Genomic DNA, 72,089 nt, shown 5'->3' on the forward strand with positions numbered 1-72,089 from the left:
CTTTTTCCCCAAAGACTAGAGGACATAAATTTAAGGTGAGAGGGGGAAAGTTTAACAGAGATTTTCAAAGGCGTTTTTTTACACAGAGTGTGGTAGTGCCTGGAACACGCTGCCAGGGGTAGTGGTAGAAACAGACAGCATGGCAATGTTTAAGAGGTATTTAGATAGGCACATAGACAGACCACGTGCAGGCAAATGGGATTAGTTAGATTGGCATCGTGGTCAGCACAGACATGGTGGACCGAAGGGCCTGTTCCTGTTCTATGTCAAGCATCCACTGCCCATTATATTAATTCTACATTAATTCTATTTTTTATTCTCTCCACATCACTTGCCTTTTAATCTCTCCTGCCTTTTGTTCTTGCCTTCAGACCTACTTGTCCAATGTTGTTCTACTGTGTTCTACCTCTCTGAGGTACAGATCCTATAGCTACTTGCACCTATCCTGACCCAATTATCATCACCCAAGAGTCAATCATGACAGGGAATACCAGTGAGCTATTCCACTCTGTTGGGAAATCACAACCTAGCTCATCTAATGGCTAGATAAGAGAAGGTGGGTGGTGTTGTTCTGAGATTGAAATTCTGCTGCATTTTGTTCAAGTGATGCAGAGAAAATTTTGCACTTATAGGGAGGTCCAGAAGTTGGGGACATCTTATGAAATGGTCACTAATAAATCCAATAAGGAACTTAAGAGAAATGTCCCCAGAATGTGGAGCTCCTTCCCACGCAGAGAGGTCAAATAGCAGGGATGCGTTTCAGGGGATGTGAGATTACTTGGATCCAGAGTGTAGACTGACACTCCCAGTGGGGTACTGAGGGACTGCTGCATTGTTGGCAGTGCTGTCTATTAGATGTCACATTAAACCAAGATCCTAAAGCCACTGTCCTGAAGAAGGGCAAGAGAGGTATCCCCGATGTAAGAACAAAAAAAAGCTAGAAACACTCAGCAGGTCAGGCAGCATCTACAGAGAGAGAGAGACAGACAGAGTTAACATTTCAGGTCGGTGACCCTTCATTAGACGTAGAATTTATTCTGAAGATCAAAAAAACTGCAAATGCTGGAAACCTGAAATAAAAATAGAAAATATTGGAATCATTCAGCGGATCAGACAACGTCATTGGAAAGAGAAACAGAGTTAATGTTTCAGTTCAAAGAACTTCTCAACCTGAAACAGTAACTCCCCTCCTTGTTCCACAGATGCTGCCTGACCTGCTGAGTGTTTCTTGCACTTTTTGTTTTAACTTCAGGTTTCCTATGTCTGCAGTATTTGACTCTAGTTTTTCCCCTGGGCCAACATTTATCTCTCACTTGACACTACCATATAAATGGGTGTCATTAGATTGGAATTTCTGGCAGTTTGCTGTGCATAATTTAACTCGCATTGATTGCATTACATTAGTCACTGTACTTTAAACATCCTACACTGAAAGTCATTTCCCAATGTGCTAAACTGTAAATTCCATAGAATATTCTTGCCAAACTGGAGAATGCTCAGGGGTCAAGCGTCAGGGGTGGTCACCCTGGCTGAGATCCGGTGAGTCAGCACATAGTCTGGCCCTTTGCTTTGTTGTATTACCAGTGAGTTACGGCAGTTGCTTATAACTAGACTTTTAAGCTTTCAAATACTTGACAAATATTTTAGATATCTTTATTAGTCACATGTACATCGAAACACACAGTGAAGTGCATCTTTTGCGTAGAATGTTCTGGGGGCAGCCCGCAAGCGTCGTCATGGTTCCGGCGCCAACATAACATACCCACAACTTCCTAACCCGTACGTCTTTGGAATGTGGGAGGAAACCGGAGCACCCGGAGGAAACCCATGCAGACACGGGGAGAACGTACAAACTCCTTGCAGACAGCGACGGGAATCGAACCCCGGTCACTGGCGCTGTAATAGCGTCGCGCTAACCGCTACGCTACCGTGCCGCCCTTAAAAGTTGACGCGTAGCCGGCAGGATTGGTGGGCCAAAGGGCCTGTTTCCATGCTACATCTCTCCGCAACACTGTGACCAGAAAACTTGCTGTTGTGAAGTAGGTTGAGGGACAGGGTATGGACCCCAAGATATGGGGAGACCGTCTCCTCTCTTAAATAGTGGCTGTGGGATCTTTAATCTGAGGGGGTGGATGGGACTGTTGTTTAATGTCTCATCCTTAAGGCAGCACTTTTGACTCTGCAGCACTTTTGACTCTGCAGCACTATCACGGCACTGCGGTGGGAGAAGCTCGGTCTAGAGTTTGTACTACACCTCCAAGTGTGTGTTTTGAACCCTGGACCCTCTGACTCTGATCTGAAGCTCTCACTTCCCCAATCAATTTGCCTGGCACTCCTTCCACAAATGTCCCCGCCCCTTTAAATATCCTGGGCCTCGAGATATTTTTAAACAGGATGCATTAAATGCTCTTGCAGATTATGGAAGTGGCCCACATTTATCGAGGCTGCCAGCTGGTCACATGCCCTTACATCATGGGATTAGTGCACTAATGTATTTTGAATGTCATTGGGGACGGATTATAAAGTGGGAGGGACTAGACCTTAAAACCCGAGACTGCAGTAATCACACGAAGGTAAGTGCATCTCTTTCCATCGTTCTCTCCACACACGGCCTGTTATTACAAATGGAGCACCCCTCCACATCCTTCCAAGCACCCAGCACAGACCCTTTAAGTGAGGCCTGGCGCTGACCATGGCTCAGCGGATTGCACTCCCACCTGGCTCTGCGTCAGAAAGTCATGGGCGCAAGCCCCACTGTAGCACGAAATCTGGGCCAGGGTTCCGGTGCAGTACAGAGGGACTGCTGCATTGTTGAAGGACTGCAGGCTGAACAAAGACCCACTGTACATTCTGAAGTGCTTTGTTTATATCCCTCAGCCAATCCCACTTAGAGGTCCCATTCTTTATCATGTTAATGTTTGTGGGATCTTGCTATGCACACAAATTAAAACATCTGGCACGTTTCCTACAGTGCAACAATGACTACAATCCTAGAGTACGTCATTGGCCGTTAAGGGCTTTGTGATAGGTGCTATAGAAATGCAGATCCTTCCTATTTGAGATAGATAAATATCATGTGAAAGGCTAATGTGTAGCAGCCCTTAAAGGGTTAACGGGTTCCATGCTGAATGCATGTTGGGCATTAAAGGGATCTGACTTTTCACTGCTGACATGGTGGGAGGGACAATTGTCCTACTTTACTAAGTTGTTTTTTATTCTGGATGTGGACATTGCTAGTTAGGCCAGCATCTATTGCCCACCTCCCACTGTCCTTGAGAAGGAGGGAGTGAACCGCCTTCTAGAACCGCTGCCGTCCTTCAGCTGAAGGTGCTCCCACTGAGCTGCTGTGGAGGGAGTTCCAGGACCCAACACCAGTAGGGGAATAACAAGACGTTGTGTGTGAACAACGCACGAACTCAGCTGGCCAGGCAGCATCTGTGGAGGGAAATGAACAGTCGACGTTTCGGGCCGAAACCCTTCATCAGGACTGGAAAGTCAGTGGGCAGAAGCCAGAATAAAAAGGGGAGGGGGAGGAGCTGGCAGGTGATAGGTGAGTCCAGGTGAGAGGGGGAAGGTAGGTGGGTGGGGAAGGGGTGGGTAAAAGGGAGTGATGTGAGAAACTGGGAGGTAGAAGAGGCAAAGGACTGAAGAAGAAGGAATCTGATAGGAGAGGACAGTAGACCATGGAGTAAAGGGAAGGAGGTGTGAACATGCTGGAAGGTAGTGTTCCTGTTCCTCTGCCGTCCTTGTCCTACTTGGTGGGTTTGGGAGGTGCTGTCGGAGTAGCTTGGGTGAGTAACTGCTGTATGTTGCGTAGACAGTGCACACTGCAGCCACTGTGCGCCAGTGGTGGAGGGAGGGAGTGTTTAGGCTGTTGGTTGGGGTTCCAATCAAGCAGGCTGCTTCGTCCTGGATGGTGTCAGAGCTCTAGTGTTGCTGGAGCTTCACACATCCCAGTATTCCATCACACGCCTCCCTTTTTGAGATGGTGGAATGTCTTTGGGAAGTCGGAAGGCCAGCTACTTGCTGCAGGATTCCCAGCCTCTGCCCTGCTCTTGCAGAAACAGAAAGAATCACCAGGTTCACTCCATTGGTTTGCAATATCTTGCTTTATTTTCCTTGCATTTTATTCCAACCTTCTTTTTATCATCATTAATTAACAATTAAAGAAGTCATCACATAAATTTTGAGATTATGTACAACAGTGTTTTACCACAACTAAACCAATAAATATATTCTGTAAAATATCTGTGCAAAGCCTACTTCATGCTACTTAATTAGCACATATTACCAAAGCAAAACATTGTACTTCTAAAAAGGGATTAGGTTTTTTTTATGCTTTAAAGTAACACTAAAAACAATTTAACTGACAAAAAATGATTTACTTAATCCCCAGTGTAAAAGTTATTTTTTTAATAACTGGATGAGATGTTCTATTTAATGTTAAATTATTGCTGTTCTATTTATTAGCCTTTCTTTTACAAATATATAAGATACAGCTTCATGTGAAGGTGAGATTGTCCTTGGTTGGTAGAGATAGGCAGATTTGTGGTGTATATTTACACCGGAACAGTGGATACGGGTGCAGCAGAAAACTGTGCCTCAGGACCAGTGGTTTGATTGGATGTGACCCGGTCCTCACCCTCAACAGCGTTTCCCAGCAGTTAAACAATAAAAACATTGTCTTTCTGTGGCTCGCCAGGAAGGTCAGACTTGAGAGTGCCCAGATTTACTGAATGCCCTTCAAAAAGCTTTCCCAACTTTATTCCAGTGAAGCCACCGAAGGGGAAGTTAGTCTTGTGTTTCCTCTCCCAAAAAAAACATTGTCTTCCCTGTAAACGATAAAAAAGAGGTCCATATACAGAAGGAGGGTTGTGAATTCAGCATGCAAGTTGATGCAATCAAACATTGTTTTTGTGCCAATGATATTTGCAACCTTGCAATCATTACTGAAACCCTCCTTTCCTAAAATAGCCATAACAATATCTGCAAACCCTTCCCTCGCTTTCCTTTATGTATAAGATCCTTAGAGGGCATGACAGGGCTGATGTTGAGATGTTTCGACAGGTGGGAGAGCCTGAAATGAGGGGCACAGAGTAACAGGCCCAGCAATGCCTCACTGAAAATTGAGATGTATAGGAACTTCTTCTCAAAGAGAGTGGTGAACCTCAGGGATTTCTCTACCCTGGAGCTGTGTGGAGGCTGGATTATTAGGGGTATTTTTGAAAGATTGGGGAATTGAGGGCAACAGGGAACTGGCAAAGAAGAGGAGATGAGGCCTGGGACAGATCAGCCATGATCATATTGAATGGCAGGTTAGGCTTGAGGGGCCGAATGGTCTCCTCCTGCTCCTATTTTCTTGTTTTCTTATGCTTACCCCACACATAAACTGCTGGCAATTAACACTGATTGGTAGCCCCCCTCTACCAATTAAAGAGAGTGAAGCCGGAGAACCAGATCTTACACATTCTAATGTACGCAAAAACGTTCACTCTGTGTACGTTGGCATGTACTGGTTCTCAGACTGGTAACACTTTCATTTCAGAACACTTATCCCTGCATTCAAAACCCATCCCCATCACTGCAAGCTGCTCCACTCCTACAACCTTCTGAGATTGCCACACTCCCCCAGTTTTGGCCTCTTGCTCATCTCCCATTACATCATTCCACCATTGGTATCTGAGCTCTGGAATCTCACTGCTTTTGCTTTGCTCTTGCTCCCTTAAGATGGCCAAGAGCCAGTTTTCTTTCTTAAACAAAAAATCTATGACTTTCAAGTTCTGAGCAGGAGTTTTCTCCTGATAAATAAGCTTTGAAATGACCAAGAGGAAGAGAGACGAACAAAGTCTGTCTCAGATATTCTTTGCAGATCTGAAAATCATGCTGAGGTCTCCAGTTTTGGAATCCCATTGCACAATCATCCCATTCTTTTTCTACCTTGGTGCGTCCCAAGAGATGAAAATTCATCTCAACGTATCCAATCTCACCCTTGGGTGCCCCATCATCCTGGGGCAAGGTGTGTGTGGCACCAACAATTTCTCACCTGAACATTCACCTCTGTGGTGGCTCGGTCAGCACTGGGCCTGGAGCAAGTGAAGGGGAAGAAGACCACTGGTTTGACTGGGATACCTGGCTTCGGCCCGTGCTGCTTTCACAATATCAGGTTCAAAAGGAGGTAGACGAGTGCCTCAGCCTGGTCACAGCCCACAATGGGCAGGATTGTGGTGCAGAACGATGGCCATCCTTACGGACACCACACCACGTCTCAGCTCCCGCTGCATTCCCCCCCCCCCCCCCCAAATCTCTGACAGCGCCTCCCAAACCCAACATCCTGGCTCAGAAATAGATCGCTGCTCCTTCATTGTCACTGCATCCGAATCCTGGATTCCCTCCCCAACAGCACCGTGGGAACACCTTCACCACGTGGATCACAGAGAGCTCTGCCACCCCCCTCCCCTACTTTTTCAAGAGATGAGGGCTGGGGGGGGGGGCGTTGGAAGTTGGCCTTGCCAGCAACATCCTTAACTAAAGGAATGGGTCTCGGCACCTCCCAACCTGACGCCATCTCCCACAGGAAGTGTGCATCTGTTGCTCGAATTTAGTTGCTCTGTGAAGGGTAAGAGAGAATTCCCAAATGGACAATAAGAATGGGAACAGCAGTGGGGAAGAGCTCCGTGTCCCCCCACAGCTGGGCACTCCCAGAAGAGCGACCAAGGGAAGAACAATTCCCCGGAACGGGTCTCCCTCATGAAGCCAATACATTACCAGTGTCACTGACCTTCGCGACAAGGAGGCTGATATTGCAAAATACGACTGGAGGAACAGGTGCCAATTCTCATATAGAGCCAGCTCCTCCTCTGTATAAATAACATATATCTTTAAACATCCCCTGAGTGAGACTGTGTGTTTCTACAAATTTGCTAATCACTTCTCTCACACAATCACCTAACAAGCTATAATCCATAGCTCGCTGTCAATAATCTTCTAAGGTAATTCTTGTTTTGTAAAAAGTCTCAAAAAATTGAAACAAGAAAAAAAACACACACAAAAAAGAGGAAGGGACATACTGAGACGGGGAGAAGTCCTAAGATACTTTGACTAGGTTAACCAAACTAAATGTTCTCATTAACCCACCTCTGCACCCACCCAAGCAGTTCAGCTGAACACCAGCAGTGTTTATGCAGCAGGGTTGTTTGCATTCAGAAAGCCAATCTGTCTTGACTGCTTTTCTGTCTTCTTCTAATGCAGAAAGTAAAATGGTAGGTTCTGGTCAGTGTTCCCTGACTGTGGAAATCTTTCCCCCTCAAAGCATTTGCGAGCAGCAGTTCATTGAGAGCGGGGAAGTTTGGAGTGAACAGGTGCAAACTGCTTCGAGATTTTTCCAAGATCGTTGATGTCTTTGCAAAGTTCTGGCTAACACAGACCCCCGACACAAATCGCTCTGTTACGCTGAGGTGGAAGAGATTTTTTTCCTACACCAGTTCAGCTCTGACCGTCGACCAGACTGACCACCACTACTGAAACTCCTTTGCAAAACTTTCAGAGTCCACCAGCTTTGTGCCTTCTATGATTTGCATCGATTGGGTTCGAGAGGGTTTAGTGGAGGGAAGGAGGGGGGGAGAGGTGGGGGGTAGAAATACAGTGGTTTGATCGCTTGATCAGCTGGTTTACAAGACTTGGAACTTCCAAGAGGTCTGGTCTTTGTAATCCAAGCAGTCAGTCGCACTGAAGTTCAGCTTCCAGGAGGTGCTTTGGTCTTTGTAGTCCAGGCAGTCAACGGTATTGAAGCCCAGTCCAGTGGAGCCATAACCTTGAGCAGATAGAGAAGCCGGGGACTGGCTGAGGTGGCCCCCCATGGTCGGTGTGCCCAGGGGGCTGAGTGTGGCACCAGGAGCAGAGAGCTGAGGGTGCATCGGGGAGAGGTAGGAGCCACAGTCAAGGCTGCTGAAGTAGGAGGAAGAGCCAGTGTAGCTCTGGCTGTAGCCCTGGGCCTGGCTGTAGGTGATGGGGTAGGCTGCGGACCGCTGCATGCAGGAGGCTGTGGAGGACAGGGGGTCCGGGATGGGGGAGATGGAGGCCGGGCTCCAGATAGACACGGTGGCATTGGAGGTCGAACTGGGAGTCACCCCTGCGCACGGAGGCGTGGGACTGTAATGACCGCTGGCGTTGGTCTCGGAGCTCGTGTCCCGCGCTGGCGAGTTCTTCTTCTTGGTTGGCCGGGCCTTGGCTTGGCCACTGCTCTGCTGCTGCTGTTGGCGACACTTGGCTCGGCGATTTTTGAACCAGACCTTCACGGGGATGGGAAAATAGGGATTAAAACAAAATCGCATTTCCAAGGCCTTTCCGGAAGTCCCTAAATGTTTCACAACCAATGACTAAACTGCGCACAGTGAGTTCCCACAATCACAATCAAAGCAAGCTTGCCAGCTTGGTACAGCAGCTGCTCTGCCCAAGACCGCAAGAGATTGCAGAGAGCTGTGGACACAGACCCGTCCATCATGAAAACCAGCCTCCCCCCCATGGACCCAGTGTACACTTCCAGCTGCCTCGGGACAGCAGCCAACATAATCGACCCCTCCCACCCCGAACGTTCTCTCTTCTCCCTCCTTCCATCAGGCAGAAGATACAAAAGCTCGAGAGTACGTACCACCAGGCTCAAGGACAGCTTCTATCCTGCTGTTATAAGACTCTTGAATGGACCTCTTGTTCGTTAAAGATGAACTCTTGATCCCTCAGTCTACCTCCTCGTGGCCCTTGCACCTTATTTGTCTACCTGCACCACACTTTCTCTGTAACTGCAACACTATATTCTGTTTTCTTTCCTTTAGTCCTACCTCAGTGTATTTACGTATGGAATGAACAGTTTGGATGGCACACAGACAGAAGCCTTACATTTTCTCAGTGCACATGACAGTAATATGACAAAATGGCCAAGGGACAATACCGGTTCCATAATTTCAGGAGGTCGTCCTTCTGGACAGGGCCTTGACTTAACATCTCCTGCACCTGCAGCAATGCAGCCTTCTCTCAGCACCGCACTGGGGCATCAGCCCCGGGGGTTTATGTCCCGGTCTCCAGAACAGGATTCGAATCCAGATCCTTCCAACTAGGAGTAGATCAGTCATGATCATATTGAACGGTGGGGCAGACTTGAGGGGCTGAGTGGCCTAACTCCTAATGTTCTTCCCCACCTCCCAATGGAAACAGGCCAACGTCTGCGTGGATACCACAGGCCAACGTCTGCGTGGATACCACAGGCCAACGTCTGCGTGGATACCACAGGCCAACGTCTGCGTGGATACCACAGGCCAACGTCTGCATGGATAGCACAGGCCAACATCTGCATGGATACCACAGGCTCGTGGTTAGATGTCAGCCAATCGCAGGATAATCCAAGGCAAGGAAGCCCATTGGTCCATTGGAAGTGTAATGATGAACATTTGGTATTGGTATTGATTTATTATTGTCACTTGTACTGAGGTCCAGTGAAAAATCTGTCTTGCATACCAATCGTACAGGTTTGTTCATTACACAGTGCAGTTACATTGATTTAGTACAGAGTGCATTGATGTAGTACAGCTAAAAACAATAACAGTACAGAGTAAAGTGTCACAGCTACAGAGAAAGTGCAGTGCAATAAGGTGCAAGATCACAACAAGGTAGATCGTGAGGTCAGAGTCCATCTCATTGTATAAGGGAACCATTCAATAGTCTTATCACAGTGGGGTAGAAGCTGTCCTTGAGTCTGGTGGTACGTGCCCTCAGGCTCCTGATTCAAGGGTTTTTCCCACCCACCCTTTCAGTACACTGAGTACCTGCGGTTCACACTGCACAGCCTTGAGAACAATGCTAGCACAGAGAGGGATGCTGAGGGAGTGCTGCACTGTCTGAGATGCTGTCTGTTGGGAGTGAACCAACTCCCCCCCCCCCCCCCCCCCCACTCTCTGGTCGGTGAGAGATCCTACTGCCCTCTCTATTGCCTTGCCCACTATTTTCCAAGGACACCTTCACTTCAAGTACTGCAGGCAGTCAGCTCACTGCCGCCTTTTCAAGGGCAACTAGGGATTCATAGAGTCATACAGCAAACAGGCCCTTCTGCCCAACTTCTCCATGCTAACCAATCTGTGTGAATCCCTTTTGTCTGCATTTGGCCCATATCCCTCCTATCCATGTACCGATCCAAGTGTCTTCCAAACGTTGTAATCGTCCCCACCTCTTCCCCTTCCACTGGCAGCTCATTCCATACACCCACCGCCCTCTGTGTGGAAAAGTTGCCCCTCAGGTCCCCTTTAAATCTTTCCCTCCATGCCCTCTAGTTTTAGAATCCCCTACCCTGGGAAAAACTGTGACTAGTTACCTTATCTATGCCCCTAATAGGTCCATAAACCTCTGTCTCTCCCTGTTCTTATCACCTTGCTTCACATCTCATTAAGATGGGTGATAAATGCTGACTGTGCCCATATTGTAGGAAAGATTTAAAGTAAAATAGCCCGAGGCTTGACGAGACACAATGAACCCTTCGGGCTGTAATTGATGAGGGTTGGACTATCAGTGAGATCACCCCGTCTGTGTCTCTGCCACCTCTCAACATAAAGGACTCCAGCACGACTTTATAGTAGTCTACAACCTGGTGGCATGATTAAGAAGGCATACAGTGTATTGTCCTTCATCAATCGTGGAATTGAATTTAGGAGCCGAGATGTAATGTTGCAGCTATATAGGATCCTGGTCACACCCCACTTGGAGTACTGTGCTCAGTTCTGGTCGCCTCACTACAGGAAGGATGTGGAAGCCATAGAAAGGGTGCAGAGGAGATTTACAAGGATGCTGCCTGGATTGGGGAGCATGCCTTATGAAAACAGGTTGAGGGAACTCGGCCTTTTCTCCTTGGAGCGACGGAGGATGAGGGGGGACCTGATAGAGGTGTATAAAGATGATGAGAGGCATTGATTGTGTAGATAGTCAGACGCTTTTCCCCAGGACTGAAATGGTTGCCACAAGAGGACAAAGGTTTAAGGTGCTGGGGAGTAGGTACAAAAGAGATGTCAGGGGTAAGTTTTTTACTCAGAGAATAGTGAGTGCATAGAACGGGCAGCCGGCAACGGTGGTGGAGGCGGATAGGATAGGGTCTTTAAAGAGATTTTTGGATAGGTCATAGAGCTTAGGAAAATAGAGGGCTATGGGTAAGCCGAATAATTTCTAAGGTAGGGACATGTTCGGCACAGCTATGTGGGCCGAAGGGCCTGTATGTGCTGTAGGTTTTCTATGTTTCTATGAACATTGAATTCTCCAACTTCCAGTCAGCGATCCCCCCCTTTTCTCTCTCCTCCTGATCCATCTGATCCGTGTCACCTTATCCCTTTCCCAAACCCCGCCCACTCCATCTGTCCATCACCCACACACTCCTCCCCTCCCCACCTCCCTCCCTTTATTCCAGGCTCCACCTTCCTCTCCTATCAGATTCCAACATCTACAGTTGTCTCCACCGATCACCTCCCAGCTTCTGACGCCATTCCCACTCCTCCCTCCTCCACCTGCCTATCACCCCCTCCTCACCTGGATCCACCTATCACCTGCCAGCTCTTGCTCCGCCCCTTCCCCCTCACCTCTTTATATTGGCCATCACTGGCCATTGGGGCAGGCATGGTAGCGTTGTGGTTAGCGTAACGTTATTACAGCGCCAGCGCTCGGGGTTCGATTCCTGTCACTGTCTGTAAGGAGTTTGTACGTTCTCCCCGTGTCTGCGTGGGTTTCCTCCGGGTGCTCCGGTTTCCTCCCACATTCCAAAGACATAGGGGTTAGGAAGTTGTGGGCTTGCTATGTTGGCGCCGGAAGCGTGGCGACACTCGCGGGCTGCCCCCTGAACACTCTATGCAAAAGATGTATTTCACTGTGTGTTTCAATGTAAGTGTGACTAATAAAGATATCTTATCTTATCTCCCCTCTATCTGTCAGTCCATTTGAAGGGTCTTGTCCTGAAATGTTGACTCTCCATTTCCCTCCACAGATGCTGCCTGACCCGCTGAGTTCCTCCAGCGATTTGTGTGTTGGTCCAGATTCCGGTATCTGCAGTCTCTCTTGTGTCTCCAGTACCCCTGGCCAGCCTCCCTTGTTCTACTCTCTGTAGACAGGAGCCCACCCACCACCCTGCACCCCGTCCTCACCAACACCAAATCCCATTCACCACCACCTTGTACCCACTGACCCACATGGTCTCCCGATTAAGTTATTTCCAATTTCGCCACGCTTGTTTTGACATTTCACCACCAACTTGCCCCCTCCCCTAACGTCCTCAAAATCTTCTGCATCTCTGCAACCCTTGAACATCCCTGGGTGTGAAGAGCCTTGTAACATCCTGAGGGAACAAACAGTGTTAAAGAAATTCAGGTCTGCCTTTTAGGTATGTAAAGTTGAGGCTGGGGTAAACTGGTAGGGGTCAAAAACCAAGGGGCAAAGATTTAAATTGTTATTTTTTTTGTTAGATTTTTTTCCCCAGGAATCAAGCACTAGAGGGCATGGGTTTAGGGTGAGAGGGGAGAGATTTAATAGGAACCTTGAGGGGCAATCTTTTCACCCAGAGGGTGGTCAGTACATGGAACGAGCTGCCAGAGGAAGTAGTTGAGACAGGTACATTAACAACATTTAAAAGGCAGTTAGACGGGTACATGGATAGGAAAGGTTTAGAGGAACATGGGCCAAACGCAGGAAAATCGGGCTAGCTTAGGTGGAAATCTTGGTCTGTTTCCGTGCTGTAAGGAGGTGAGGGTGGGAAGAACCAGTTGGGCTGAATGGTCTCACTGTACATTGTAAATTTTCCAACTCAGCCAATTACTAATTTGGTTTATGAAATGACAATATCTCCACATCATTCATGTTTCGCCGTTTAATGCACAGCCTGCGGCAACTTGCAGACAGCAGTTCCATAAGTTTTATTTATCAATGTTAATAATTTAAACCTGTTGCTGAATGGGACCTGTCAGGACAAGCAGTCACAAGAGAATGTGTGACTGCTCAGAGCCTAATGCACCACCATCTATTTACCTGGTTCAACAGAAAGAGGAGTGACAGGTTAATCTAGCAGAAGAAGTCTGTTTGAGCCACTAATGTGCTGTAATGGGTCGGTCTGTCTCAGGAGTTGTCTCTCTGCTTCCTCTGGGTCTGACGTGTTATTGGGTTTGAACAGCAGCCCTGGATCTGAGTGTTGGACTCGAGGGAATGCGGCTGTTCAAAGGGGCTAAGCCTAATGAGACGTTTAACAAAGTGATAAGGATAGGGAGGGACACAGAGAGGCAGAGAGAGAGAGAGAGAGAGGCAGAGAGAGAGGCAGAGAGAGAGAGAGAGGCAGAGAGAGAGAGAGAGAGAGGCAGAGAGAGAGAGAGAGGCAGAGAGAGAGAGAGAGGCAGAGAGAGAGAGAGAGGCAGAGAGAGAGGCAGAGAGAGGCAGAGAGAGAGGCAGAGAGAGGCAGAGAGAGAGAGAGAGGCAGAGAGAGAGAGGCAGAGAGAGAGGCAGAGAGAGGCAGAGAGAGGCAGAGAGAGAGAGAGAGGCAGAGAGAGAGAGAGAGAGAGAGAGGCAGAGAGAGAGAGAGAGAGAGAGAGGCAGAGAGAGAGAGAGAGAGGCAGAGAGAGAGAGAGAGAGGCAGAGAGAGAGAGAGAGAGAGGCAGAGAGAGAGAGAGAGAGGCAGAGAGAGAGAGAGAGGCAGAGAGAGAGAGAGAGGCAGAGAGAGAGAGAGAGGCAGAGAGAGAGAGAGAGGCAGAGAGAGAGAGAGAGAGAGAGGCAGAGAGAGAGAGAGACAGAGAGGCAGAGAGAGAGAGACAGAGAGAGAGAGAGAGAGGCAGAGAGAGAGAGAGAGACAGAGAGAGAGAGAGAGAGAGGCAGAGAGAGAGAGAGAGAGAGAGAGAGAGAGAGAGAGAGAGAGAGAGAGAGAGAGAGAGAGAGAGAGAGAGAGAGAGAGAGAGAGAGAGACTACCAGAATCAGTGAGAGAGCCACAGGAAGAATCAGAGACAAAAAGGGAAACAGAAAGACTGAGAGAGAAACAGAGTGTGAGGGTCAGAGAGAGAGAACAAGAACAAGAGAGAGAGAGAAAACAAAAGAGAAAACCAACGCAGGCAGAGAGCTTTGGGGCACACAGACATGCCCAGGAGAAATGGAGTGGAGTGACAATCATTCTGCTCAGCTCCGAGGGCCCTGGTCTTCATTCCACCAATACCAAGTGATCCCCTTGCCCCATGGGTGGGGTTCTGCCGTTGATAAAAGGAAGGTTGTGGTGATGTCCAAAGGGGATTAAGTACATGCAATGTGTTTTAAAATGTTTATATGTAAAAGTAGAACAGGGTAAAGATAAATCTCAATGGATGTCAGAAACCCTGGGATAAAATACAGAGCTGCATTTAATTTGCATTTCTACAGCACCTTTCAGAACCTTAAAACATTGCAAAATGTTTGGCAGACAATAAAGTTCACGAAGTGTTGTCAATGTTGTAAGAAATGCAGCTGCTAACCTACATGCAGCAAGATCCCAGAAACACTAAAGTGATAATTAAACGTTTTGTTCTGATGTTCGTTGAGTGATAAATATTGGTAAAGCCCCTGGGGTTGACTCCCCCCCCCCATGCTTCTCTTCAAAGTCATTTATAATATTTTTTAATGAAAATGTATGCAAACTTATAAAAAATTTAGGAATTCTGAAAAGCATCCTTTATGAGAGCCCTTGACTGTGCAATCAAATGGTAGACCAATGGGCTATGGTCCCAGCATCAGGGACCTGGGTTCGATCCTGACCTCTGGCGCTGTCTGCCTAGAGTTTGTACATTGGGTTTGTTCTGGTTTCCTCCAACTTCCCAAAGGCATGCACAATAGTAGTGTTACGAGTCAGGTTGCTATTTGATGAATGTCCCTTTAAGGCACCTGGACAGTAGAGTAGTGGTGTGTGTGTGTGTGGTGTTATCAAGACAGCAAGACTATACCAACGTGCTGGCTGTTTTGCTCAGTGAATCAAAGTGAGTCGAGAAGAGAGAGAGAGGCACTGACTGCTGATCTCCATATCAATGGATGAAGAACACTAACTGTGTCTGTCACTACGATCTATGTACCAATATTTGGAGCAAACAAGTGAAGTCCACTTTGTCATTAACCTGTAGTGGGAAACAGGTATTTCTGTGGGCGGCCACGGATCAAATGCCTTCGGGGTGGCAGATACTTTGGAACAAAGCAATGGAGATCATCAGTGATTGAGGTGTCGTATGGGTTCCATCGTGGAACATGTGGATTTCGTAAATTCTCTGTACATTCTCTCTACATTTTCTCTTCAGTCAACGGTGGTTTTGCAAAAGCCTTTGTTCACGTTTCACCTTATGACTTGCTGAACTGAACTTTGAGAACTATTCCTAGACTTGGGGCTTGGGAATTTGCCACGCACACACTTTGAGTTTATTTGATTTGGGGTTAATGTTTAATATTGTTTCATTTTTACTTTTCTTAATATTACAAATAGTTATTAATAAAATAGTTTCCAACACCTATGCATGACTCAGTGTGTTTCTTTTGTTGCTGGTACATAACAGTAGGTTAACTGGCTGCTGTAAATTACATCTAGTGTGTAGATAAGTGGTAGCAAGTGTGCAAAGTTAATGGGAATGTGGGGAATATAAAATGGGATTAATATTGGCCTGATGTAAATTGGTGCCTGTCTCTATGCTGTATGACACTATGACTGTAAGGTCCCTGCATCCTGGAGAGTATCAGGTATTACAGAACTAAACTGGAAACATCCTTGGTTTAAACCTTAATGCCTCAAACAGAGTTAAACAAACACAGCCAATTAGAGTTTAATTTGTTTGGTTCCGTATCTGAACTGATATTTGCTCCACTAGAGAGTTTCATAGGTATTTATTTACAATACAAGAAAGTGAATGCTAGTCCTGTAGAAAGTGAGTCTGGGAACACAAGGAGATGAGTGAATCAAACAGATATTTTGCATCAGTTTTCATTGTCGAGGATGCAAGTGATATCCTGAAATAGTTTTAAAACACATAATTTTAAAAGGAGGGAGGAGCTGAGGAAAATTCGAACCACCAGGAGAGTGATACTGAGTAAATCGTTTGAGCTGTGGGAAGACCAATATCCAGTCCTGATGGACTTCACCCCAGGGTCTTAAAAGCAGTGTCCATTGAGAGGGTTGAGGCATTGGTTTTAATTTTCCAAAGTTCTCTGGATTTGGGGAAGGCTCCATTAGATTGGAAAATTGCAAATGTGAGTGTTCTATCCAAAAGGGGAGACAGAAAGCAGGAAATGCAGGGTAGTTTGCTTAAAATCTCTCATTGGAAAATTGTTGGGAGGGAGCTGTTGTCAAAGATGTTATGGTGGGTCACTGGTTTTATGAAAGGAAATCATATTCAACACTTTATTGGAGTTCTTTAGAGAAGTAACACATGCCTCTAGATAAAGGGGAACCAGTAGATGGACCATACTTCGATTTCCAGAAGGCATTTGATAGAGCACTGCATCAAAAGCTGTTGTAAAAAATAAAAGCTTTTGGTGTGGGAGGCAACAGAGTGGAGGGAAGATTGTCTGGTTAACTAGAAACAGAGAATAGGCATGATTTTTTTTTCTTGTCGGAAATATAAGGTGAGTGGTGTTCCACGGGGATTTTTGCTGGGGCCTCAACTTCTTACGTAGTTGGATGAAGGTCAAAAGGTGTGGTTACTAAATATGTGATGGCACACAGAGAGTTTAAGTGATTGGGCAAAAACCTGGCAAATGGAGTATAATTGGTATTGGAATTGGTTTATTATTGTCACTTGTACCGAGGTACAGTGAAAAACTTGTCTTGCATACCGATCATACAGGTCAATTCATTACACAGTGCATTGAGGTAGTACAGGGTAAAAACAATAACAGAATACAGAGTAAAGTGTCACAGCTACAGGGAAGTGCATTGCAGGTAGACAATGAGGTGCAAGGTCAAAAATTTGTCTAATTTGGCAGGAACAATGACACGGAAGCACGTTACGTAGATGATGAGAGAACAGAGCTCTGAGATGCAGACGGATCTGGGTGTGTGGTTCATGACTTGCAAGAGACAAATATGTTGGTAGAGTAATTAGGAAAACCAACAGAATGTTATTGTTTATTTCTAGGGGAACCGGATGCAAGATTATGCTTCAGTTATCTTGGGCATTGGTGAGGTCACATCTGGAGTAGTGTGCACAATATCGGTCTCCTTATGTAAAGCAACAATCTTAATGTGTTGGAAGCAGTTCAAAGGGGATTTAGTAGACTAGTACCTTAACATGGTGAGTTGTCTCATGAGGAAAGGCTGGACAGACTAGGCTTGTCTCTGCTAGAGTTTAGAACGATGAAAGGACACTTGATTGAAACACATGAGACCCTGAAGAGTCTTGACAAGGTGGATGTGGAGACGATGTCTTCCCTTGTAGGAGGACCTAGTTCTAGGGGTCATTGTAAATTGCAGCATTCTGTTTTAAGGATTATATAAGGAAAATTATGGTTGTTAAACCCATTGTGTACTCACAGTGGAAGGGGGAGGGGTAAGTGGTGTTCCACAGGACACAGCACTGGGACCACTGCCAGTTACAATTTACACTGATGACTTCAGACTTTGGAATCCACAGTACAATTTCTGAGTTTGCCAATGATCCCAAGTTGTGGGACAACAATATCTTTTCTCCCATTATTGAGCGAACCAATACCAGAGGGCATGCATTTAAGGTGAGAGGGGGTAGGTTCAGAACAGATGTGAGGGGTATGTTTTTTACTGAGAGAGTGGTGGATGCCTGGAATGTGTTGCCTGATAGGGCGGTGGAGGCAACTTCACTGGGGGCTTTTAAGAGGGGCTTGGGTGGGCACATGAATGAGAGGAAAATAGAGGGATATGGGCATTCTGTAGGTAGGAGCGATTAGCTATGTCGGCACAACATTGTGGGCCGAAGGGCCTGTTCTGTGCTGTACTGTTCTATGTTCTAACAGCCAATATGGGACTGCATCAAACTGAGCAAATATTTGGCAAATGAAGCTTAACACGTGTTTACGTGAGGTTGTATATTTTGGGAGGCACCATGGAGACACCACTTATTACTTGGAAAGTGCAAGTGGGGAATGGAACAAAGGGGTCTGGGAGTATGAATCCACCAGCTACTAAATGTTACATCACAGGTTAGCAGGACTAAAAGGCAAGCCAAGCACGAGAGATTATTCAACAGCTGGAAGAGATGTTACGCTGAACTATCAAACCATGGACAGAGGAAACTGAAAGTACGGTGAAGACTTCTGGTCAATGGACAGTGTGTGGAAAAGACTTACAAGGAAGATGAGGGTGGACACATCTAGAAAAGGTGAACAGACCGGGTTTCATTCCTCTTTCAGAGGAATTCCTAGTAAAAGACAGTTGAGGGGCCACCAAATTAGGACGGCGCAGTGCCACAGCTAATAGAGCGGCTTCCTCACAGTACCAGAGACCTGGGGTCAATCCTGACCTCCGGCACCGTCTGTGTGGAGCTTGCACGTTCTCCCTCTGACGGCGTGGGTTTCCCCCAGGTGCTCCAGTTTCCTCCCACATCCCAAAGACGTGTGGTTGGTAGTTTAACGGGAAGAACACAACCGGAGGCTGTTCATTATAAGATACTCAGAAATGCAAAGGAATTCAGGAGAAACGTCTTTTCTAAAGAGTGGTGGGAACGTGGACCTCACAGTCACACGCAGTGGTCGAGGCAAGTAGAATGGATGCATTTTAGGGGAGGCTGGACAAACATAGGGGAAGGAGGGAGTGTAGGGTCACAATGACATATTTAAACGGGGAAAGGTAGGAGGAAGAATAAGTGAAGCAATAAAAGCTAGAATGGACACATTTGGAGTGTTGTGAGCAATTTTGGGCCCCGTATCTAAGGAAAGATGTGTTGGTCTTTGAGAGGATCCAGAGGAGGTTCAAAAGAATGATCCCAGGAAAGAAAGGGTTAACGTATGAGGAGAGTTTGATGTCTCTGGGCCTGTACTCGTTGGAGTTCAGGAGGATGGGGGGGGGGGGGGGGGGATCTCATCAAAATCTACCAGATAAATGAAAGGCCTGGATAGAGTGGATGCGGAGAGGATGTTTCCATCGGCAGGAAAGTCTGGGATCCGAGTGCACAGCCTCAGTCCCTTTAGAAATGAGATGAGGAGGAATTTCTTCAGGGCGGTGAATCTGTGGAATCTGTGGAGGCCAAGTCAGGTAGAGATTGATAGGTTCTGGATTGGTAAGGGGGTTAAGGGTTACAGGAAGAAGGCAGGAGAATGGGGTTGGAAAAATAATCAGCCATGATTGAATGGCGGAGTAGACCCAATGGGCTGAATGGCCTAATTCTGCTCCTATATTTTACAGATAGAGCTGTATGGCCTTTTGCTGTGATGTATATCCCATGACTCTGCACCAAAATTGCCAACATTGGCTGAGCCTATTCCTGGAGCTTCTATCACATAGCTCCTCTTCTAGCCACCTCACCCAGTTCAATAGCTCACCTCACACCTCACCTTTCAAACATGCAGAATGTAAAACAAACATATCATTTCCACAGGGGCTCTTGGTGACAACAGCAGCCTGGGGAATTAACCTTCCAGGATACTCCAAGCTTCAGGAATTCTATCTTTTTATTCACTTTCCAGGATGACCAGCAAGACCAACATTTATTGCCTGTCCCTAATTGCCTTAAAGATGTTGACGGCAGGCATCGGTCCTTTTGTTTAACACAGCATAGATATAACTAAGTGACTTGCTGCAGCAGTTAGGTGTCAGGTTTGGTGGGTCTGCAGTCACCTGTAGCCCAGACTAGGTAAGGACAACAGCCTTCCTTCTAGGACAGAGAGCCAGCAGTGTTTTCACAATGATCCTGTAACTTCATCATTACTGATAGCTTTTATTTTTGGAAGTTATTAACAGAATATAAATTACACAGCTGTCATTGGTGGGAGTCATAGGGTCATAGACTTATGGAAACAGGCCCTTTGGCCCAACTTGTCCATGCTGACCAGGATGTCTATCTGAACTAGTCCCATTTTCCTGCATTTGGCCTGTAACTCTCTAAAGCTTTCCTGTCCATGTACCTGTCTAAATTTCTTTTAAACGTTGTAATTGTAACTGCTTCTGCAGCTTCCTCTGGCAGCTCATTCCATATACCCACCACCCTCGGGTCCCTTTTAAATCGTGCCCCTCTCACCTTAAGGCTATGCCCTCTAGTTTTAGACTTCCCTACCCTGGGAAAAAGAATGTGATGCTCCACCTTATCTGTGCCCCTCATGATTTTATAAACCTCAAGGAAAAAAGTCCCAGCCTATCCAGCCTCTCCTTATAACTCAAACCCTCCAGTCTTGGTGACATCCTCGTGAATCTTTTCTATGCCCTCTCCAGCTTAATGATATTCTTCTTATAACTGGGCAACCAGAACTGTGCACAATACTCAAAGTGTGGTCTCACCAATGACTTGTACAGTTGCAATGTGACATCCCAACTCCTGCACTCATTGCCCTGACTAATGAAGGCAAGCGTGCTAAATGCCTTCTTCACCACCCTGTCTACCTATATCACCACTTTCTTGAAACTATGTACCTGTGTCCCAGGGTATCTCTGTTCTATAACACTCTCCAGGGCCTTACAGTGTAAGTCCTGCTCTGTTTAACCTAGCAACATGCAACACTTTGTACTTGTCCCAGTTAAATTCCACCTGCCATTTTTTGGCACATTTCCCCAGTCCACTGAGATCCTGTCGTAATCTTAGATATACATCTTCACTGTCCACTACACCACCAGTGTTGGTGATGTCTCCAAGTCTAGGCCTCTAAGTCACTGCTCTGGCACTTTAAACCCTGCACTGCCATTTACAAGGTGTGCAGCCCCTGCTCTGAAGTGTGTGTTGAAGCTGTTTCTTACCTGAACTCTGGACTCCGGTAGGTTGATCTTCAGCGCTACCTCTTCCCGCATGAAGATGTCAGGGTAGCGAGTCTTGGCGAAGAGAGATTCCAGGATGTCCAGCTGGGCGCGGGTGAAGGTGGTTCTCTCTCGGCGCTGTTTCCGTGGAGTGGCTGAGACAAAAATCAGGCACCCAATTACATTCATAAAATATCCATCGATTCCGATTTTGATTGCATCTGACCTTTCCACAAGAGCTTCCTGATATTTCTTTATGAAAATAGTAATTGAGAGCAGAACCATTCAGTCCCTTCTGTCTGCTCCACCGTTCAGCTGCTTTTTACCCCAGCCCTGTTTTATTGGTTTACTATTGTCACATGTACCGAGAAAGCGTGCCATCCAGGCAGATTGTGCCACGCATAACCACATCGAGGTAGTGAAAAGAAAACAGAATGCAGAATATAGTGTAGCAGCTACAGAGCGCACCTCAAGGCTGCGTGCTTAACCCTCTGCTCTAGTCTCTCTACACTCATGACTGTGTGGCAAGGCACAGCTCAAACTCCATCTATAAATTTGCTGATGACACCACTGTTGTTGGCAGAATCTGAGATGGCGACGTGGAGGCGTACAGGAGTGAGATAGATCGGCTGGTTGAGTGGTGTCACAACAACAACCTCGCACTCAACGTCAGCAAGACCAAGGAACTGTGGACTTCAGGAAGGGGAAGTCGGGAGAACACACACCAGTCCTCATTGAGGCGTCAGCGGTGGAAAGGGTGAGCAGCTTCAAGTTCCTGGGTGTCAACATCTCAGAGGATCTATCCTGGGCCCAACACATTGACGCAATCACAAAGAAGGCATGCCAGCAGCTCTACTGCATTAGGAGTTTGAGGAGATCCGGTATGTCACCAAATACTCTTGCAAATTTCTATAGATTTACGGTGGAGAGCATTCTGACTGGTTGCATCATTGCCTGGTATGGAGGCTCCAATGTGCCGGATCGCAAGAGGCTGCAGAGGGTTGTAGACTCAGCCAGCTCCATCACGGGCACAACCCTCCCCACCATCGATGACAGGTTCAAGAAGCGGTGCCTCAAGAAGGCAGCATCCATCACTAAGGACCCTCACCGCCCGGGACATGCCCTCTTCTCGTTACTACCATCAGGGAGGAGGTACAGGAGCCTGAAGACCAACACTCAATGATTCAGGAACAGCTTCTTCCCCTCTGCCATCAGATTTCTGAACGGCCCAGGAACCCATGAACACTACCCCGTTATTCCTCTTTTGCACTATTTATTTATTTTTGTAACTTATAGTAATTTTTATGTCTTGCACTGTACTGCCGCCGCAAAACAACAAATTTCATGACATACAATAAACCTGATTCTGAATCAGAGAAAGTGCAGTGCAGGTAGACAATATAGAGTGCAAGGGCCATGGCAAAGTAGATTGCAAGATCAAGCACTAACCTCACGTATCCCTTGACTCCCTTAATATCCAAGGTCCTTCTTAAACTTGCCACCCAAACTCTGATGCCTGTGTCCTAATCAGACTCACTCACCCATCACCACACACCCCCCTCCCCAATTGGTGACCAGAGCTGACTCTTAGTGAAGCGAGACACCCATTTTAAAATTCCTATCCATCTTATCAAATGCGCTCATCCCTCTCACTCACTCCAAGCCTACAATGCTCCGTCCTCCTCCAATTCATCCCCAGGTTTAATCATCCATTGCCAGCCATGCCTTCAGCTCCCTGGAACCCATGTGAGGATCCCTTGGAAGGCCAGCATTTATTGCCCATCCCTAATTGACCTTGGGGAGGTGGGGGTGAACCGCTACAGTACATGGGGCAAAGGTGCTCCCTCAGGGAGGGGGTTCCAGGACTTAGACCCAGTGACGATGCAGCGATACTTTTCCGTCAGGATGGTGTGGGACATGGAGGGGAACCTGTGGGCGGTGGAGTTTCCTTGCACTTGTTTTTCTTGGTGGTGGGGGGAGGGCGGGGGGTGGCAGGTGAGAGAGGAGCCAGGACAACCGCAGTGATTTTGTAGTAGGTGCACACTGCAGCCACTGTGTGCCAGTGGTGGAGGGACTGAATGTTTAGGCTGTTGAGTCTAACATTTTCAGAGCAAGTGTAGGGTATTCCATCACACTCCTGGACTTGTACCTTGACAATGATCATGGGGTGTCAGGAAATGACTCACCACAGGATACACTGCCTCTGACCTGCTCTCGTAACCACAGTATTTTTTAAAATCTGGTCTGGCTAAATATTTTGTACCTCCACTAATATAGGTTCTCCATGCATGAGAGAGGTACTTGCTTGTGCTATCTCCTTAACTTAAAACAGATTATCTGGACTCCATGAGGTTGTTTGTGGGATCTTGCTGTGCACCAATTGCCTGCCGTGTTTCCTCCATTATAATGGTGACTAGACTTGAAAAAAAAAACTTAATTGGCTGTAAAAGAGTGCTCTGTGGTATCAGGTGAAAACCATTACAGAATTGCTAAGTTTTACTAAAAGATGTAGGTATTCAGGAAAATATACATTAGCAGTCCCTTTAAATGAGGTGGATCAAGGTTGTTTAATCTACAATTAGAATAAATGATAGGTGATGAATTATTGCTTTCCTTTTTTGTTCTGAAGTTGACATTGAGCAATTAAAAGCTTAGTTGAAAAGAATGTTGTTTTTGAATAAAGTTGGAAGCACTTTGCTGGGTTACGTTCAGCGGAGGTGAATGTTACTGTGAGTGCCAAGTGTAAAGGAGATTAAATAGGCAGGTGTGCAAACTGTGCAGTGTACAAGTGTGCGAGGGAGGTGTAGGAGTGATGGTGTGTATCTGCGTGGGTGAGAGAGATGTGTGTGTGTGTGTAAAAGTTTTACACCTGAGTGTGCTTGAAAAGGAATGTGAAGTTGAACAAGTGTGAACCTGTATGATAGTGGACTAGCAACCACTTCTTTGTTGTAAATATGGGAACAGTTTGACTTTAAATACAGTGACAGTCTTAAGTATTTTAAACAGAAGTGTTGGGAGAAATTAGACAAACGACAGAGATTTAAACAAATGTGTGTGAAACTGAAGGATTAATTTGAGGTTGGAATAAAAATGCTTGAACCAGCAGGACAGGCAGCATCTGTGGAGAGGGGGGGGAGAGAGGCAGAGACGAGAGCGAGAGAGGGGGGGGGGGAGAGAGGCAGAGACGAGAGAGAGAGCGAGAGAGGGGGGAGAGAGGCAGAGACGAGAGAGAGAGAGAGAGAGGCAGAGAGAAAGAGAGAGAGGCAGAGAGAAAGAGAGAGAGGCAGAGAGAAAGAGAGAGAGGCAGAGAGAAAGAGAGAGAGACTCGCAGAGAGAAAGAGAGAGAGACTCGCAGAGAGCAACACAGAGGGAGGGAGGGAGAGAGAGAAAGAGGGAGGGAGAGAGAAAGAGACAGAGAGAGACTTTCAGAGAGAGACAGAGAGAGACAGAGAGAGACTTTCAGAGAGAGACAGAGAGACAGAGACAGAGAGACAGAGACAGAGAGACAGAGACAGAGAGACAGAGAGACAAGACGCTTCCTGACCTGCTGAGTGTTTCCAGCATTTTCTGTTTTTGTTTCAGATTTTCAACATCTGCAGGGTTCATTTTCATTTAATTTGAGGTCAGAGTGCTTGCCCTTAGGAAAAGAGCCATTTATTTTTGCAGGCTCTGCTGATCAGTCCATTTGAAATAAAAAGAACTCATGCGGGAAATGATTTTTCTAATCCTTTTGGACACCGGATCCTAATTCCCTCTATTTAAAAATGTTACACTCTTAGGATAGGAATTTCTTTTGTCTAGAGCTGCTCTTGTCTCCAGCAGCTGTGATTTTGCCCATCTATTAAGAACTTGGTGATTTTTTAAAGTTTAACATTGAATTCAGCAGTTCCAGATCCCAAGCTTGGCCATTTCCAGTCATCGATTGTGGGGGAAGTATATGCTGGTGATACCTCCACTTACTCTGAACCACCTCACATCCTTCACTGCAATCTGTCTGCCTGTTCTGATGAGAAACCATTGAGTTGAAACGTTGGGTCAGGTTGTCCTGACAGTTAGACAGTGGTTCAGGAGAAAGCTGTGGCCAGCTGCTGTACACTTGTCTCACACCTTGGGTTCTGCACCTGGGTGGGTAACTGTAGCGCTGAAGCACAGAACCTGCATCCTGGCTCAGAACAAGGTTCCACCTTTAATATCAGGGAGCCCCTAATGAACATTTGGCTACAACAAATAATCTGCTGGAGGAACTCAGCGGGTCGAGCAGCATCTGTGGAGGGAAAGGAATTGTCGATATTTTGGAAAACTGACAATTCTTTTCTCCCCACAGACACTGCTCAACCTGCCGAGTTCCTCCAGCAGATTGCTTGTTGCTCCAGATTCCAGCGTCTGCGGTCTCGTGTCTACATTTGGCTGCATATACCTGTGGTTTCAACAGTATCACACTCAAGCTCTTCTAACACTGCCTATTTATTTGAACAGTTACAGACCATAATTAAAAGATAAATGGCTTACTTATAGAACATAGAACAGTACAGCACAGAACAGGCCCTTCGGCCCACAATGTTGTGCCAACATACTGTAACTATTCCCTCCTGCCTACAGAATGTCCATATCCTCTCATTCATGTGCCCATCCAAGCCCTTCCTGAAAGCCCCCACTGAGTTTGCCTCCAGCACCCTATCAGGCAACGCATTCCAGGCACCCACCACTCTCTCAGTAAAAAACGTACCCCTCATGTCTGTTTGAACCTACCCCCTCTCATCTTAAATGCACTTCTTCATGTTATCTTAATTAATATTTTTAATTAAATTACACCAAGTTAAATCTGTTTTTAAATGAATTTATGGATTCTCTTTTTTACAAGTTTAAATGTTTCTCAACTGTTCCTAAACAGAAACATTCAGAACCAGCGCAAGCTGTCAGTCCCAGCACCAGAAGCAGTCCACCTCACAGATCAGACACTTTGAACCACCCCAATAACTCAGTTCCACTTTCCACAAACCCTGCTTGGATTTATTCACTGGGTGCAGTTGCATCAACTCAGCCATTGTTGGCTGAACAGATAGCTTGCTGGGGCCACAGGATCAATGAACTTGAGGAGACAAAACATGAAAGGTAACGACAGTTGATCCCTAAAGGGCATACAGGAACCAAGTGAAGCTTTAATCACACTCTGGCAGTTTCATAACAACCACTTTTTTCTATTATATATTTAATTACTCCTAATTGTTCCAGTGGGATTTGAACTCATGCTCTCAGATCAATCAGCCCAGCCTCTACATACTAAGCCAATCACTTAACCGCTATGCTACCAAAGCACCCTGTGTTGGCCCATGTGGTTCAGTTAGAATGAAGTAAGAATAACAGGACCGTCAGTAGCTGGGTGATCATTTTACCCATCTCTGTAGAATGCAAAATTTTAAACTTTCTATCAGCTTGCTGGAAACATGAAAGTGTAGATTCACTGGGAACACCCTCCCCTCTGAGGCTAACGAAAATGGGACACCCTTTTCATAGAGTCACACAGCACGGAAACAGGCCCTTCGGCCCAACTGGTCCATGCTGACCAAGGTTTCCATCTAAGCCAGTCCCATTTCTCCACATTTGGCCCATATCCCTCTAAACCTTTCCTATCCATGTACCCGTCCAAACGTCTTTTAAATGTTGTTAATGTACCTGCCCCAACCACTTCTTCTGGCAGCTCGTTCCATATACTGACCAACTTCTGGGTGAAAAAGTTGCCCCTCAAGTTTCTATTAAACCTCACACTAAACCTATGTCCTCTGGTTCTTGATTCCCCAAACCTGGGGGGAAAAGACTGTGCACTCACTCTATGCCCCTCATGATTTTATACAGCTCTATAAGATCACTCCTCATTCTCCTACACTCCACTGAATAAAGTCCCAACCTGCTCAACCTCTCTCCATAACTCAGTCCCTCCAGTCCCAGCAGCATCCTCATAAATCTCCTCTGCACTCTTATAGCTAAGTTTACCCTTCCATGTGGCACCAAAGGATATGCTGTCTCAGATGGGACATTAAACCAGTGTCCCATCTGCCTTGGAGTTGAACGTAAAAGATCCCAGCCTGTATATGCTAAACCAAGAAGAGGAGGAGAGTCTTGTCTGGTGTGTCCCAGGACCAATTTCTATCCCCCTACCAACATCATCCAATCGGATGATCTGGCCACTTTGGCACCTGGGATCTTGCTGTGCAAGCAATTGACTGCTGCACTTCCCACATTGAGTTGGTGACTTCACGTCAGAAGAATCATTGACTTTAGAAGTTGCTGTTGTCATGAAGGGACTGTAGAAAGACCAGTCTTTTTTTTTACAATAACTATAGACAGTGCAAAACGATCTCTGTAAATCCTTTATTTCCTGCACTGTATAATGGCCTCTTCAGACTGGGACCAGTAACCTACTTGCATCCAATGAATTCTTTTATTCTAATCCGCACCCAAGGCTTGAAATTCTCCCCGTTCCCCACTTTCTACTTCTTAATTGAAATTCCTTCATGTCTTGATGTGTTAATCAGATTTGGCTATTGTTGAGGAATATCAGTGTAGTGGGAAGTCCCTGTTGAGGGACACTGTGTAAAGTAACACTGGGTGTGTTCTGTTTCTGTCCACCCTACACACACCCAGATTAAGTTTTGGAACATATCGAAATAGGAGAGGATCCACCTGAACCAGGTGGACCGTTTGATCCCAGACTCTGAAGCCATTGGCTCAAGGTAGTTATCTAACCAAGTTCTAAGAAACCCCATGTTCATTGTCACAGCACAGAAGGAGGCTACTTGACCAGCTCCTAATCAGTCCCACTTCCCACTCTTTTCCCACAGCCCTCCAAATTGTTCTCTCCTAAGTACCTGTCCAAAGCCCTGATTGATTCTGTTTTGACCAACCCCAAGGCAGAGACATCCAAATGCTAACTATTTTAGGTAAAAAAAATATAATGGAGACCAAGAGACTGCAGATTCAGGAATCTGGAGCAAACTTGAGGAACTCAGCGGGTCAGGCAGCATCTGTGGAGGGAAATGGACAGGGGACCTTTCGGGGTCAAGACCCTTCATCTGGATGGGTCTTCCAGATGAAGGGTCTCAAGCTGAAATGTCAAACAGTTTCTCTCAAAGAACACATGAAAAAAGGAGCAGGAGTAAGCCACCAGGACCCTCAAGCCTGCCTTACCATTCAATAAGATCATGACTGATCTCGTTTTACCTTTGGCTTGGAATGTTAAATCTGTTCCTACTGGTCCTTGAACCACCTGCTAGTAACTTCCCTCCAACTAAAAAAGTTGTGGTCTTGTCCACCTCCATCAGTTCTCCTCTCAACCTTCCCTGCTTCCAAGAACAATAGCTCAGGCATCTCCAGTGTAAGAGTTCCTCATCCCTGGAAACATTCCGGTAAATCTTTCCCACACCCTCTCTGGGACCTTCACAGCCTTGGGCACTTTTATTTAAAAGCTTGCTGAGCTCTCTGGTTGGTTGGAGCTCAATATTTGGGGTTGCATTTAGAATCAGGCAACACAGCTCAAAAAACGAGAGGGTGAATCTTGGTTTAACCTCTGACGGTGCAGCACTCTGTCAGTATTGCAATGGGAGCAGGAATAGTACATAGAACAATACAGCACAGGAACAGGCCCACAATGTCATGCCAAACTAATTAAACTAATGACACCAAATTAAACCAATCCCTTCTGCCTTCACATGGTCCATATTGTGCCATTCTCCGCACATCCATGTGCTTATCTAAGAGCTTCTTAAACACCGATTGTATCTGCCTCCACCACCACCCCTGGCAGCGCATTCCAGGCACCCACCACTCTCTCTGTAAAAATACTTGCCCCGCACATCTCCTTTGAACTTACCCCCTCTCACCTTAAATGCACGCCCTCTGGTATTAGAAATTTTGACTCTGGGAAAAAGATGCCAGTGATCTACCCTATTTATGCCTCTCATAGTTTTATAAACTTCTATCAGGTCTCCCCTCAGCCTCCGCCACGCCAGAGAAAACAAGTCAAGTTTGTCCAACCTCTCCTCAGAGCACGTGCCCTCTAATCCAGGCAGTATCCTGGTGAACCTCTTCTGCACCCTCTCCAAAGCCTTCACGTTTCTTCCTGGGCAACCAGAAGGATAGGTCAGATATTGTGAAGCAGAAGGGATGGTGCAGGGGGACGGGCTTTATGTTCCTGGATCCTTGGGACCATTTCTGGGGAAAATGGGACCTATACAAATGGGACGGTTGCACCACGCAGATGCCACAGCCAAGAAAACTCACCTGTGCCTCTAATTCCTCAGGAGGCTAAAGAAATTTGGCATGTCCCCTTTGACCCTCACCAATTTTTATCAATGCACCACAGAAAGCATCCTATCCAGATACATCACGGCTTGGTACGGCAACTGCTCTGCCCGTGACCACAAGAAACTGCATAGCACATCACGGAAACCAGCCTCCCCTCCACGGCCTCGGTAAAGCAGCCAACGTAATCAAAGACCCCACCCACCCTGGTATTCTCTCTTCTCCCTATCTCATCGGGCAGAAGATACAAAAGCACGAAAGCACGTACCACTAGGCTCAAGGACAGCTTCTATCCCTCTGTTATAAGACTATTGAACGGTCCCCTAGTACGATATGGTGGACTCTTGACCTCACAATCTACCTTGTTGTGGCCTTGCACCTTATTGTCTGCCTGCACTGCATTTCCTCTGTAACTGTAACACTTTATTCTGCATTCTGTTATTGTTTTCCCTTGTACTACCTCAATGTACTGTGTGATGAATTGATCTGTACGAATGGTATGCAAGACAAGTTTTTCACTGTACCTCGGTACATGTGACAATAATAAACCAATTCACCAATTTAACCAGAGTAGGACCAACATCCTTGCTGGGAGGTTTGTTAGCTCTGTTGGGGAAGCTTTAAACTTGAGTTGGCAGGGGAAGGGGGTTCAGGGTACCTTTTCAGATGGAGCGGTACAATCACCTTGAGGAGAAATAGTAAGCCCAGTAGGCAGAACAAGTGGGTAAGTGAACTTCAAAGGACTTCAAAATAAATTGCATCTATTTTAAGGCAAGGAGCAAAACTAGTAAAGCAGATGAACTCAAAGCTTTAATTAACACAGGGGTCTACAATATTATTGCCACCAATGAGACATGGTTGTAGGACTGGCAACTCAATATCCCTGGGTATAGAATTTTCAGGTGAGACAGTGGAGGGAGTAACTGGGGGGGGGGGGGGGGGGAGTATTGCAATGTTGGTCAAGGAATGCAGTATTGAGGGAGGATATCCTCGAAGGCTCCTCAAATGAGGCCATGTGTAGTGATTAGAAACAAAAAGGGTATTGTCACTTTGCTGGGGGCTTATTACAGACCTCCTAACAGTCAACAGAAGATAGAGGAACAGACACGTGGGCAGACGTCAGAGAGATGCAATAAAAATAGTTATTGTACGGGGGAATTTCAATTTCCCAAATATTAACTGGGATTGCCTTCGCATTAAAAGCTCAGAGTTCCTGTAAGGGGAGGAGCCGGGGTAACGAATGCAGGGAACCTAGGATGTCGAGGGAGGTTGAGGTTTGATAAAGAGAGAAAAGGAAGCAAATGACAGGCGTAGGGAACTAATGACGGGGGAGGCCTGTCAAAGAGAATAAAATGTTATGGAAGCACCTAAAAAGGAAGCCAAATAGAGGTCACAAGAGAGGTCACGAGAAATCACTGGCAGATGGGATTAAGGTAAATCTGAAGGTGTTCTATAAGTATATTAAAGGCAAAAGAATAACCAGGGAGAAGGTAGGGCCCATTTGGGACAACATGGACAATCTGTGCATGGAGCCAGAAGGTATAGGTGAGGTCCTAAATTAATACGTTTTATTGGTATCTATAAAGGAAACGGGCATTGTAGTTGGAGAATACAGTGAAGGGGAAAGTGAAAGTCAAGTCCAGGTCACCATAAATGATGGCTTAAAGGTGGATGTCCCCAGGATCAGGTGAAATTTGTCCCAGGCTGCTATGGGAGGGAAGGGAAGAGATCGCTGGGGCTCTGGCTGAGATATTTTAAATCTGTCCTGGATGCATGAGGTACCAGATGACTGGGACAGAAAACGTGGTCCCCTTTTTCAAGAAAGGCAGCAGGGAAAAGCCTAGTAACTATAGACCTGTGAGTCTAACATCAGTGGTAGGGAAGACACTGGAAACAATTCTGAGGGAGAGGACTAATGATCACTCGGAAAGGCAAGGACTAATCAGAGACAGCCCACCTGGCTTTGTCAAGGGCAGATCCTGTCTGACAAATTTTATTGAATTCTTTGAAGTAGCAGCAAAGTGTAACGACAAGGGAAGGCAGTAGGTGTGAGTTACATGGACTTTTAGTAAGGCCTTTGACATGGTCCCACATGGGAGATTGGTTCAAAGGGTTAGGGCCCATGGGATTCAGGGCAAGTTGGCAAACTGGATCCAAAATTGGCTTGGCAATAGGAGACATTGCAAAAACAACCCTCTGTGATGGTAGAGGGTTGTTTTTGCAACTGGATGCCTGTGACGAGTGGTGTCCACAAGGGTCAGTGCTGGGGCACTTGCTGTTCACAATAAAAGTGAATGACTTGGATGTGGATGTTAGTAAGTTCGTAAGTTAGTAAGTATGAGAATTGGCATGGACGTTGGTAGTGTAGAAGGTAGTCTTACGCTGCAGAGAGGTATTGATGTGTTGGTGAAATGCTCTGAGAAATGGCAGATGAAGCTTAATCCAGACAAATGTGAGGTGATGCATTTTGGGAGTGCTAACAAGGCTAGGACATCCACCATGAATGGGAGGGAGTATTGAGGAACAGAGGGACCTTTGAGTACAAGTCCACAGATCCTTGAATGTGGCAACACTGGTAGATAATGTGGTTAGGAAGGTGTACAGGATACTGGCCTTCATTACTCAGAGCATTGAATACAGAAGTAGGGAGGCTATGTTCCATCTTGGTTAGACCTCAGCTGGAGTGTTGTGTGCAGTTGTTATCACCGCACTGTAGGAAGGATATGATAGCATTGGACAGGGTGCAGAGGAGATTCTCCAGGACGGTGCCTGGGATGGAGCTTTTATGAGGAGATATTTGAGAGACTGGGTCTGTTCTCCCTGGAGCGGAGGAGGTCAAGAGGGGACATAACTGAGGTATGTAAAGTTATGATGGTATACAGTGCAGGAAACCTCTTCCTATATCAGAGGTAGATAAAACTAGAGGACATAGGGGAAAGAGATTTAGAGGGGATGTGAGGGGGGTATTCTTCACCCAGAGAGTGGTGAGTACCTGGAATGCACTGAATAGTTGAAGCTGGGTTACTGACAGCATTTAAGAAGTTTCTAGCATCGCTTAGGCACAGAAGGCTATGGACCAGCTGCTGGGAGATGGAATAATCGTGTCCATTGGTCAGTGTTAACAAGTTGGGCTGAATGGCCTGTTTCCATGCTGTACCTTTCTATGAGTTTATAACCAGAGGGTTAAGCTGTGATGGTTGAATCAAGGCTTGCTCCACACTGATACGGAAACGATTCTCTTAGTGCTCTGATCATCTCACATTTGCTCCTCGTTTTTCTGTGAGGAGGCTGTGGCTGCAGTTGCACTCTTTTACCACAAGAGGGGGGTTTATGCTCCAGATTGGACAGACCCAAACTAACAGATGGAGGCCATTCAACCCATCAAATGCAAACTGACCAAAACAAAAGTACTTCCCAGCCCTTGGTCCCTAGTGCTGTAGGCCACTGCTCTTCATGAGATTGCTTCCCCTGTCAAGAGAAAATGGCTCTTCCAGTCATACAGCGCAGAAACAGGCCCTTTGGCCCAACAAGTCCATGTTGACCAGTGTAGACTATTCTCCCCACATCCTTCTCAACCGGATTTGAACACTCACCTACACACTAGGAGCAATTTACAGCAGCCAATTAACCTACAGAGTAGAGAGCTAGAATCTTTTTCCCAGGGTAGGAATGTTAAATACTAAACGGCTTAGCTTTAAGGTGAGAGGGAGGCGGTTGAAAGGAGATGTAAAACACGATGATGCTGGACGAACGCAGCAGGCCAGACAGCATCCATGGAGAAAAGCAGGCGGTCAACGTTTCAGGTCAGGACCCTTCTTCAGGACTGAAGATAGGAAAAGGGGAAGCCCAATATAGAGGAGGGAAAAGCAGAGCAGTGATAGGTGGACAAAAGAGGGGAGGTGGGGTGGGCACAGGGTGGTGATAGGTAGATGCAGGTAAGAGATGTTGGATACGTAGGCTGGTGGGATGAAATGTGAGGACGAGGGGGACCCTATCCCTGATGGGTCTGGGAGGGGTGGGGGGTGAGTGCGGAGGTGTGTTGGATACGTAGGCTGGTGGCCAAAGGAGATGTGCGGGGCAAGTTTCTTTACACAGAGGGTGGTGGGTGTCTGGAACGAGCTGCCGGGGTGGTGGTGGAGGCAGATACGATGGTGGCATTTAAGAGGCTTTTAGATAGACTCATGAACATGCAGGGAATGGAGGGATGTGGATCATCTGCAGGCAGAAGGGATTAGTTTAATTTGGCATCATGTTCAGCACAGACTCTGTGGGCTGAAGGGCCTGTTCCTGTGCTGTGCTGTTCTATAAAACTGTATGTCTTCGGGATATCCAGATCACTGGAGCTATGTGCCAGCAGGTCCACCAGCTGTGCCACTCCACTGTTGCAACACTCAATTAGTTTTGTGGTTACTCTGTTCCTTAACTCCATCCCCCGATCTTGGCCCTAAGATCCCTAAAGCCCTTTTTGAGTGAACGCCAGTCTCAGTTGTTTGGAGGAGAGGGTTACACTCCCCCTTCGGTCTACAAGTTACTCCCAGGTATTGCCCCGATATTAAGGTTAAGCCACCACATTCTCTACTTACTCCCCACCCTTTAACCATCTTAATAACAGAAATAACTCAACACCCTAATCTTCTAAACTCAAGAGTACAAGTTCACTCAAAACAACCTGTCCTCTGTTTAACCCTTTTATCCCCAGTGCAATCCACACTCCCTCCAAGGCACATTGAAGAAGGTGCTGAAAGCTGAACACAGCTACTCTGAAGAGGTCCAGACAAACTTTGTACAACTGTATACTTTCTATCCTACTGTACTCCAATCGGAACAAATATTTCACTTGCATTTTTAATCTTACTTTTAAATACCTGCTCCTTCTCATTACTAATAGAAGCTTGTACAGCACTGAAACATACCTATGCATTAGGGGAAATTATAGAGACAGGTCCTTCGGCCCATTAAGTTAATGCCGGCCATCAAACACCCATTTACACTCATCCTATTTTATTCTTACCCCATTCTCATCAACTCCTGCCCCCAGATTCTACCCCTCACCTACACACTGGGGGCAATTTACAGTGGCCAATTAACCCAACAACCTGCACATCCTTGGGATGTGGGAGGAAACCGGAGCACCCGGGGGAAACCCACACAGTCACGGGGAGAACATGCAAACTCCACACACACTGGTGCTCAGGATTGAACCCAGGTCTCCAGAGCTGTGAGGCAGAAGCTCTACCAGATGTGCCACTGGGCAGTCAGTCAGAGATGTTCTTTCACCCTGATGTCTCCATGAGCAACAACTAATGGGGATCCACTGGTGAAAGGAGGGACCTCCAAGTGCGGGTATCTCGAGTTAAAAGGATTTTTAACTCTGCACTGCACTGTCTTTGGGGTGGAGTCAGTCCCTGTGCCATTAACGACTTGTTCCCACAGTCCTGGCAACACCAATGTTAATGAGTGAAGCCAGAACAGAGAGTTAAAAGGAAGGAGGCTGAGAAAGAGCGGCAGAGGTGGCTCATTCAGCCCCGTGTGGCTGGTCCATCAGAGTAAGATCGAGGTTGATCTTTCATCTCAGCTCCACTCTCCTGCACTGAGCCCCTTCTCAGCTCAGCTCTGAATGGACCACCCCTTATTTTGAGACTGTGACCCCTGGTTCTCGGCACACAAGCCATAAGAAACATTATTCTCTCTCTCTTTCATACACACTCACTCTCACATTCACTCTCTCCTACACACCCCCACTCTCTCTCTCTCTCCCCCCTCTCATTCATTCTCTCTCTCTCTCTATACAACTTCCATCCAGTGGAACACGATCAGTTGTTCAGCTGAGAGGACCTCAAAGATGACACCTCCAATAGTGTTGCACCCCCTCAGTACTGCACTGGAAGTTTTATAGATTCGAGTAACACAGCACGGAAACAGGCCCTTCGGCCCAACTCATCCATGCTGACCAAGATGCCTATCTAAGCTAGTCCCATTTGCCTATGTTGGCCCACATGCCTCTGAACCTTTCCTGTCCATGTACCTGTACAAATGTTTTTATAAATGTTGTAATTGTACCCGCCTCTAACGCCTCCTCTGGTAGCCTGTTCAATGTATGGACAACCCTCTGTGTGGAAAAGTTGCCCCTCAGGTCCCCTTTAAATCCTTCCCCTCTCACCTTAAACCTATGCCCTCTAGTTTTAGACTCCCCTACCCTGGGAAAAACGGTCGACCCTGTTCATGGCCCTCATGATTTTATAAACCTCTATACAAGGTCTCCCCACTATTCAGCCTGGAGTTAATGTCTCTTGTTCGGTTCTTGGACCCAAGATCGTCTGTTTGAAAGGAGACGGCACTAACCACTGAATTACAAGCTGGTAGTACCATGGGAACCTCAACTCTGCTCCTCGGGACGCCACAGTGAGTGGCACAGCGGGTAGAGCCGCTGCCTCACAGCTCCAGAGAAACGGGGTTCGATTCCAGCCTCGGGTGCTGTGCGTGGAGTTTGCACCTTCTCCCTGTGACTGCATGGGATTCCCCTGGGGACACTGCACTGTGACTGCAAACTGTAGGTTAACTATGAACCATCCCTAGTGCGAGTGGGGGAAACTGGGGTAGTTGATAAGGAAGCGAGAAAATTGGGTTAGTATGGTCATCGTGGGCCGAAGGGCCGGTGTCCCTGCTTTTAAAGATTGTGTTAGAATTTTTAAACTGAAAAAGTTATTTTATTTATTCCAATTTATTTACACTTTATATAATCTTTTATATTCAATAAATTATAATAAAATTAATATAAAATAAGATTATTTCTATAAAATAAAAATGTATACATTAACAAAATATTATTTATATAAAATAAAATTTATAAATGTATTTTTATATCAAAAAATATTCTCAATTAAGCAGTTTTAACAAAATATTAAGAACTTACTTTGATATCCAACGGCTGAATGCAAGAGGTCCATTCCCGAGCCGGTCAGGGTCAGCCCATTGACTGCGTAATGAGGTTGCTTGATATAGGACATCATGCTCGAGGGAGAGCCGGATCAAGACTGTTCCCCTCTCTCTCCGGAATGGCCCAGGCAGTCGAGATGCTACCCCACCCCGGTGCGGTGATCGCTGCGAGCAGACAGACAGGAGGGCGAAACTGATTAGGATGTTATTTCACTCGGACACCAGGGCACGACTACTCGCGGCCCCGTTCCTTCCACCAAATGCCCTCGCGTTGGAATCGCACCTCCAAGACAATGCGAGCGGTTGAAAATGAAACTTGGAGAACAGTTACACATAAATATACTGAGGAAACTCAAAATGTGTTTATCTTTGCAATGTCTCATTTGAGTCGGTAATTTGTTGCCCCAAAGCCGGCTGTAAAAATCTCCAAACTAATACACAGCGATTAATAGCGATGTGGAGCTCGGCAGACCTCGTCCCCTTCTCAATTTCGAACTGTCTCCGAGCCCGTTAAAATTCCGATTCGTTCATTTCCCACTGCGAGGAGAAAGCTTGCCCTGGGTTAGAATTGAGGTGGTTGGAAAATCTCGATACATCGGTCGCACCGAAACAGAAATGCTGGGAACACCTTGTTACGGACGCTGTCTGGCCCGCTGAGCGTTTCCAACATTTTCTGGTTTTATTTACGATTTTCAACACCCGTTTTATTGAAATTTCACCCCATCATCCGCGCTCACACTTCCCACCACAGACGCCTCACCGTGGGGTGAATTTTTGTGTCTTAATATTCCTGTTTGAAGTGATTCTCAGATTTTGGAAACATCTCCCAACTTTCGCTTTGTAATAATTACCGGAATAGTTGACTGTGTACTTTAACGCCGACTTTTTTTTATTGGGGGGGGGGGAGGGGTCATTAATTGACCTCTCTGGGTTCAAGGGTAAAAATATTTAGGATCTCAAGTCAAATCGAGTTTATTGTCATGTACACAAGTACGGTGAGGTACAAGGACAATGAAAAAATTGGCAGGAAGATACAGACAACACATAATGTAAATTCCCTTGTACTGCCTCGATGCGCTGATGCGATAAAATGATCTTATAATGGCAGGCAAAACAAAAGTTTTTCGCTGTACCTCGGAACATGTGACAATAATAAACCAATTTGAATTATATGTAAAAATTTATACCATATAGTTGAAGAAAGACTGTGCAGAAGGAACACTATCTCGACCGAGCCGCTAAATTCCTCCAGGAGTTTGTCTTTTGGTCAAAATGTTTAGAGATTTGCAGCCAAATTTGACTTCAAAACGCCGTTAAATATCACACAACCCCAGCCCAGACTCATTGCTAGCTGCTTACTATCCTCACACACCTCCACGTCACCTACACATTTAGGAAAAACATCCAGAGAGGCAGGGACAGGCCATTCACCCGTCGCGCTCCCAACAATAACCTTGTAATTGAAAGGGTTTGAATTGCTGTGGTTATAATGTCGAAGTAGTCGGTGGAGCCACAGGAGACTGCAGTCGCTGGAATCTGGCCCAACAAACAATCTGCTGAAGGAACTCAGCGGGTCGAGCAGCGTCTGTGGGGAAGGGGCAGGGGGAGAAATTGTCAACGTGTTGGGTTTGGACCCGCAGACGCTGCTCGACTCGCTGAGTTCCTCCAGCAGATTGTGTGCTGCCGTAGTCTGGTTGAGTGATGTTGACTCAGGGGGTAAATATTGCCCCAAGGACAATGATTCTGATTCCCTCTCAGTGCGGGATCTCCGACCGTGCAGCGCGCCGAAGGCAGGCGAGCGAGTCCCGTCTGCCGATGAGAACAAGATTTGGCTCGTTCATCGGGTGTGACAGCAGGTTGCGAGAATGGTTATGTATGGAGTCCCTCGAAGGACGCTCACCCTCCAGTCCCTGGTTTATAAACCAGATAGCTTTCAACTCCCTCGCTTTCCCTCTACAACCCCCACCAGCAGCCCAACACCCCCTTCTCGACAATCATCACTGGAGACGCCAGCTTTCGTATCGCGAGTTCCCTGCAGGGAAAGAGACCGCTCGGCCCTAATTTCGTGCTGGTTTCATACGAGAACAATCCAGCTGGTAGAACTCCTACAAAGACCCTGCGGATCCTTCCCTCCCAGATACGTATCCAGATTCGGTAACTACATCTGCCTCCGCATAGCGAACCAGAACCCCTCGTTACGTAAAAATAAAAACTCCTGGCTCCCTCGCCATTTGGTGGTTCTCCACCCCTCCGCCAATGGGAACTTCCTCTCAGACTTCACTGTCTACACCCTCCTTGATTTTAAGTACCTCAATCCCTCCTCGCAACCTCCCCTGTCCAAGGACATCGAGTCGGCTTCTCCGTCTATCCACGAGTCTGAAGCCTCTCAGACACCAGAGACTGGAATCTGGAACCAGCAAGAACAAAACTGCCGGAACACTCAGTGGGTCGAGCAGCATCTGTGGAGGGGATGGGCAGTCGCTTTGAGCTCCTCCAACAGTTTGTTTTTGCTCTCTCTCTCTCTGGTCCCTGGTAAATCTCTTCCGCACCGTCTCCGAACCTTTGGTACCTTTCCTAAAGTATGGAGCCCAGAATTGGGCGGAGACCTCCGTGTGACCCATGGAGACACAAGAGATTCTGCAGATGCTGAAAATCCGGAACAACACACACAAAGTGTTGGAGGAACTCAGCGGGGTTTCTCAGAAGGGTCTCTCCACAGATGCTGCCCGACCCACTGAGTTTCTCCAGCACTTTGCCTGTTGCTCCGGTGTATATAAAGGTCAGCATCACTTGCTCCCTCTTGCCATCGTCACAAACCCGAAATTCCGATTGCTTTTTTTAAACCCACTTTCTCAGTCTCTATCACTTTCAAACAAACTGGGCACATCTAACCCGGGATCTATCTGTTCTTTTGGAATGACACCGTCCAGTTTACATCCCCTCTTGTTCTCCCCACCAAACTGTAACGTGTCACATTTCTCAGTACCTGCCGCCTCTCCATCCCACCACCCCGTTCATATCTCCCTGAGGTCTATCTCTCCCTTCACCGTTCCAAGGAAGAGGCACTTCTCGCTGCCTCGGTAAAGCAACCAACATAATCAAAGACCCCCCCCCCCCCCACCCCCGGACATTCTCTCTTTGTCCCTCTCCTATTGGGCAGAAGATACAAAAGCCTGAAAGCACGTACTGCCAGGCTCAAGGACAGCTTTATCCCGAATGGTTCTCTAGTACGATAAAGTGGACTTGACCTCACAATCTACCTCGTTATGGCCTTGCGCCTTATTGTCTGCCTGCACTGCACTTTCTCTGTAACTGTAACACTTTATTCTGCATTCTGTTATTGTTGCTCGATGCACTGATGTGATGAGATGATCTGTATGGATGGCATGCAGAACAAAGTTTTTCACTGTACATATGACAGTAATAAACCAACTAACCAATTAATTTATCATTTGCAAATTCGGGGAGAACGGAAGAACTAGAAGCAGGAGAAGACCGTTCGGCCCCTCAAGCCTACTCTACCATCCGACAAGCTCAGGGCGGATCTCTTTGTTCAGCGCCACTCTCCCGAAATTACCCATTCCTTCCATCCCGGTAATACCCAAGAATCTATCGAGCTGCTCAGTGACTGAGCTCCTGCGGCTCTCCTGGGCGGAGAACTCCAAAGGTCCACCACCTTTTGGGTGAAGCTTCTCCTTCTCTCTGACCTAAGCAGTAGAACCCTTATCTGAATGCCCGTGACCTTTCGCAAGATTAAAAAATATCTTACAGTCATCGCAGTCCAAGAAGCGGCCGTTCGGTCGCATCGAACGGACCCACTGGTACCTTCCCCACACCAGCTGAAAATCACTGTAAAAATAGACCGTTCGGCCCAACCGGTCTGTGCTTGGGTTTTCTCCACGACCTTCCTCCTTTGGTTCCTCGCCCCTCATCTCCACCCCTCCTCCATACCCTCTTTTAATGCATCTACAGTCACCTTAATTGCAATGTTTAAAAGACATTTGGACAGGTACATGGAAAGGAAAGGTTTAGAGGGACCAAATACTTCTATCCCGCTGTTATTAGACTCTTGAACGGACCTCTCGTACGCTAAATGATGAACTCTTGGTCTGCCAATCTACCTCGTCGGGTAGTTATCTGCCCGCACTGCACTTTCTTTGTAACCGTAACACTACAGTCTGCAATTGTTTTCTTTTTTACTACCTGGATGTACTTATATATGACATGATCTGTCTGGATGGTACGCAAACAAAAGCTCTCACTGTATCTCGGTACATGTGATCATAATAAGCCAATTCCAAACCCAGTTTCCAAATGCAAGCAAATTGGACTAACTCGGGAAGGTACATTGGTTGGCATGGACGGGTAGGGCCGAAGGGCCTGTTCCGTGCTGTATAACTCTACGACTCTGCAGTGCTCGCCTGGTTAACTCCCTGTGGGAACGAGCTCCACATTCCCACTGGGTAGGAAGCTTCTCCCGAACTCCCTGCTGGATTTGTTGGTGGCTCTTGTTTCTTGTTGTCTCTTGTTGTGGCCGGTCTCTTGTTTCTGCTCTCTCCCATAAATGAAGACATTCTCCCTGCAGCCAATTTATCAAGACCCTTTATAAACCACTACTGGAACACCCCTCAACTTTCTCTGAAGATAACAAAGACGCCGTGTGTTCGTCAAATTATTTCCCTTATCCCTTCCATAGAAGCAAGGTTTGAATCGCTTTCCGTCACCATTGGAGACAGCGAGGGTCGATCAGGAGAGCTCTCGCCCAGCGTCCTCTGCTGCGGGACCCCCTCCCTCCCTCCATCTTCACCCCTGACCCCCTCCATCGAATCTCCTCTCCTCTTCACTACCTCTCCTCAGCGGAACCCATCGATAATTTAACCCCGAACGCCCCACATCCCCACTGCCGCCGAGACCCGCAATTACTCACCAAGAACAAAGAGGAATTTAATTTAACAAACACCTTTAATTGTGATTTCGTGCGGACGGGGATGAGGTTCGAACCCTGACTCGATGCTGCCCATTTGTTTCCGACCCTTTCGCTTATCTATTTTTTCCAGGCCAGTCCTCGCAGATCACAACAATCGCGTCACCTATTTAAAAGGGTGTCTATTTGCACAAGTGTCTACCCTACTACACACCTTACAATCAACAAAGTGAAATTGGCTCTATGTGCTAGACTTTTAAAAAACTCACTCGGTTACACACACATTAAAGTGTCCACTAGCGACAGACGATGATTTGTGTGATTTGCAATTTCCTGTCTGCCCAGAGGTACCGCTCCATGGACGCAAAACTGACTTTAGCGCAGAAATCCAAATCACAAATCGACCTTACTGTGAACGAAAGTTTGCCCCCGTTTTACTCCTTAAAAACAAACTCAATTCAACTTTCTCCAAACTTTCAAGTAACATAGTTCTCAAGTAATGACAAATTTAAAACACTCCAGATACTGGTGATCTGAAATAAAAACAGAAAATGCTGGGAACACTCAGCAGGTCAAATAATTTGGTAAGATTGGGAGTCCGATAGAATAAACAAATCCTTAATGATAATGTCAGGATTTGTAATTCATAAATTATTTTTAGGAAAATTGCAATTGATAAAAACTTCGTGTATTAAACTTAAACTTTTTCCCCCTCTGGAAAAATTGCCACTAATTCGGTTTTATTCAGCTAAAACTTGCTGTTAGTGGGAAATGATATCATTCATATCCATATCTATTTAATCTATGGATTAAATTTCCCTGTGCGTATTCATTCGAAGCCACTGCAAAAATTTCGTCAGTTTCATTTTAATGCAGTCCTACATTTTAGGTTGGGGAATAATCTGTAATGCAATACCCCTGCCGTCTCACCAGAGATAAAGAAAACGCGGCTGGTAATTAAGGAGATCGCGCTAATTAATAATCAGACCAATATTCAGCATTTGGCAATCTCAATTCGCCCATTTAGGAGAGAGATGTTATCAACGCCGAGATTCGAGTTAATGGCTGTCCTGTTTACTTGGCTATGGGGTAAATAAAGAGACCACCTCCTCTTCAATTACAACTATTGTTCGTTCATTAACAAGCCCCACAGACCACATTAACACCGCGCTGGGAAATGGGAGAGGGGAAATCTTTGCAACCGACGCACAAGTAAATACAAGGCACTTTCTTAAAACAAAACTGAAGGATACTTGTGTTAATATCGTTAGCTGTGGTTCACGGGGGGAATGGTACAGATCCGGGAAGATTCCTACAGTTAAAACAATTATGGGGGGACATGTGCTTTTAACAAAATGTACCCAGTAATTCTTTTTGATTTGTTTACTACACAGTTTGAAGGTCTTGTTTGTGCTGCGAACCCTAACTGCGAAATCAAATCGAAAAACTTTACAACCATCGTTAGACCAATTTGGACAATTCTCTTACAAGTTCAAGAAATAAGAATAATTTCGTGTTACTTTTTGATTTTAAGAAACGCACTCTATTTTGAACCATTTGATTTCAAATCGAATTGTTATTTCTACCGGACAGAATGTTTCTTTTTAAACTCTGTTTAAAATATCTATCCCCTTTGACAAGGTTCGACGGGAACTTTTAGTAATGGGAAGAAGGGGGTGTGAGGTGGAACTTTTACTTTGCCCCAACACTGAAAAATAATGCATTGCCGCAGCCTCACACGCGCCATCGTTTCTCCGTTGTTTACCCGCGCCGGCGAACTGTCTGAGTCCCAGAGGTAAGCGGTGAACGATCGTCCTGGCTAATATAGGTGGCATTCAAAAAGGCCATGTTAGGAATTTCGCTGGCTTTGATAATCCCCCCGTATAAACTTCCACCACGAGAGTTTATCACCGTCACTGTTTTTTCAACAAATAGTTTACAGCGGCAACACACGTTAACGAAGATGGCACTATGTTACGCGCAAATGTGCGTAACTTAATTGTAGATAAACTGTTAGTTTCTAAACCTTCGATAATCCAAACTATACATTAATAAAGATATTGACATTGTGTGGGATTTGTACGCCAGGGTGTCTACATTAAGTGTAGATAGCAAACAAAAACTCAAATTCAAAATGTACGTTAATAAAGACGTTAATGTGTGTGGGGTCACACGCTAGTGTGTAAAAATAGTGTCGCCGTGAAAATGTTGTTCTAAAGCTTCAGTAATCCAGAATAATTAACAAAGCTAGTGACATGTGTGTGGGATTTGCACACGCATGTGTACAAATTAAGTGTAGATGGCAAACGTCTTCTAAACCTCCAGTCATCTAAAATATACTTTAACAAAGATATTGACATTGTGTGGGATTTGCAGGCGATTGTGGGTAATTTCAGCGTAGATGGCAAACCTGTCTTCTAAACTTTCAGTAATTCAAAATATACACCAAGAAAGATTTTGAAATGTGTGTGTGTTTGTTACACAGTGAAACTGTCTCTCTAAACCTTCAATAGTCCCAAACATCTACTGATGAATATATTGAAATGTATGTGGAGTGTGTAAATTAATTGTAAATAGCGGAACTATTGTTTTCTAATCCCCCGCCTAAAGACCATGTACCGAAAGTGTGTAAACACTTCAAGGAACGTTTGCAAGAGGGATAAATATTTCAGTGTTCAATTGCACTTTGATTCCAGAACGATGACACAAGGACTTACATTCAATTTCTAAAATATCATACACACTGTACAATTATGTTGAAGAATTATCAGGGCGCTTAACAAATTCCAGTAGAGTAATTTCAATAAAAATGCAACGAAAAATAAAGTACTTCCGCTGTTACTTATGGTTTAGATGTTATTTGTTTATCGAAAATATAATTCTCTATTAACAATATTAAGTTTATAAAGGAAATGTCATTCCATGCAAATGTGAATGCATTCATTTTGGTTATTAAGATTCTGTGGAGTTTGTAAAATATCGAATTCCATTCTCTTCATTTTGTAAGGACTAAGTTTTCCCGCCGCACGGCGAGAGAGCGGGGTCCGGTTGAAAGATATACACAAATAAGTGCCATTAGATTTACAATTGTACTGAAGAATATCCACGAAATTTAATCAGCATTTACCCTTCCACAAGCGCCCAAATTTTAAACTAAAATTAAGCCACCAAGAAGTATTTTATAAATAAAAATTGAATGTAAAAATTACTTCAGCGAGGTAAGTTTGATTTCAGGTTTATTCAACAAGGCTTAAGGGTAAATAAGTTGGAAAATAGTATTTAGGATCAATTTACTTTAAACTCGTAAAAAGAGGATTTTCAGTGTCACATTACGGCATTGCAAGAGAATTGTCAAACCTTGTATAAGCCTGTTAAAATAATAGTTTTCATAGAATTTAGACATTTCCACCGCTTGCGAACCTCGTTCTCAACGCAGGATTAAAGTTGATACTTAATCGAATTTTATTTTAATCACTTCCCATTTTTCCAATGCTACCTTTTGATTTGAAATATCTGGCACAATTAAACAAACGATTAAGGCAATAATATTTTGCATAATTGGGTATTTTAACGAAATACACATTGAGCGTAGAAGCGATCTTAACCCCTCTTACTGAAATCAACATTCGCACATACAACCATTGTAACGACGGGGAAGAAAAGTTTCCAAAGTTTTATTGGTTTGAGGGACGCTACTTGGAAGAAAATTGAATATTCAAATAAAATTTGGAGCTTACCCGCGTTTGTAGAGAAGCAAGTTTCGATAACTGAAGATTGGCAGAGGTCCGGCGGTCGAAGATCTCGTGCGGGACTGGAAAGGAATCATAACAAGAGACTTTAGAATTTGCAGAGTACTTTCTAACCGGCTTCAACAAGTCCTCAGATATACAAATTGAGTATAATTACCGAGGGGTGGGAGTGAAATATGTTAAATGGATATAGGAGAATTTTAAGCCTCAACTAAAACATGGCTTAACCTTGTTAGAGACGAGCTTACGGGGAGTGAGTGGAGTGTGCGTGGGATCCGAGTTCTCGCCCAGTTTGACTGCCATGTGTTCTGACTGGCGGACTGCGTCCAATCACGGCTCTTGAGACACGACAGTCTCTGGAATATTTAACCAACTGCGCTCTCTCTCTCTTTCTCTCTCTCTCTCTCTCTCTGTCTGTCTTTCTCTCTCCCTCTCCCTCTGTCTGTCTGTCTCTCTCTCTCCCCCTCTATCTCTCTCCCCCTCTATCTCTCTCCGTCTCTGTCTGTCTGTCTCTCTCCCCCTCTTATCTCTCTCCGTCTCTGTCTGTCTGTCTCTCTCCCCCTCTATCTCTCTCCGTCTCTCTCCCCCTCTATCTCTCTGTCTCTGTCTGTCTGTCTCTCTCCCCCTCTATCTCTCTGTCTCTGTCTGTCTATCTCTCTCCCCCTCTATCTCTCTGTCTCTGTCTGTCTATCTCTCTCCCCCTCTATCTCTCTCCCCCTCTATCTCTCTCTGTCCGTCTCTCTCATTCTCTCTCTCTTCTCGCTCCTTCTCTCTTTCTCTCCCTTCGCTTTCCTTCTGCCTCTCTCTCTTCCATCCACCCATTCACACAGACAGAGCCAATGTCCAAAATAATTCCCCTACCCCATCTGAAATTGTTACATTTCAAGACGGGGGGTGGGCGGGGAGAGAATATTTAACACTAATCGCTGCCGCTCTGTGAGTGCTGTACCCTGAACGTTTCCCCAGCTCTGTCCCCGACCCTGCAGTAATCTTTTCTGATAGTAAACAATGGCAGGCTTAAACTGTTCGTCCCTGGAAACACACATCAGGGTTTGATGAGGAGGGAACTTTATATAAACCTCTCCTTCCTGCATTTTTACCTTTTACAGATGCGGTTGCTCTTGTCTTGACTTGGAACACAGAACAGTACAGCACAGGAACAGGCCCTTCGGCCCACGATGTTGTGTCGAACTAATTAAACTAGTAATTAAACGCTTAACTAAACTGATCCCTTCCGCCTGCACAATGTCCCCATACCTCCGTTCCCTGCACATCCATGAGCCTCTTAAACCCCTCTATCGTATCTGCCTCCACCCCCACCCCTGGCAGCGCATTCCAGGCACCCACCGCTCTCTGGGTAAAAACTTGCCCCGCACATCTCCTTTGAATTTACCGCCTCTCCTCACCTTAAATACATGCCCCCCGGTATTAGACTTGGAGCTGTAGGGTTCTACATTCTGGCTATTAGAGTTTCGCCGTGGACGCGAGAAGCCCAACGATATCCTGCGTCCGAAGAGTTTATGGACCTGCAAATTATTGAACTAAGTTTATTCCTAAGAACCTTTCGCGCGTTCAGACCACCTGGAAGTGTTTAATTAGCGCAAAACGCAGACGGGTCCGTCGCTGCGGTGCTGACGGATTGCAGCACTGTCGGAGGAGATGGCCTTGCGGGTGGGGCATTAATCCGAGGTCTGCCTCCGGTAGACATTGAAGATCCCCTGGGCAGTGCGTACAAGACGTGCGGGAGAGTCGCCCCGGTGACCTTGGATCCTCAAATATATCTTATATCACCACTCCTTCACCATCACTGGGTCAAAATGTCTCGCTACACCATTGTGGGGACACCCACACTTCAAGGTTCAAGAAGGCAGCTCACCACCACCTTCTCAAAGGCAATGAGGGAAGGGTAACGCTGGATCAACCCACAAATGTATCTGCACTGTGTAATGAATTGATCTGTACGAACGGTAGGCAGGACAAGTTTCTCACTGTACCTCTGTACAAGTGACAATAATAAATGATAGAGAAATGGGGGGCTACGTGGGAGGGAAGGGGTAGATAGATCTTAGAGCAGGATAAAATGTCGGCACAACATTGTGGGCCGAAGGGCCTGTACTGTGCTGTAGTGTTCTATGTTCTATCTTCTAATAAACCAATACCAATCACTCGAATGTTTTTTAATCAAGATTTCTTACAATAAAACACACGATCCAAATCAACGGTTGGTGGGAGCTTGCTGTGCGCAGTTTGACTGGTTTCCTACGTGGGTGTAGTATCAGAGAGATGTTACGACACGGAGAGAGGCCATTTGGCCCATCGTGTCTGTGCATTTGAAAACGAGTTCCCCAGCCCAGCGTTGCGGCCACGGCGCTTCGAGTACTTCCAACTGCTGTTAACGTGGGGAGAATTCCCACCTCTCCCACCCCTTCAGGCAATGCCCCAAACCCCACCACCCTCTGGGTGAAAATAAAATCATCTTTTCTCCAATCCTCCCACCAATTACTTTAAATTTGACTCAACTGCCAAGGCAAACAGCTCATTTATTCCTTCTAAACCCTCCGTAATTTTATATCGTTCAATTAAATCACCACTCTGTTCCAAAGAAGATAACCCCAGCCTGTCCAATCTGGCCCTGTTGTGACTACAGGGTACCTGTGGCTGGAAGCAGGTTGGGAAACATTCTGGGAGGGAGGTGAATGGTTCCATTGAAACCCAACTCTTCAAAGCCAAATGGAGTGAATGTGAAGAGTTACCAGGAAGATGTTCCGTCTCGGATAATGTTTTAGCAAGGGAATGGACCCCATACTTGAATGAATGGTTTAATTCTTTCTGGGAGCGGACCTGCTCTAACGTTAACACATCCTGGCGTGGTGATGGGGGGGGGGGGGTGTTGGTGGTGGTAAGATGGGTGGGAGGGGTGGTAAGGTAGGAGGGGAGGTTAAAGAGAGACCTCGCAGTGTCAGGAGCAGGTACGAGGGCCTTTCAATAATCGGTGCTCTACAAATGAGTGGCTGCAATCAGGAAATTGACCCCAGCATCGAACAGGCCGTGATAAGCTCCACATTATTTGCTGTCCAGACAGAGGTCATTGTGGCTTTCCTTGTCGCCCCCCCCCAAACTCGTCACCTACCCCCTCCCAAAACTCATTCTCGCCGTTTCTCGTTTCTAAAGATCGTGCATCTAAACCCCAACAACGCGACTGACCAGACCTTCTCAAAGGCCGATTTTGTTTCTAAGCCCCGGCCTTTTGAAGGGCTGACTCCTCCTGTCATAAACGACCAACCTTTCTTACCTTGTAAAGTGATCGAGCATTGAAGCAGGCCCTTCGGCCCATCACGTCCACGCTGACCATCAAGCACCCACCTACACTGATCCCAATGACCAGCACTTGCTACGCGACCCTCTGCGCCTCAGTGACTCAAATGCTCATCTGGAACGCTGTGGGAGTCTGCCTCCACCTTACCTGGGATAGGTGACACAGAAACAGGCTATTCGGCCCACCTCGTTCCTGCTAGCCTCCCTCCATCTAAATGTGCCAATGTAGCCTCCCTGCTAGAGCCCGGGCCGGCCACTTCACAACCTTCCTCGCCGGGGGAAAACCTCCCTGTGCACTCTGTCCAAACCCTTCATCACTTTAAAGACCTCGGCCCCTTCAAAGAAAACACCCCCCGCGCCGCACATAACCAAACTTTGCTATAGTTACTTTTACAAATAACCACGTTAGGAAAACCTTTGCTCGGTAAAATCGCAGCGTTTTTCACATGGCGTTCTGGCCATTATTTTGATTTACGCGGCGTAAATCTTTAATAAAATTGCAGGTAAACATTTTCAAGAAATTATCATGTATTTCTTTCTTAATCCAAGTTCGGGGGCGGGAAAAGAGTTACCTTATTTCTTTAAAATAAATGTAGGAATTGGAAATGGATCTGGTATCGCCAATGTCAGATCCAATTCAATAGCTCGGGGCAAGAGTGGTTATTGATGCTGGTGTTTAGTCAGGATAGAGGGTGAATTCTGGCTCCAAACTCTCTCGCAATACACAAAAAGTGCTGGAGGAACTCAGCAGGTCGGGCAGCATTAATGGGGGGGGGGGGGGGGGGAATAAACAGTAGACCTTCCTTCTGAAGCGTCTCGGCCCCAAACATCCACTGTTTATCTCCCTCCACAGATGCTGCCTGACCTGCTGAGGTCCTCCAGCACTTTGTGTGTGTTGCTCCAGATTCCAGCGTGGCAGAACTTCTTGCGTCTCCAAACACTCTTATTCTCTCCGCTGTGACCTGTTGAGGTTTCCAGGTGGCGATGCCTTCTGATGACTCCCGAGTATATTACTGGACCATCAACACTTCAATTAAAAGCTTCTAGAACCAATGTTAAAGAGCAAAAGCTATCCACCGTTGATTGGAATTCATTCAGCTGCTCATTCTCCCTCTGCTTTGCAAGGGAGTCTCTTGAAACTAAATCCCATTCCCAAAGGAAACGTAAGAATGTGTGATGTGTTTATTCCGTATACTTTAAGCACTCCTGTTTGTTCATTTTAGTTGCTGTGGGGTAGAAGGACTTCGTATAAAGTCTCCGAGAATATGAGCAATGAGGATGAACGGCTCCGAGAGAGAGAAAGACGCTATTATAGATAGAGGCAAGTCTTGTACTGTTATACGCAGATCAAGTTGCCCCCCTCTCTCCAGAAGAGAGACTAGAAACCAGTTAATGATAAGAAACCAAGGTAACTCAATAACTAGAGACTAGGGCCACTCAATAACTAGCAACCGATGACTAGAAAAGAGAATCATTCAAAAATTATCAAATGGTCGTATTATAATTGATTAAAAACATTCATCCAAATTTTCAAAGCATTATTGTAAAACCCAAATCAGACAACTCTCGCCTTAAAAGGGATTTAGTTACTGCATTAATTGCAAGGAGAGTTTTACCATTGGAAGGATGGCGAGGTTCTTGAGAATTGTACAACAGTGCATCTCAAACTTTTAACTCGTATTAAAATCCCCGTCCCCGAATCCTGGAAATGTTTGGTCCGGTATCTCCAGCTTGCAATATAACACGGCGCAGTATTAAAATTTAAGAACTTTAGGTCATTAGAAATAATTTTAGCTGCTGTGTTAAACCTTTAAACCAGGATCACTATTAAATAACCGTCGCCCGATTTTTAAAAGTCAATTATGGTCCGTAATGTGCTTTATCTAAAGGCTAATAAATCTTACCTTAGGTTCTAAACCTGAAGAGATCGGATCTTGCAGAGACGGGTCAGGAGCGGGTGCAGGAAGGAACGGGGAGATGCCACTTTAAGTCTGGAAGGTGTTTTGGGGGGGGGATGGATGGGGTGGGAGGGATGGTGACTTTATCTGTGTTTTCCTGTGGTCTGAGCTGTGGTCGGGGGGCAAAAAAAAAGAGAGGCAATGGGGCAGAGACCTAGCAGAGGGTCACGAGTGCCAACAGGCGAGCAGATGGCTGCAGGATTTATCCTGGCAGAGGCTGTTGTAACAGCCAACCACATCAGGAAACCGGGATTAAGCACACGAGGCGTACAGAATGCAGGTTCAGGAACAATAGACAATTAAAGGGTCGAATTAGAGTTTAGGAACTGAGGACCACCGCGCTACTTGGTCATATGGCGTCCAAAGACCGACACCTACACACCCACCCTTTGAGACCCTCGAACAGCCCTGCCTACCGTTGACTCCTCTGAGGCAGGCCCTCGGGATCTGAGGATGGTTTTGCTGTGGTGAGGCCGCACCTGGAATAGGATGTCTGGTCTCCCCATTTGAGGGAGGATACACCTGTGTTAGAGGAACCACCGGATCGGTTCCTGGGGTGGGTGCTTCGGGAGATTGACCAATGAAGAGACATTAAACAGACTGGAGGCTATAGAAGAGCGAGGGATGATCACGGGGTAGGAAGAGGCCATTCGACCCACACAGTCCGTGCCACCCATTTATTCTCTCCACGTACCCAAGGTTCTACAACCCACCTGCGCACTACAATTATCTACTGACCAGATAGGAGGAAACATACCGGGTCACGGGGAGAACATGCAAACTCCCTACAGACAGCACCCAAGGTCAGGATTGAACCCGCGTCTCCAGCGCTGTGAGGCGGTGGCCTCCACCCACTTCGCCACCGCCCCACCCCTTCACTAAGGGGCTTGAAAGAATGGATGCAGGGTGTCTCTGCCGCTTGGGGTGTCCAGAACTTAAAGTAAGGGGGCAGTCATTCACAAGTGAGATCTGAAGAAATTCCTGCACTCAGGAGTGTGGGGAATCTTCGGAATTCTTACCTGGAAGGGAGGTGCAGATGCTGAGCATGAGACAGAGATTGAGAGATTTTGGATGTTAAAGGAGTCGGGGGGGGGGGGGGGGGGGCTTGGTGTGTGAGAGTGGGGCTGAAGTAAAAGATGAATGACCTACTCCCGTTTCTAGTTCTTATTTTCCAATGTTGTTATATTCTGGGCTGATCCATATGTCAGCCCTCGGCCTCCTCCACTGCCAGGAGAATTCCAAGCACAAACTGGAGGAACAGCACCTCATTTTCCATCTTGGAACCTTGCAGCCTAACGGCATGAACATTGAATTCTCCCACTGCAGGTAATCCCCACCCCCCCCCCCCTTCCCCACAAACCCCCTGCCCCACCATGCCTCTCTTCCCTTTCCTGGCCTCTTCTACCTTTTTTCCTTCTCTCTCCTTCCCTTTGACCCATCCCCCAGTGGATCTGCTCTCTCCTCCTCCCCCACACGTGTCTATCACTATCTCTTACCTGCATCTACCTATCACCACCCTGTGCCCACCCCACCTCCCCTCTTTTGTCCACCTATCACTGCTCTGCTTTTCCCCTCCTATATATTGGGCTTCCCCTTTTCCTATCTTCAGTCCTGAAGAAGGGTCCTGACCCGAAACCTTGACCACTTGCTTTTCTCCATGGATGTTGCCTGGCCTGCTGAGTTCCTCCAGTATCATCGTGTTTCTCATCTAGATTCCAGCATCTGCAGTCCTTTGTTTCTCTGGCATCCACAGTCAGAGCAGGAGATGCTTGACAGGCTAGGCTGGGTGGGAGGAAGGAAGGGTGCACATTCATTCTACCATTACTTCTGGGCTTCAACATGCTCTTGAGGTTTGAGGTTCCTAATGCCACCGCAGATGATTGTCCTTCATTCGATCAGTCAAGGGCCACAGGGATTTCCATAAATCGTCAAAGATGCTATGCTTTCCCAAGGGAGCTTTGAGATTGTAGACTGTGACACCTCAAAAATGTGGGGAAATTATCCCAAATCCCATGCAAAAGAAACTGGAATTCCCTGCATCTCTATTGCAGCCCCCAAAGTTGCATAAGACTCCCCCTCCCCCCTCCCCCACCTCCTCATTCTGGCTTCTGCCCTCTTCCTTTCCAGTCCCAATGAAGGGTCTCGGCTTGAAACGTTGACTGTTTATTTCCCTCCACGGATGCTGCCTGACCTGCTGAGTTCCTCCAGCCCTTTCTGTGTATTGCACAATACTCCCTTCTCTTTACAAGGAAGGTAATAAATGTGATTTTGGAATGTGACTCCTCTTGTCCTATCCTCCCTTCAAACCGGTAAAACAAAATCCTTCTATCCCATTTAATTAAAATGGCAAAATTCACACATTCAGTTTCTGGAAACTAGAAGTCCTCATTATAATGAAAATTCATCATTTTATGACAAGTAATTGACCTGAGACACTAACTCTGGTTCTCTCTCCACAGGTGCTGAGTGTTACGACCATTTCTTGTTCCTTTTTTGGATTTCCAGAGGGCATTTTGCTTTTGTATTGTTGTTAAATTCTTGGAGTGCATTTATCTTGGTGGCTTGCACAGGTGCCTCAATTAGAAATTAGTTTCCTTAAATAGGTCAGCACATGCCTAAGGCTTCTTGAAGGGAATTTTTAAAAAAAAAACAAGTCTGGATTTCATTGTGTTCATCAAAGGTAAAAAGAAATAACTGTGCAATGTCACAATCTGAATAAATAATGGAGATTGAAACAAACGGTGAGATGTCAAACTGAGGGATGGACAGACTGAAAAGGTGGATAGATAGATAGATAATAGACAGACAGATAGATAGATAGATAATAGATAGACAGACAGACAGACAGAGACATAGATAGATAGATAGATAGATAGATAGATAGATAGATAGATAGATAGATAGATAGATAGATAGATAGATAGATAGATAGGCAGATGGAGAAATGGAGAGATAGAGATAGATAGATAAACTGATGTATAGGTAGAGAGATGGATGGACAGATGGTTGACTGGACAGACAGGATGATATAAAGATTGTGATAGGCAGCAAAATTAATCCTGCCTTTCCCAGCTCTGCTGCCCGACCCACTGAGTTCCTCCAGCAGTTTGTTTTTCCCCCAGATTCCAGCAGCTACAGTCTCATACGTCCCCATGTTCCCAGTTCTGACGATGGGCCGCAGACCTGAAATGTTGACTGTTTCTCGCCGCAGGTGCAGCCTGACCTGCTGAGTGTTTCCAGCATTGTCTGTTTTGGTTTCAGATGTCCAGCCGTGTTGCTTTATTTCTTTTTTCAACAAAGTTAATAAATGAGCTAATAGGTCGATAGGGACACAGAGGGATAAAGACAGACAGAAATAGGCAGATGGAATTAGGCAGGGGATTGATAAACGCAGATAGCTGGGTGGAAAAAGGTTAAATAGGTACATGGGTTGGGCTATTGGCAAGAGAAATAGACAGACAGACAGACAGATAGATAGACGGATAGATGAATAGATAGATGGATGGATAGATAGATAGACAGACAGACATAGATAGATAGACAGACAGAGACAGATAGACAGCTAGATACAGTAGATAAATAGATAGATAGATAGATAGATAGATAGATAGATAGATAGATAGATAGATAGATAGATAGATAGATAGATAGATATACATTAGACAGAGGTAGAGATGTGCAGACAGAGAGATTGGTTGACAGAGGTAATTACAGGTAATTAAACAGATAAATAAACTCAGGTAGATATACGGATACAGGTGAACAGGTAACTGGACATTCTGAGAGGTTGACAAATGATACAGACAAATAAAAAAAAGTTTTTTGACTATTTCAAGACTATCTTAAAACACCACAGCCCATGAGGTGCTCTTGGTGCACTCACTGTTGTGATGCTGGATCCCATAAACTCTGAGGTAACTGGCCCAGCTGTAGACTGGGGGCCAGGTAAACTGGTGGGACGGCACTGTGCTGAGAGGCTCGTGTGTCGAAGGGAGATGGACTGACTGTAGGTGAGTTATATGTTCCACGCATTGTCTGTGGACACAGTCCAGAAGGGAAGTTATATCACCAGATTCCTTTCCTTTCGGACTCATACCTGATGGTCGTTGCTGGGCGTTATTCTTCACATTGATGTCTCCCTCAAGAGACGGACACTACCTTTGGGAAATTTATGCAACAAACTTTTGCTGGGACCCTCTGGTGTGCACAGGTCTGGTCTACAGTGACAACATCAGAGCACGCTGCCCATTGATCTGCCTCCCTCCCTCCACACATACAGGAGACAGGGAGAATCCTCGCCCTTGGTGTACTGGTCATGTGGCCTGCTCTTCCACTATGCAAGGCAACTCCTCCTCTACAAGGCAACTGCCTACACAGGGTCCCAGTCAGTGAATAGAAGCTAGCCATTCAACTATGGTGGGGGGATATTAAAACAACCCATCACTAGGCACCTACACACTTTACTTGAGGTAGTACTCTTCCCTGAGCTCCCCACCACCCCCCCCCCCCACCACCCTTATATCTTTCATGGGGAAATAGCTCTCAGAGTGGCACAGTGGAGCAGTTAGTAAAGCCACTGCCTCACCGCGCCAGAAACCCGGGTTCGATCCTGACCCTGGCTGCCTTCTGTGTGGAGTTTACATGTTTTTCCAGTGACAATGTGGGTCTCCCCACCCCGGTGCTACAGTTTCCTCCCACATCCCAAAGACGTGCAGGTTGGTAGGGTAATTGCCCACTGTAAATTGCCCCTGGTGTGTGGGTAAGTGGTAGAGTCTGGGAGGAGCTGATGGGAATAAAGGATGGGTTTGGAATTGGAGTTTTTATTACTGTCACATGTACCGAGCTACAGTGAAAAACGTGGTTTTGCATGTCAACCATACAGATCATTTCACCACATCAGTACATGGTGGTAGTACAAGGGAAAAGCAATAACAGAATGCAGAATAAAGTGTTACAGTTACGGAGAAAGTGCAGTGCAGGCAGGACCACAACGAGGTAAATCGTCAGGTCAAGAGTTCATCTTTTTCGTACAAGATTAGTGTGAATGGGTGGTTGATAGTATGGACTCGGTAGACTGAAGGGCCTGTTTCGTGCTGTATGTCTGTGTGACTCCAAGATACCATGAACCTCTCTACACCAGGACAGGAAGAATCAATTTCAGCTCATAGTCAGGTGTCAATATCTCCAAAGAAGGAAGGGAGTTTTTTCTTCCAAAAACCATAATCTAAAATGCCTTCCCTTCCAAAACAGGGGAAGAACACTCTCCAATGTAAAGACTTTGTGCCTTGTTAAACACTCACTGCTGTTGGGGGTGGGTTGGGGCTGGGGTGGGGGGGGGGGTGACACTCATGTGCCACTTAATTACATTGCAGTCAGACTGAAAATAACAGCCTTTTTCTTAATTATAATACACAGGGATTAAAGTGAATTTGCTATTACAATTAATTTACCTTTGGATCATCTTCATTAGGAAAATGGAGTTCTCTCTCAAATGCTCTTAATTAAAATCCCCCAGTATTGGAATATGGGGGGATTACATCATGATCCATACACACACAGACACACACACAGACACACACACAGACACACAATTAGAGCAAGGGGTGCCAAATGGGAACCAGCAGTAACTGGGCTGCAGTCTTGAGGTATTAGGCACTGATGAAAATTGATTTTCGAATCTAATCCTCGTCCTGACAATCTTCACAGCGACAGACCCACAGCATGAGGCAAACTGCACCATTTATTCTTGCTGCATTGTTCATTGCATCATTTTTCATAGAAAGCTCTCAACAAAATTGAGGTGGGATCTACCTTGGCGTTATTCCTCAGAGTATAGGAGACTGAGGGGTGTATAAAATTATGAGGGGCATAGACAAGGTGAACGCACACAGTCTTTGTTCCCAGGGAAAGGGAATCAATAAACTAGAAGGCAGAGGTGTATGGTGAGAGGGGAAAGATTTAGCAGGGATCTGAAGGGCAACTTCTTCACATAGAGGGTGGTCCGTACATCGAACGAGCTGCCGGAGGAAGTGGTTGAGGCAAGTACAATAACAACATTTAAAAGACATTTGGACAGGTACATGGATAGGAAAGGTTTAGAGGGATATGAACCAAACGTGGGTAAATTGGACTAGCTTAGATGGGCATCTTGGACGACATGGATCAGATGGGCCAAAGGGTCTGTATAACTCTATGACTCTATAATTATAGAGGTGAACAACTTTATAGAGAAGTATTTGAAAGCAAAGACACAGAAACTGGCCATTCGGCCCCTCTATAGTGCTGTTGTTCCTGTTCCACTCCATCTGGCCCCTTCACCATGTCTCTCTATTCTTCCCTCTCCTGTGTGTTGGTCCCAAATTCCCTTTTGATTTGACAGTGACTGTTGTATATTGAGGGGTCTTGGAACTTGTCACCCGGTCTGGAATGACAACAGAACCCCTGCTCACAATTTTAAAAATAAATGACTTGCATTGATGTAGCACCTCTCAGGACAGCCTGAAACACTTTTATCACTTAAATACTTCTGAAGTTCAGTTGTTATGTTGGAGAAGGTGGTGGGCACTTTATGCACAACAAAATCCCACATAGTGTAACAGTGCTCAGATTATCTGTTGTTTGGTTGTGAGTGAGGGGTGAATATTGATCCAGGACACACTGGGGAGAACCACAACACCCTCCCCTCCTTTGAAGTTACCCCTAATGCGGGTGGGTGTCAGGATAATTTGGGGAAGGGATCAGTGGGAATATGCGGAGGATCTGGATACGGGGAGATGTGGGGGAATGGGGTTTATTGCATTCCTCTGAGAGCTGTCATAGAGTTAAAAATAGTGCTGTGAGCCCCTTTCTGTCTACCTTATAGGGCAGGCATGGTCTCGGCTTAACATCTCAAACAAAAGGCAGGCGCTCAGACAGCACAGAGCTCCCTTAGCACTGCACTGGAATGTCAGACTGGATTCTCGCGCAAGTCTCTGGAGTCAGACTTGAACCTCAAACGTTCTGACGCAGAGGCAGGAGCACAATCAGCTGAGTCATCGCTAATGAACTCTTATCAGGTTACAGTCTCTCTCTCACTCTCTCTCAGCTTCTCTTTGGTAAAGGAAAGCACTCAGTTTATCAGCTCTCCCTGTTAAATACAACTTCATAGATCTACAACTATCTGAGGAAAGTTTTTTTGCACCTTACCTATCGCCTTTTGGTAATATGGAGACCAGAATGATAGCAAGAGAATCAAGCACACAAAAAAACAATGTTGTAAAGGATAGGTCACAGGATTTTGACATTAGGATTGAATTAGGATGGCATGGTAGCGTAGGGGATGGCACGGTAGTGTAGCGGTTAGCGTAACGTTATTACAGCGCCAGTGTCCCAGGTTCAATTCCGGCTGCTCTCCATAAGGAGTCTGTACGTTCTCCCTGTGCCTACGTGGGTTTCCTCCGGGTGCTCCGGTTTCCTCCCACATTCCAAAGACGTACGGGTTAGGAAGTTGTGGGCGTGCTATGTTGGCGCCAGAAGCATGGCGACACTTGCGGGCTGCCCCCAGAACACTCTACGCAAAAGATTCATTTCACTGTGTGTTTCGATGTACATGTGACTAATAAAGATCTCTTATCTTACTACGACTGTTTATGTTTTATCAGCCGAAAATATCCTCTCTCCACAGATGCTGCTTGACCGTTTTTACGGCAGATTTTCAGCATTTGCAGTATTGTAGCTTTTGTTCTGAATTATATCTGTCCGTCTTCACCCACTTAACCCCTGCCCTGTAAGATGACAAACTTTATTGACTAGGTAATGCAATAGTTCTGTTACTGCCTTTGTAATTCAAACATTTAAATCCTACTCTGGTATTTTGAGAACGTCATTTCTTCTTGTTCAAAATGTTCTCCATAAAAGTGACTAATACGCCAACTGACACCAATGTACTTTAGAGTTTCAAATTAAAACTAACTTGCTTCCCCTCTTTTCTAGTTTTAATTACGGGTCTTTGACCTGAAATGTTAACTCTGTTTCTCTCTCCACAGATGCTGCCTGACCTGCTGAGTGTTTCCAGCATTTTCTGTTTCAATTTCAGATTTCCAACATCTGCAATCTTTTTTAAAAGAAATTCTTTGCTGCATCCAGACTAAATGTGACTCCAATCCTGTTCTAAGTTTGGATTGTTGGATGATTTCTCATAACATAGAAGGAGGCCTTTCAGCCCATTGCTCTCAGAGCAATGCTATAAACTCCATTCCCCCACATCTCCCTGTTTCCTAATCTCCCTCACATTCCAATTAATTCTCCCCGATCCTCCTGACACCTACCCACACTAGGAGTAATTTACAGCGGCCAATTAAGCTACCGACCCACACGTCTTTGGGATGTGGGAGGAAAGGAGAGCACCCCGGGGAAACCCACATAGTCACAGGGAGAACGTGCAAACTCCACACAGACAGTGCCCGAGGTCAGGATTGAACCCTTGTCTCTGGAGTTGTGAGGCAGAGGCTTTACCAGGTGCACCACTGTGCTGTCCATGAAACATAAGACCACAAGTGAATGAGACTCTCCTTCTCCTGTGGATGTAAGGGGAAATGGGGAGGGAACTTAAGCAAATTTCCCACTTGCTATAAGTAACACACATGCTCAATATCTTTCTAAACGGCACAACCCTAATCACTAGAGTTTAGCAACACTATGACCACTTTGATCACTTTGCAGTGAAATTTGTTCTAATTGTGTTCTTTCTTGTAAAAGTTGTGGTTAATTTATGTTTAATTTACGTTTTTCTTGTGAATGCTGCTTATACGATGCTGTGTGCCTGTGATGCTGCTGCAAGCAAGTTTTCCATTGCACCTGTGCACACATGTACTTGTGCATGTGACAATAAACTCGACTTTGACTTTAACCCCATTCAGCTTTCTTCTGTTTGATTTCAATCAGATGTGGTTTCTTAGTACTTTCACAGAATTAATTCCAAAATCATTGCATAGATCCAGGGGGATTATAGAGTGGTTCAGTTCTACAATTAAAACAAATACCTTTTGTCAAAAAAATATTTGTGCTCTCCTTGTTGCTAAACCCAAAACCTGCAACAACTAATGAGATAAATTATGTGAAGATAAAACTAATTGTAAACCTTACAAAAATACGACATGCAAATCCTCAACATATTTAAGCCTTAAAATCCTCCTAATACCTGTGAAATGTACCTCACTAAGATACAGTTTCTTTGTGGCAACACTAAATAAATATTCTAGAGTGTTATTATATAAGGTAGAAATGACTGTTATTGCTTAGTAAACAATTGCAGATTAAGTTCCCTGTAATCGCCAGTGGGTTACATTGGAATGTTAACCCTTCAGTGTGTGAGCTGAATTCATCGCGATGACAGATGGAGGTAAACAGTCACAGGAAAACACTCTCTATCAGGTACGCAAGCACAAAATAAGGAAGTTCTGTAGTCTCAGGGGTGACCTCAGAGATAGAACACAGAACCATACAGAACAGGAACAGGCTCTTCAGCCCAAGCTGTTGTGCTGAACTAATTAAGCTAATGATACCTAATCTCTTCTGCCTACACAATAAATTGGTAAATTGATTTATTATTGTCACAGGTAGAGTAAAAAACTTTGTTTTGCATACCACCCGTACAGATCATTTCATCACATCAGTACATCAAGGGAAAACAGGAACAGAATGCAGAATAAGGTGTTACAGAGAAAGTGCAGTGCGGGCAGACAATAAGGTGCAAGGCCATAACAAGGTAGATTGTGAGGTCAGGAGTCCATTTTATCATACTAGGGAACCGTTCAATAGCCTTACAACAGCTGGATAGAAGCTGTCCTTGAGCCTGGTGGTACGGGCTTTCAGGCTTTTGTATATTCTGCCCAATGGGAGGGGGAGAAAGAGAGAATGTCTGGGGTGGGAGGGGTCTTTGATTACATTGGCTGCTGAATTGAGGCAGCGAGAAGTGTAGGCAGTGTCCATGAAGGGGAGGCTGGTTTCCGTGATGCGCTGAGCTGTGTCCACAACTCTCTGCAATGTCGATATCTCCCCACTCTCTGTCTCGTAAACACCACTGTCATGTCTGCCTCCACCACCACCCCTGGCAGCGCATTCCAGACACCCACCACTCTCAGTGTAAAAAACCTGCCCCGCACATCTCCTTTGAACTTACCCCCCTCACCTTAAATGCATGCCCTCTAATATTAGACATTTCAACCCCGGGAGAAAAGATACTAGTGTCTACCCTATCTATGCCTCTCATAATTTTATAAACTTCTATCAGGTCTCCCTCAGCCTTCACCGCTCCAGAGAAAACAAAATCATTCCACTGCTCCAGGGTTCTACTCTCTCAGCAGAAGAAAATCTCAAAACAGTAGAGACATTCGGCACAGACACAGGCCCTTCGGCCCACTATGTCTGCACTGACCATCAAGCATCCATTTACGCTAATCCCATTTTGTTCTCCTCACATTCCCCTCATCTCCTCACAGGTTCCACCACCACTAGGGGCAACTTATAGCCAATTAATCTACCAACCAAGTCTATGGGATGTGGGAGGAAACTGGAGCACCTGGAGGAAACCCACGCAGTCACATGGAGAATGTGCAAAGATAGCACTGGAGGTCAGGATTGAACCTGGGTCCGTGGATCCTGTATGCTTTTTAGATCATGTTCTCAAACTGCCCTGCCATTTTTAACAAACTATGCACTAACACCCCCAGATCTCTCTGTCTTGTATCTCTATGAGAATTATACCCACCAGTTTATATTGTCTCTTCACATTCTTCCCACCAAACTGTAACACTTCACATTTCTCAGCATTAAACTGCATCTGCCACCTATCTGCCGATCCATGCTTCCATGGTCATCATTACTATCCTCCTCAGAGTTCACCATGCTACCAAAGTTTTGTGTCATTTGCAGATTTGGAAATACTTCAGGAACAGCTTCTTCCCCTCTGCCATCAGATTTCTGAATGGTCCATGTACCCATGAACATGACCTTGTAATTCCTTTTTTTTGCACAATTAATTTATTTTTGAAATTTTTAGTAAGTTTATGTCTTTGCACTGTACTGCTGCCGCAAAACAACAAATTTCATGTCATATAAGTCAGTGATAATAAATCTGATTCTGATTCTGATTGTACCCTGAAATCCAAGTCAGTAATAAGCAGTGGTCCTAGTACAGACCACTAGGTGACTCCACTGTAGACTTCCCTTTAATTCAAAACACAACCTCTGTCTCCTGATACCTAACTAATGTTCTATTCATGCCTGTATTCCAAGGCTTTCAATCTTGCTGGAAACCTTATTCCATTGTCTTTATCAAATGGCTTCCTCACTGGACTTGTGCACATGGCAATAAACTCGACTTGACTTGACTTATGTCAGTAGTCCGGCCAACATGGTTCTTGCCAGCCTGATATTGGGTGCAGACCCAATAGTGCTAATACTGGGGTTCAGTTCCAATGGCGCTAACATTGGGGTACCAATTTAATGGTGGTAAAATTAGGGTTCACTTCTGATGGTGGTGATATTGAGGTATGGATCCAATGATGCTGACATTTGCAGTTCCACTCTAATGGAGATGATATTGGGGTATGGACCCAATCGCGCTGATATTGGGATTGAGCTCTAATGGTGATGAGATTAAGGTGGAGATCCAACACAGCTGATATTGGGGCTTATTTCCAGTGATGCTAATATCAGAGTACCAACCCAATGATGGTAAAATTGGGGTTCAGTTCCAACAGTGATGATACTGAGGTACAGCCCAATGGAGCTGATATAGGATTACGGACCCAATCATGCTGATATTGGGGCAGAGTTTCAGTGGTTCAGACCAATGTAGCTGATGTTGGGGTTCAGTTCCAATGTTGCTGATCTGCACCCCAAGGTGCCTCTCCTAGGTTTGTACCCTGTCTTTGAGAGGGAGATACAGTGTGAACAAGACAACTCTGTACTTGTCTACAGACACACCAGGTACCCTGGTGAGAGCAGCTGATGCCAGGACAAGCCATCCCTCTCCGCACTGCCTCCAAGCAAAAAGGCGAAGCCTTGACGAGTTGGTTGGAGAATGCGTCGACACCTGTGTTGCAGAGCCAGCAATGGCAGATCCTGGCAGAAAGCAAACAATTACACCCTCTCCTCCTGAGAACAGGCGCCGGGTTAACCCTTTAGCTGCGGCTCTCTGAACGCTCTCTTAGTGATGGCATCCTGCATGTCTACAAGGTGCGTGGCAATGAGGAGAGCTCTTGCAAGGGGAGAGCACAGGAAATGTGACCTGAATTGCTGCCTTCTGTCCTGTATACTGATATTACTTGACTTTGATGAACGTTCCTCTGAATTCCTGTTGCATTTTCCCCTTCTCTTCAGCTGAAGTTGGTAACATTGGCTTATTACTGTCACATGTACTTGAGATACAGTGAAACATTTCTGTTTGCCTGCCATCCAGACAGATCATTCCACACTGAGGCAGTAGAAAGGAAACAGAATGCAGAATATAGTGTATCAGCTACAGAGAAAGTGAAGTGCAGGTAAACAAATAAAGTGCAAGGGCCACAATGAGGTAGACTGGGAGATCAAGAGTTTACCTTTAGGTCCATTCAAGAGTCTGATAACAACGGGATAGAAGCTGTCCTTTAGCTTGTTGTTACGTGCTTTCAAGCTTTTGTATCTTCTGCCTGATGGAAGGGATGGGAGAAGAGAAAATGACCGGAGTGGGAGGGGTCCTTGATTACGTTGGCTGCTTTCCCGAGTCAATGGAGGGGCAGCTGGTTTGCGTGATGGACTGGGCTGCATTCACAACTCTCTGTAATTTCTTGCGGTCTTGGACAGAGCGATTGCTGTACCGAGCCGTGATGCATCCGGATAGGATGCTTTCTATGGTGCATCTGGAAAAGTTGGTGAGAGTCATTGAGGACAGGGTGAATTCCTTTAGCCTTCTGAGGAAGTATAGACGTTAGTGTGCTTTCTTGGCCACAGCATCCACGTGGCTGGACCAGGACAAATAGGTGATGATATTTACACCTAGGAACTTGAAGCTCTCAACCATTTCCATCTCAGCACCACTGATACAGACAGGGGCGTGTACTCCACCCCACTTCCTGAAGTCAATGAGCAGCTCCTTTGCTTTGCTGGTATTGAGGGAAAGGTTGTTGTCTTGACACCATGTCACCAGGCTCATATCTCATTCCCGTACTCTATCTCTTAAATCAAGAAGCTTAAAACCTTCCAGATCAAATTAACCTATTTGATTGGCTCCACATCCGTTGCCCTAAACATTCATTCTCTCCATCACCAGTATGTAGTGTGTACCATTTACAGAACGCACAGCATTTACTCACCAAGGTAACACCGACAGAACCTCCCAAACCAGAGACTTCTGCTACCAAGAAGGATAAGGGTAGAAGACACATGAATACTACCTTCTGCAAGTTCTCCTCCAAGTCGTGCTCTATCCTGCCTCGGAGGTCTATCGCCACTCCTTCATCGTCACTAGGTCTAAGTTCTGGGACTCCCTGCCCGACAGCACTGTAGAAATGCAGCAGCCAGTTGTGAACAGCAAGCTCTCACAATCAGCAACGTGATACCTATTAGATCACCTGTGGGAACACTCAGCAGGTTGGACAATATTTGTGGAAAGAGAAACTGAGTTAATGTTTTAGGTTGAAGGTCCTACATCAGAGCATCAGTTTTGGTGACGTTGGTAGACAACACTGCTCCAGCAAAGAGGACCTCATGGTAACAACTTCATCTGAAAGGTGGTACCTTCAACAGTGCAGCAGCCCATCAGTATTGCACTAGAATGCCAGGCTGGAGTTTTAAACTTTTTTATTTATTTATACAGCATGGTAACAGGCCCTTCCGGCCCAATGAGCCCGCACTGTCCAATTACGCCCGTAGGACATAGAACACAGAAAACCTACAGCACAATTCAGGCCCTTCGACCCACAAAGCTGTGCCAAACATGTCCCTACCTTAGAGACCCATAGACCTCTATTTTTCTCAGCTCCATGTACCTATCCAAAAGTCTCTTAAAAGACCCTATCGTATCCGCCTCCACCACTGTTGCCGGCAGCCCATTCCATGCACTCACCACTCTCTGAGTAAAAAACTTACCCCTGACATCTCCTCTGTACCTACTCCCCAGCACCTTAAACCTATGTCCTCCTGTGGCAACCATTTCAGCCCTGGGGAAAAGCCTCTGACTATCTACACAATCAATGCCTCTCATCATCTTATACACCTCTATCAGGTCCCCCCTCATCCTCCATTGCTCCAAGGAGAAAAGGCCAAGTTCCCTCAACCTGTTTTCACAAGGCATGCTCCGCAATCCAGGCAGCATCCTTGTAAATCTCCTCTGCACCCTTTCTATGGCTTCCACATCCTTCCTGTAGTGAGGTGACCAGAATTGAGCACAGTACTCCAAGTGGGGTCTGACCAGGGTCCTACATAGCTGCAGCATTACCTCTCGGCTCCTAAATTCAATTCCACGATTGATGAAGGACAATACACCATATACCTTCTTAACCACAGAGGCAACCTGTGCAGCTGCTTTGAGCGTCCTATGGACTCGGACCCCAAGATCCCTCTGATCCTCCACACTGCCTAGAGTTCCACCATTAATACTATACTCTGCCATCATACTTGACCTACCAAAATGAACCTACTAACCTGTACGTCTTTGGAATGTGGGAGGAAACCAGAGCACCCGGAGGAAACCCACGCACTCACGGGGAGAACATACAAACTCCTTACAGACAGTGGCCAGAATTGAACCCTGATTGCTGGTGTTGTGATAGCAACTATGCTTCCATTCTCTGGACATTCGGAGACAAGAGTGCTACAGTGGGTTACAGGCTCAGATGCTTCTGCCTCAAAGTCTGAAGTCCTAGATTGGCACTCCTGGATCAGTAATGAGGAGATTTCAGATGGGGATGGGGAGGAGATTGATTTGAGACTATGCAAATACACAGATTAGGGGCAGGAGTAGGTTACTTGTCCCATTGAGCGTGCTCCTCCATTCAATAAGATCAGAGTTGATTTTGCTTGCTTCACTGGATTTCAGAATCAGATTTATTATCACTGACTTATATGACGTGAAATTTGTTGTTTTGCGGCAGCAGTACAGTGCAAAGACAGAAAATTACTATAAATTACAAAGATAAATAAACAGTGCAAAAAAAAGGAATAATGAGTTCATGGGTTCATGGACCATTCAGAAATCTGATGGCAGAGGGGAAGAAGCTGTTTCTGAATCATTGAGTGCGGGTCTTCAGGCTCCTGTACCTCCTCCCTGATGGTAGTAACGAGAAGAGGGCATGTCCCGGGTGGTGAGGGTCCTTAGTGATGGATGCCGCCTTCTTGAGGCACCACCTCTTGAAGATGGTGGGGAGGGTTGTGCCCGTGATGGAGCTGGCTGAGTCTACAACCCTCTGCAGCCTCTTGTGAAACTTGTGAAAGCCTCCATACCAGGTGGTGATGCAAGCACACTGACTGAATGTCGCCTCAGTTCTGTATTCCCACATATCCTGATGAACTCTCATCCTGTTGTTTATCGGGAATTGATTGACTTTGTCCTTAAAAATGTCCAAAGACTCTGCCTCCACTGACTTTTGGCAAAGAGAGTTTCAAAGACCCATGTTCACCTAAAAGGGACAACATCTGATTTTTAAACAATAACCCACAGTTCTAGCTTTTCCCACAAGAGAAACATTTTGGAAGGGACTATCCATTCAGGAACAGGTCAAGACAAATTCTCTTATTCCATCAAACTCTACTAATTTGGTTTGGGTTAGACTTGGGAAGGAGATGTTGCCTCTGGTGACGGGTACATGACTAGATCTCAACAGATCCTGGGACCCATTACATTGGTAGGTGAATTGTTCCTGTTCTCTGGATCCCAAGTGAATGCTCTGACATGGAAACCAAAACTGACTTGATCCCACATATATTCTGTGTAAGTGTTTTTACAACATTAAGAGATAGACTTTGGTATACTGAGAGTTAACATCCCTCCAGGATTATCCTTGAAGTCTTAATGAATTGAAGATTTAATTCCACTGCTTACAAAAAAAATATTGTTAGGCATTTTGACGGAAATATGATCTCATCACGTCAAGTGCTGCTCATAGCGACTCCACTGGCAATGCCTCCTGGATTGAGTGTGACCCAATAGCAAAACACATAGATTAACCCATTTCAGGATGAGAGGTTAAAGTAAAGCCCTATCTATAGACTGTGGCAGGTATTCTTTGATTTGGCAGAGAGAGATCGAGGAGTTCTGAAGGGGTGTAAGCCAACATTCTCCCCATAACCAGCAACCAACACCATTGAGAAACCAGAATAACCAGTTTCCTGTCCTATTGACCTTTGTGGAATGTTGCTGGTGTGCAATCATAGATTTGCTCTGCACAGTGGAAGTTATTCAATGTTGGCCACTCCTCCTCTCCTGAGCAAGTAGGTATCCAGTTCCTCTTTGCTCATTCCTCCTCACCCTGCTCCAGTACCCTTTGGGTGCAGAGCACTGCAAGTAGCTTCTACCTTTAACAATTTTCATCTTCACCTGATTTACAGGAGTTTATTGTGGGAGCGATTTGGTGGCTGTTCCTTGTTACCAGGGCCCTGAGCTCTGGCATTCCCTTCTGACCCTCTCTCTCCTCATTAAATCTTCCCTCTCTGACCGACCCTTTGGTCACGTACACAAGTATCTCCCTATGTGGCTCAGTTGTTCCTTGGGATGTTTTGGGATTAAGAATGCAAGGAACTGTTTGAAAATGAAAATTATAACAAGGGGACGCCATTCAGCCTATCAATCCTTTTCTGCTATTCAATACGATCAGGCTAATCTGTATCTTAACTCCACCAGTTCATCTGTATTTTGTAATACCCATACCAAATAAAAGTCCCAGCTTTGAAATGTTTCATTGCTCCCCAACTTCAGAGGATTTGGGGGAGAAGGTTCTAGATTTTTGACTCCCCCTTTGCCCGTGGAAGTTGTTCATGATGTCACTCCTGACCCTGATCTAAACACTTCTTCTGGAGGAGGCACCGGAGACCGCAGATGCCGGAATCTGGAGCAACAAACAAACTGCCTGAGCAATTCAGCAGGTTGAGCAGCATCTGTGGGGTTGGGGGGGGGAGGGTGGGGAAGGAATTGTCGACATTTCAGGTCTGATGGAGGGTTTCGACCTGAAATGGCGATGATTCCTTTCCCCCGATAGACGCTGCTCGACCTGCTGAGTTCCTCCAGCAGATGGTTTGTTGTTTCCTCTGGAGCAAGTACTTTATCATCCACTTACTTCTATTTATTCATTTTCTTTAACAAAGCAGAGAAAGTCCAAAAATGTTTTACAGCAGCATTATCTAACGGGTTGTGTGCCTTTGAAATGCTCTTCCTCAGAGGGGGTGTAAGTAGAGAACAGTTTTAAGGCAGAGGTAGATAGATTCTAGATAAGCAAGGGGTAGAAATACTCTCATACTTTTCTTACACCTCCTTATGACACAGTGGAGTAGCCGGTAAAGCAGAACCTCACAGCTCCAGTGACCTGGATCTAATCCTGATCTCCAGCACTGTCTGTGTGTGGAGTCTGCATATCCTCCCTGTGACTGCGTAGGTTTCCCCCTGATGATCCATCAGCAGGGAGAAAAGCCCAGTCTGGAGAGAAAGGATCAGGGTCATGGAAGAGGTACCAGTTTTGTTCAGGAGTATTCTACAACAGCTGTCACTTGGGCTAAAACAAAATAGTTACAGCACAGAATGGGGTTATTCAGCCATTGACTCTATGATAGCTCCCAGCAGAGTCATCCCACCACTCCCATTCCACACTCTTTCCCTGCTAATTATTGTCTCAAGTGCCCTTTCATTTCCTTCTTGAAGACACCAATTGATTATTTTTCCACTTCTTCCAGAGACACTGAGTTCTCAGTCATCATTACTCACCCCATCATAAATTGGTAAATTGGTTTATTCTTGTCACATGTAGCGAGGTACAGTGAAAAACTTTGGTTTGCATGCCATCCACACAAATCATATCATCACATCAGTGCATTGAGGTAGTACAAGAGAAAACAATATGCAGAATAAAGTGTTACGATTACATCCTCCCCTCCCTGCAAGTCTTTTATTCCCTGTGTCACTTGGACCTTGTTGCATCACCAATGGGAACATCTTGTCTCTCAATAACCACTAATGCCCTGTACAGGTATAGCACGACTTTCTTACTTATATACTCCATCCTCTTAGCAATAAATGTCAACCCTCCATTTGCTTTAGTGACCTTATGGATGACATGATAGGTACTATAGAAATGCAAGTTTGCCTTTAAGGCAATGAGAGCTCTACCAGTTAGTCACTGCTGAACATGAGGTTTTGTATATTTATTCAGAGCAACACACAAAATGCTGGAAGAACTCAGCAGAGAGACATTATCCGCAGAGGCTGCCTGACCTGCTGAGTCCTCCAGCACTTTGTGTGTTTCTCCAGATTCCAGCATCTGCAGTCTTCTATGTCCCTGTATATTTATTCACTCTGGAGTGATGTTATCACTACGCCAGTGGCTCAACTTCATTAGTAGTTTGAGGAGATTTGGTATGTCATCAAAGACCCTTACAAATTTCTACAGATGTCCGGTGGGGAGCATTCTGACTGGTTGCATCACCACCTGGTACGGAGCCTCCAATGCACAGGATCGCAGGAGGCTGCAGAGGGTTGTAGACTCAGCCAGCTCCATCACAGGCACCATCGAGGGCACCACCTCCTTACCATCGAGGACATCTTTAAGAGGCGGTGCCTCAAGAAGGCGGCTTCCGTCACTAAGGATCCTTGCCTTCTTGGACTCTTTCTACGATTCCCGCTGCCTCGGTAAAGCAGCCAGCATAATCAAAGATTTCACCACCCTGGACATTCTCTCTTTTCCCCCGTCTCATCGGGCAGAAGATATAAACATCTGAGAGCAAATACGAGAGCTTTCTGGAGAATTCAGGAAGGTTGACTAAAACGAAAACTGGTTTGGCCAGACTGGGAAATGAGACAAGTGCCAAGGAGCAACAAAGCTGGGAGACAGATCTCTCCCCAACAGGTTGCTGGCTGCATGGAACTGAATGCAAAGGTGCCTGTCATGTGAAACAGGTTAAACGCGTGATTCCTACAAGGTGTCCAATTTTACAAAAAGTTGCTCCCTGGGCCTCGAGACCGACTGAACACAGAGGTTACAACAGTGTAGCATCAACCTCTCATTCTTTGGTTTGATACCAGATCATTAAGGCTGCATTTTAGCTATATGCCAATAACCATCTAATCAGAGCATAGCCCTGCTTTTTATGTTCTTTAACAGGGGTCATTTGAGCAGCACAGCCCTCAGTATCCAATCATTGTTGGGGTTTGAATTTAGATCCTGTGAACTCCACTCCCACCCTTTAGTATCCACTCCAGTCAACAACTCCCAGAACAATGCACAGTTAATGATCGCCAAGGTTTACCTTAAAATCCAGTGTATAAGTTGCTCCTGCCTCGGTGAGGACTTGAAGTTTAAAGAAACATCTTTCTTCAGTTTAAAATACATTTAACCTTTCCCCCAGAATGGTAGGTCAATAATAGAAAAAAAAGTTTTGAAATTGTACTTATTCCATTAATTAATATGTTACAGTTTCATTGCTTAAGGTAAAAGTTGGAAAATTATAACTATTAATGTACTCATATGAGCAATTCATGATTTGAAAAATAAATGTTGCGTTCTATCAGTGCCAGAGGGAGGGATCAATTTTGACCTCAGGTGCTGTCTGTGTGGAGTTTGCATGTTCTCTCCGTGGGTTTCCCCTGGATGCTCCAATTTCCTCCCACATACCGAAGACATGCAGATTGGTAGGTTAGTTGTCCACTGTAAATTGCCCCTAGTGTGTAGGTGAAGGTTAGAGTCTGGGGGGAGTTGATAGGGATGTGGGGAGAATAAAATGGGATTAGTGTAGAATTAGTGTAAATAGGTGGTTGATGGTTGGCATGGACTCGATGGGCTGAAGGGCCTGGTTCTGTGCTGTATGACTCTATGATTACCACAACACTGCATGTGGGAGCTTGCTGTGCACAAATTGGCTGCTATGTTTCATATTCCAACACCGACCTCATTCGGAAGGATGGTGGGGGGAGCGATCTCACTGAAACCTACCAGATACTGAAAGTCCTGGATAGAGTGGATGTGGAGAGGACGTTTCCATCAGTGGGAGAGTCTGGGATCCAAGGGCACAGCCTCCGAATAAAGGGATGTCCCTTTAGAACTGAGATGAGGATGAATTTCTTCAGCCAGAGGGCTGCGAATCTGTGGCATGCGTTGCCACAGGGCTGTGGAGGCCAAGTCATTGGGTGTATTTAAGGCAGAGATTGATAGGTTCTAGATTGGTAAGAGGGTTAGGTGTTATTAGGAGAAGGTGGGAGAATGGGTTTAAAATAATCAGCCATGATTGAATGGCGGAGCAGACACAATGGGCTGAATGGCCTAATTCTACTCCTATGTCTTAGGGTCTTACGACCAGAAATTGCTCCATTGATTCTAGAGCATAATGTAATGTCCTGAGGCTGCAAAAGGCACTACAGAAATGCAAATCTTTATTTTCCTTTCGCCTCCAAGCTTGATGTTCTGCCAATGAAGCTAAGTTTTGATATCAACATTTCCTTTCGATAGCCGAGGCAGGTGGTTGGCCATCATCAGTGGGGAAGGAGGAGAGGAGGAGATTTTGGAAAACTTCCTCCTTTTCCAAGATCCTCCAAACCAGAGGGAAAGGGCTGGCACTCCAGACTAAGAAATGAAATTTGCTCTGATCTCCATCAATTAGAAGTTGAACCTTATCCCAGGACTGGAATTGAAATCGGAAGAGGTTTATTATTGTCACATGTACCAAGGTACAGTGAAAAACTTTGTTTTGCAGGCCATCCATACAGACCATTTCATTGTATCAGTACATTGAGGTAGTACAAGGGAAAAACAACACCACAATGCAGAATACAGTTACGAGGTGCAGTGCAGGTAGACGATAAGGCACAAGGTCATAACAAGGTAGATTGTGAGGTCAATTGAGTCCAGCTTATCGTACAAGAAGTCTGTTCAATAGTCTTATTACAATGGGATAAAAGCTGTCCTTGATCTTGGTGGTATGTGCTCTCAGGCTTTTGAACCTTCTGCCCGATGGGAGGGGGGAGAAGAGAGAATTTCTGGGGTGGGTGGGGTCTTTGATTATGTTGGCTGCTTTACTGAGGCAGTGAGAAGTCTAGACAGAGTCCATGGAGGGGAGACTGGTTTCCATGATGTGCTGAGCTGTGTCCACAACTCTCTACAGTTTCTTGCGGTCCCGGGCAGAGCAGTTGTTATACCAAGCCATGATGCATCCAGATAGGATGCTTTCTGTGGTTCATCGATAAAAATTGGTGAGGGCTGACGGGGACATGCTGAATTTCTTTAGCCTCCTGAGGAAGTAGAGGCTCTGGTGAGCTTTCTTGGCCGTGACATCTATGTGGTTGGACCAGGACAGGCTATTGGTGATGTTCACTCCTGGGAACTTGAAGCTCTCAACCCTCTCGACCTCAGCCTCATTGATGTAAACAAGAATGTGTGCACTGCCTCCTTCCTGAAGTCAATGACCAGCTCTTTTGTTTTGCTGACATTTAGGGAAAGGTTGTTGTCATGACACCATTCCACTAAATTCACTATCTCTTTCCTGTACTCCGACTCATCATTATTTGAGATTTGACAGGGATTTTCAGAGTTCTTCAGGAATGCAGACCAGAGACCTGGACTAGTTTTAGCATTGCTGCTGTCTTTAGATCAAGACTAGCAGTAACTTTTTTTTGGGAGCTCCTCAGATCATGTGAACAAGTCCACCAGGTCTGGTAAGAGGCAGGAAGCAACTGTGGTTTACCAAACCCTGGTCTCCTTTTGTGTGCTGCTCGAATCAGCTGATACGTCAAGGCCTTTGTTTTTTGTTCGGCGGTGCTGGGGCCCAGGTGCCGCCCAGCCCT

General features: G+C 45.8%; 1 protein-coding gene across 1 annotated transcript; it reads right to left on the bottom strand.

Annotated features, from left to right (window-relative positions):
- Positions 1–4,247: 4,247 nt before the first annotated feature.
- Positions 4,248–45,070, bottom strand: LOC127586343 (homeobox protein otx5). The gene is made up of 5 exons (XM_052044209.1): positions 44,977–45,070; positions 44,808–44,881; positions 36,124–36,311; positions 20,916–21,067; positions 4,248–8,288 (listed from the first exon to the last, which is right to left on the bottom strand). The coding sequence occupies exons 3-5, from the start codon at positions 36,218–36,220 to the stop codon at positions 7,668–7,670; spliced, it is 870 nt and encodes a 289-aa protein (XP_051900169.1). The 5' UTR covers positions 36,221–36,311; positions 44,808–44,881; positions 44,977–45,070; the 3' UTR covers positions 4,248–7,667.
- Positions 45,071–72,089: the final 27,019 nt, after the last annotated feature.

The sequence above is a fragment of the Pristis pectinata genome, chromosome 35 (genome assembly GCF_009764475.1).
Source record: "Pristis pectinata isolate sPriPec2 chromosome 35, sPriPec2.1.pri, whole genome shotgun sequence".
Lineage (NCBI taxonomy): Eukaryota > Metazoa > Chordata > Chondrichthyes > Rhinopristiformes > Pristidae > Pristis > Pristis pectinata.

Coding starts and splice junctions, on each gene's coding strand:
- LOC127586343 (XM_052044209.1), bottom strand. CDS start 36,220: ATGATGTCCTATATCAAGCAACCTCATTACGCAGTCAATGGGCTGACC. Junction 21,068..36,123: donor TTCAGCCGTTGGATATCAAA/GTAAGTTCTTAA, acceptor TTTTTGTCTCAG/CCACTCCACGGAAACAGCGC. Junction 8,289..20,915: donor TACCGGAGTCCAGAGTTCAG/GTAAGAAACAGC, acceptor ATCCCCGTGAAG/GTCTGGTTCAAAAATCGCCG.